The 72089-nt window shown below is 39.0% G+C and overlaps 1 protein-coding gene across 3 annotated transcripts; it reads right to left on the bottom strand.

Moving 5' to 3' along the window:
- Window positions 1–18019: 18019 nt before the first annotated feature.
- On the bottom strand, window positions 18020–53448 carry prox1a (prospero homeobox 1a). Of its 3 annotated transcripts, none has more exons than XM_073826928.1 (5): window positions 53341–53448; window positions 48261–50056; window positions 44704–44811; window positions 38100–38294; window positions 18020–18776 (listed from the first exon to the last, which is right to left on the bottom strand). In XM_073826928.1, exons 2-5 carry the CDS (start codon window positions 49986–49988, stop codon window positions 18591–18593), a joined length of 2217 nt encoding a protein of 738 aa, XP_073683029.1. In that variant the 5' UTR covers window positions 49989–50056; window positions 53341–53448; the 3' UTR covers window positions 18020–18590. The 3 variants fall into 3 exon arrangements, with proteins under 3 accessions (XP_073683029.1, XP_073683028.1, XP_073683030.1); XM_073826927.1 differs by lacking the exon at window positions 53341–53448 and adding an exon at window positions 52612–53165; XM_073826929.1 differs by lacking the exon at window positions 53341–53448 and adding an exon at window positions 51255–51436.
- Window positions 53449–72089: the final 18641 nt, after the last annotated feature.

Here is a 72089-nt window from a genome sequence, read left to right as displayed (position 1 = left end):
TTGTTTGTCACCCTGTCCTGCTTACAATAGAATATAATCATACCCAGAAATAGTTCCTGGAAGAAGCCAGGTTTGCAATAATCCCTCCTCTGTAAGGTAAGTAATAACCAGCAAGGTTAAAAAGATATTAATCTTTTTAGCTTACTCGTAAGAAGATTTCAAATAGATTTGATTGTGGCATTTCTAAAGCAGAAGGCAAAGTCAAAGGCGTGGGTTCTGTAGCATGATGCCAGTGGTTTCATAGATAATCTCTAGACATCTCAGAATAGTCTGTATCCCACAAACTACACCGTTTCATAATGAACAGAGTTTTGTCTGTATAGACATCTTTAAATAAAATTAAATAGCCTTGGTTTCAGGAGGGACAGCAAACAAAATAGATTTACTATACAGCAACCTTGTCGGAATTGATATTGAATATCCAGTTACTCTCCAAGTAGATTTAATCTGACTATCGTGGACCCTAATGAAATTTCCCCACATTAATACTTTATGATCATTTAATCTTCAGTAGGTAAATTCCCAGTTGATGTCGAATTATTGGGGTTGACTGGAGTATGAGTGTGTGTTACGATATCACAAGCCCTCTGGGCCTCCCACTCTTTTCAGCGATAATATCACAATATGCTAATCTTCAGAAACACCCCTAGAAAATATCATTAGGGGAGCTAATCACACTACGTTCGCTACATGAGAGACCACCCACTAGAGCTATTTGGCAATACTTCACTTTGTAGAAAAAGGGCTCCTGAGTGCAAATGAAATTGTTGCAAATATGATGACAAAAATTCAAATTTGGAACAATAATTTAAAATGTACATAGGGAGTGTGTCAATGTGCAGTTTCATCTGATATGTTGTTAGGGTGAGGTCACATTACTGAAATATCAGCAACATTTTATCAGGAAAAAAGCTTTGTTTTCCGTTGTCAATCATGTAGTGATGCATGAAGCGCCACTCAAACAGAAGTCACTTTCAAACCAAGCAGCATTCTGTTGGAATTTTGAAAGTCTGTGCAAAGCCAATTTAGAGAATTATTTCTAAATGAGTGCTGTCAATCTTTAAAAAAGCTAATTAATCACACATCTTCCTGAAATTATTTGTGATTAATCCCACATAAAATTAGTTTTTAAATATTTATATTGCAATAGTTTCACATTTAATATTCAAATTAATGTAGAAACAACATAAAGACAGTATATTTTTAATATTTGAAGTTTATTACCCTTTTTTAATTTTTTTTTTTTAATTTATAAAATTCGTGTTATGTTTTTATTGTGTTAGCTGTATTTTTTTTGTTATTTTTACTTAATCAAAACAACACAACTACAGTTAGATGTTTTTTTTTGAAAATTGTTAAAAACTAAGTTATCTGTTTTGTTTCAATTCAATAGGGAAATTACAATACTTTTCCCCTAATTTCCATTTAAACTGCTAGCTGTCAGCAAGTCATACTGCACTTTTAAGCTTTTATTTTGATGGAAATGGCAGGAGAACTTTTATTTTGATGGAAAACTTCAGCTTCAGTGAAAACAGGCTTACAAAAACGCATCTCACTAAAAATCTAGTGAAATGCTGTAATCATCTTCTGCAAAAATAAAGCATAACTGCCAAACAGCATTCCCAAATGTGCACTAAACTTACAGCCCGTGCAATAAACAAGTTCACTGCATTCACTGTGAACTGAGCCGTTCAGAGGTGTGGAAAACACCAGATCACGAGCTGATCGCCTGAATGATGTGCGTGCTGCGCTTTGGAATGCGCAGCACAAACAGACTTGATGAAGGGATTAATTAACGCATTTTTGTGTGCAACTGAAGAGCACATGCTACTAGCATAGTATAACAGCTGAAAAATTAGTTGCATGTTACAAAGACTGTGAACTATGTAGTACTGAATTGTGGAGGTAGACCGTTTAAACAGTTTTTCACCATTTTTGTGTTGATTTTTTGGGTGGGCCTAAAATCATGTCTCGATGATGCACTGGAGCCACTGAGCATTGACACTAACACTGTAATAACTAGCGCATTAGCAACAGTGGTTCGACCACTCAATCGCGAGTTACTGACATCTATGACTATGCCTTCGTCACGTAAATGCATATTACCTGGTTGCAATAATTTATGAAACAGCTTGGTCCTCTATTCAGGTTGTAGAGGTATTTGATTGTTGAGAGAGGCGGCAGTTTTTCCACGAGTGGGCGTGGTTTCAACGCAGACAGAGGACACGCCCCCAGCATTTGAGAGAAGGGATGGTTAATTACACACTTTTTGGTGTGACAAACACTTTACATGGACTTTGTGTGAAAAACTCAACCTGATCTCATGATGAAAACGTATCTGTGGAAACTTTTTTTCGAGATGCGAAATACGTACCAATGAGTACATATCACTGCAATTTCCAACAGAAATGTCCACTGAGTGGCGCTAAGAGTGTTCGTTTCTTTTTTTCCCCCGGAACAGATGAACGTACATATGGTACCTTTCATGTGACGTTGCTTTTGTACGTGTCACCACAGTTCTGACTATAAATGTCAGTTGAGTAGTAACTCTAACGCCGTTTTAGCTCGTTTTTCATTCTCATCTTTCAGCTCTTTCTTTGTGAGTCATGTTTTTCATGGGATTCGTACCCAAGGATTTCGCATCCTAAGTCCATTTCCGTGCCTGCTGAGCTACTGAGCAAGCTTGTTACATCCGACATTGTGTTCATTTTCCACCCCCTGCCAAATTATTACCCCCTTTTGTTGAAATTGCTACATGATTGCCTAATTCTAACCCCATACCCACACCTAACCCTAAACCTACCAATACTAGGGGGTAGTAATCTGGCGGGGGTCAACACAGGAAAACGAAACATATGGAGCTGTAATGATAACTGTGTAAACTGAAAAAAGGATTACAATGCTCGCTGTTTTACCACTTGTAGTGTTCATTTCTGTTGCAGCGATACTTATTGAAACGTATTTCAAGACTTGAGAAAAAGTTCCCACAGGTACGTTTTCGTCATGAGATCGGGAAGGCAAAACTTGAACCCGATGTGCCAACCTTACTTGAAATTTCAGACAGCACCAATTGATATTGAAAGGACTGGATTTGACTGCCAAAATTTTGAACACAGGATGAGCTGTGATGTCTGATTTGTGAACGAATGACTCTGAAGATCTTTGAACTCTGAGTCCGAAAGTCTCGTCTGAAATTTTCACACGTTAAAAATAAATACAACGTCACGTTGTGTCAATCACATTTACACACTGCCTCAAAAACTTTCGTCTGTCATAAAAAATTCGAATCAGGTTAAATTTTCAGCATTTTTTGCATTTGTAGCAAGCATTTTGATAGGAAAGGATGACGAATATGAAAAAAGTGCTCTCTGTTTTACCGCCTCTAGTGTTAATTTCTGTTGAAACTACAGTGATATGTATGTATTGAAACATATTTCACGTCTTGTGAAAAAGTTCCCACAGGTACGTTTTTGTCATGAGATCAGGTAGGAAAAACTTGAACCCCATGTCTCAACCTCAGCTGAAATTTCAGACAGAGCAAATTTATATTTAAATGACTGGATTTGACCACAACTTTGCAGAGCAATAGTAAATGTATTTGCATATTTAGAGTGCCAGCATTTCTTTGATGCATTATTGAACACAGGACGAGCCGTGATGTCTGATTTGTGAATGAATGACTCTGAAGGTCTTTGAGTCCGAAATTCTCGTCTGAAATATTTGCACGTTAAAAATAAATACAACCTCATGTTGTGTCGATTACGTTTACACATTGCCTCCGAAACTTTCATGCATTGTAAAAATTGGAATCAGGTTCGATTTTCTGCGTTTTTGCATTTGTAGCAAGCATATTGATAGGAAAGGATGATGAATATGAAAAGAAGTGCTTGCTGTTTACAGCCTCTAGTGTTCATTTCTGTTGGAAACTACAGTGATATGTACTTTTTGGTACGTATTTTACGTCTCGTGAAAAAGTTCCCACAGGTACGTTTTTGCATGAGATCAGGTAGGAAAAAGTTAAACCCAATGTCTGAACCTTACCTGAAATTTCAGACAGCACAAATGCATATTAAAAATGACTGAATTTGATCGCCAAAATTTGACAGAGCAATGGTAATTGTAATCGCACATTTAGAGTGCCAGCATTTCTTTGATGCATCATTGAACACAGGACGAGCTGTGATGTCTGATTTGTGAACGAATGACTATAAAGGTCTCGTCCAAAATTTTTGCATGTTAAAAAATAAATACGACCTCACGTTGTGTCAATCACGTTTACACACTGCCTCCGAAACTTTCGTCTGTCATAAAAACATCGGATCAGAAAAGGATGATGAAATCGGAAAAAACGAAAAATGCTAAATACTAAATGCTAAAATTTCAGACTCAGTGTGCAATGACCTCAAAAATCATGAGTTCACAACTCCTTCACTGAACCACTGGCCATTTTCCTGTTATATCTGCTTAAAAATGAATTAAAAACAGTTGCTGATTGTTGTGATGTATGGGTTTGTGAGACTTTCATTTGTCTATTTAGCAACTGGTTGTTCACTTGAAAGTATATAAAGGTACATACAAATATATTTGGTGTTTGGATACGAGGTCCTAGCCTGGGTATCCCATGCTGCCTTGCGCGCAGCGCGATTTTATTCACGCTGCTAGGCAGCCTTGAGTCCATGGACCAAATTTTCACCTCAGATAGGGAACCAATCACAGAAAGGGGAGGGAGCAGCAAGACGATGACGCCTTCTATGCGACTCACTGAAGCAGTTTGGATCCAGCATGGCAGCAGACGCGAAGTTATCTTTCGATGCAGCCTTAGATAGTGTTCTAAGTAGTTTAGAACGCGAGTTTATTTTGAAAAAAGAGCAACTTTTGGCGTTAAACCGCATTTGATAGACATTTGTAGCGCTCAATAAACGGCTCTGGGCATTCGTAAACCACGCCTCAAATATGAGAAAATGAACATGTGGTTCCCAGACCACGAATCATGATGTTGTCATGACGTGGTTTGGCGTTAGCCATGCTAACGAGGTCTAGTTGTAAGGTTGAATTGACTGTACGCAAACTTACTTTGGATGACACGTCCATCAACAACATTTTTTTTGTATGCAGCCCTGAAAAAAGTTTTGCCTACTTTATAACCTCCATTTTGATGCGATAATATGAAATATGTGGTAAGGTGGCACTGCCTGCTGTGGCGACCTAACATGTATAAATATCAACCATATCAATGCATCACTCATGAGAAGCTCAGATTAAGAGGGCTGTAACCCAAGCGTTAAAAGTGTACCATGGAGTGCTTTAGGAATGAGAGGCCTGCTGTCAAGAGGATATCTCCTTCTAAGGCTTGCCTTTCCTCGACACGAGCAGGGCAAGGTTATTCCTTAGGAGGACTAGGACTAACTTGTAAAAGTTGAAAATAAAACACACACTTCTTAGGCACATTGCAAGCATGCCATTCCTCATCTTCACAGCTCGCCTGTGTCTTTCTTATCCATTGTCTGAGAAACCCGATGCCTGGCATGACAATTAGGAGGAATGAGAGTTGATGGCTCTTCAGATGCTACACAGTTGTCCCTCACTTTTAAAAGGTTGCTTTCAGTCATTGAGATCCTTAAAGAAATAACAGTGCTTGCACAGCGATTGAGTAGTGGATAAGTTTAGGTTTGTGTACAAGAAATGCTATATCAGAGCTGATATTAGAGATCTTTTTTTTAATTTATGGGTATACAGTGCCTTGCGAAATTATTCATACCCCTTCATTTTTTTCACATTTTGTTATGTTGCTGCCTTATGTTAAACTACTTTAAATTACTTTTTTTCCCACATCGATCTACACTCCCTACTCCATAATGGCAAAGCAAAAAATAGGTTTTTTACATTTATGCAAATTTATTAAAAATAAAAAACTGAAAAGATCCCGTTGCATAAGTATTCATACCCTTTTCTGGGACCCTTGAAATTTAGCTCAGGAGCATACATATTGCTTCTAGATGTTACTACACTTTGAGTGGAGTTAAACTGTGGCAAATTCATTTGAATGAGTATGATTTAGAAAGGCACACACCTCTCAAAAAAGGTCTAACAGCTGAAAATGCATATCAGAGCAAAAACTAAGTCCTGAGGTCAAGATAACTGCCTGTAGAGCTCAGTGACAGACTTGCGTTAAGGCAATGATCTAGGGAAGAGTTCAGAAAAAAAATCTGCTGCATTGAAGGTTCACAGACGCATGTAGCCTCCATTATCCATAATGGAAGACGATTAGAACAACTAGGACTAGGACAACTAGAAAATGTCTGCCAGCCCCCATCCAAGCTGACAGAGCTTGAGAGGTGAAAAGGTGAGGCAAAGAATGGCAGATAATTGCCAAATGCAGATGTGCAAAGCTTGTCACATCATACCCAAAAAGACTTGAGGCTGTAAAGTACTGAGTTAAGGGTATGAATACTTATGCAATGTACTTTTTTCAGTGTTTTATTTTTAATAAATTTGTAAAGTTTGCAAATCTGTTTTTTGCTTTGTCATTATTATGGTGTATGGGAGTGTAAATTGGTGTGGGGAAAAACTAATTTAAAGCAGTTTAACATAATGCTGCAACAAAACAATGTGAAAAAAAGAAGGGGTATGAATACTTTTGCAAGGCACTGTATGTCAATATTGGATTCTTACTTAAACTTCTCGTTTCTCCTATTTTTCAGTCTCTATCACTATTAAGTAAATCTTCAAAAAGAACACTGTTAAATATAATTAAAAAATAATATCAATTTTTCAAACAAAATGCTGTGATGCTTAAATTCACTTGTAGCATCTAAAATGCATTATAATTATGGTTTTTAATTCTTGTAGACTAAATTGTATCAATAATGTTGGCAATAAAGTTTCAGTAACAGCCACAATTGTAACTAAATTGCAACTTTTTGTCTCACAACATGACTTTATTGCTTATTTTTAACATTAGTGCACGATTACCTTTTTATTTTTTACTTTAAGGCAGAAACAGGCTTACATACTGCTGACGCATTGTCTTTGAGCAAGCCTATTCCTCTGTGTAGAGGACTTTACCATTACATCTGAATATACTTTGACTTTTAACGCAAAGTAAACCACGTTAGTTTCAAAGCACATGACACAAAATGCAAAATAAAGCTAGTTTGTCCAGAAGTCTTCACATCAGAAGGTCTTTGCCCAAATGAAACAGCACAGACAAGTAGTCATGGTGCACTCTAAGGCTATGCACACTCATACACATCATACGTATCAAGAAAAGAGAGTCGCCCTTAGAGAATACCACTGAGGCACATTATCAAATATGAGATGGTTTTGCATAAGAAAACTCGGGGAATGCTAATAGAGGAGGACTTGGAAGTGAAACAGAAGCCAGTTGAAAGTGAAATGCTTGTGGCGATTCTGCCTCTCTGATTTAAAAGGTCCGGCTTTTGAGTTGGCATGCCGAAAACGCTCACAGACTTGAAAGGCCCTATTGACTTTTTAATGATCTTATGTGGCTCTTAATTAATGACGGGCTTGTGGTCTGTCCTCCCCCAATGTTGGAGGAGTGGGAACTGACTCTATTAGCAGAGATCACAGTAATGAATCTGCCACCAGGTGTCACTAAGTCATCTGAAACATTAGCCTTTTCTAAGAGGGGCATAGAGGAGGAAATAGGGAGAAAACCTAATTCAATTAAGTAGCATTAAATGTTACGAAACAAACATTTGAATCTGAATTTGTTATATGGGTCAATGAAGTGATGCTCATTTTTTCAGCATCTATTAATTTTTCAACATAATACATAAAATGACTTGAGTACATCTCTTTCATGATGATTTCTGTGTGTTTATTATAAAACTGTTACAAATATATTATAACAATTACTTCTGGTGCTCAGATCTGATTGGCTGAGAGGTCTTTCCAGCCTTGAGATATTCTACCAGTTTCACAACAGGACTAGTTTTACTATTTGTATCACTTGAAGCATTTTTTTTTAATAGTGAACATCACAGCGGAAAATCAAACCCATTATAATTTTAAAAATACTCTTGTTGTATGTAGTTTTATGAGTTTTTAGGTGAGAAAGTATATATATATAAAGTATATGTGACCCTGGACCACAAAACCAGCCTCAAGTAGCATTGGTATATTTGTAGCAATAGCCAAAAATACATTGTATGGGTCAAAATTATCTATATTTCTTTTATGCCAAAAATCATTAGGATATTAAATAAAGATTATGTTCCATGAATATATTTTGTAAATTTCCTACTGTAAATATATCAAAACTTAATTTTTGCTTAGTAATATGACATTGCAAAGACCTTCATTTGGACAACTTTAAAGGTAGTTTACTCACTATTTTATTTTTTGCACCCTCAGATTCCAGATTTTCATCAATTGTATCTCGGCCAAATATTGTCCGATCCTAACAAACCATACAGATAATGCATAAATCTCAATTTCAGAAAAATGACTCTTCGACTGGTTTTGTGGTCCAGGATCACATATTATAATTACTTCTGGTCCTCAAATCTGATTGGATGAGAGGTCTTTCCAGCCTAGAGATATTCTACCCATTTCACAGGACCAGTTTTACTATTTGCATCATTTGAAGCATTTTCTATGGTGAACATCAATGGTGGAAAAGCAAACCCCAATTTAAAAAATACTATTGTTTTTTTAATGTATATTTTTGACAGTATTGAAAATGCCTGTTGATATGTGGTCTAAAACATGAAGCTGTAAATTATATCATAGATAGACCCCTCATCACTGTGTGTCAAGATCATAAAGTCTTTTAAAATATCAGATCTTTTGACTTTTTATGACGAAATAAAGATACGGTCAAACCAAAAATGATTCAGTCATCAGATATATTTTTCGATATTTTTTTACTAGTGGGTGCAGGACACTGTAGTTCATTTATGTAAGTGAGAATAGCAAAAGAAAGTAAACTGCGACATATTATGCCTGAAAATATTTCATACAGTTGACTACCAGTAAAATTGAGACCAAAAATTTGATTTGACACTTTGTCCTGACCATGTTTTGTTACATACCTTTCTATCAACGTTATCTGACATTATCAAGATGAATTTGTTCTGACACAGTTTAACTCTTGAGTTCTTGTCATATTTTATTACCATTTTCTAAACTTTAGCAAATAAACTGTGATAATGTGAGACATTTTAAAGGAGTCTGAATAAATTTTGGTTTGACTAATTAATTTGTGATTATCAAGACAAAATGTTCTCACACAGAGTTCTTGTCATATTTTATTACCATTTCTAAACTACATCAAATAAACTGTTAAGAAATGTGAGAAATGTTGAATGTGTCTGAATACATTTTGGTTTGACTGTTTAAGTTATACCACATCATTTGGTGCAACTTCCAAAACTTTCACCTTTAAAAATCCATTTAAAACATTGAAAATAATGATTACGTGTACACTAATGTGTTCAAGGTGTAAGAAAAATATGTCAGTATTTTTCACTTGATGGTTGCACCACATGACATCATTACAAAAATGACTTAAATTGTGTCATGGTATTTTTAAATGGTATCAAAAGTATATTTTAAAGGGGTCATCGGATGCCTATTTTCCACAAGTTCATATGATTCTTTAGGGTCTTAATGAAAAGTCTATAATATACTTTGGTTAAAAATTCTCAATAGTACTGTAATAAAACACCCTTTTACCTTGTCAAAATCAGCTCTGCAAAAAATCTACTCATTTTATTGCATGGGCCCTTTAAATCTCTGGTGTGGGATTATGGGCCGTAATGTTTACTTTAGCCGCGTTTACCGGCAAAAATTTGTCAACAAGCACATTATTAAGAAAGGCCGTTTGCAAAGATGCATAAAAAAACCTTCTACTCACTTCTGCTGTGGGTGAAGCTGCATCAGGAATGATCTGCATGAACTAGACACATATGTAGATCGGGATCGGCACTTTCCTTTTTAAAAACGAAAGTAACGCTATTCTCTTCGTCTTCAGCGGCTCAGATGTCGGGAGTAAATGACCACTGCTGTGTTGCAATGTTCATTATTACATCCAAAAACAGAACACCTCAATCGCTCAATCTGAGACATTCTTGTCTTCCTCTGCAGCTGAGTCGACACAATGGCGATCGGAGTCGGATTGTTTCAGCTCGGTGAGGGTAGATCGAAGGTAAGGCACTCATGTCAATCAACTATCGTGGGAGCGGCCTCTCTCTGTGTTTCGTCACACCGACAAGAAGCTGAGAATCACCAGATTTTAAAAAGGGGATATTAATAAAAAAAACAAAAAAAAAAACACTGGGGGCCAACTGCCAACACACATTAATGTTCAAACAACGTGTGAAAGTGAGTTTTGCATGCGATGACCTCTTTAAGAACTTGGTACATGAACTTTAAACTATTTTTTCCTTATTTTTCATCAACCCATTCAATTCGTATAAGGCTTAGAGAGCAAAACTGCCAACCAGTGGAACTTTAGCATATCTTTTTATTATAATATGAGAACACAAACTGAATAGAGAGATCGCTCAAGCTCAAGCAAATATGAGACGTAGCGAATAGAAAACATCGGCCTAACATCCAATTTTGGCTTTAGCGAACATACCATCATGTTTTCTGGAAGCCTCACCGGTAACATCTGCTGGCGAATGGCTTCGAAGTTGTAGAAGACACTCGGCAGATTCCTCGGCATGTGCGAGGTGACAGACCGATCTGTCCTCGGAGGGACCTTTCACTTACCCATTTACCCCGAACACACTTCTGCTCCGCGCTCCTGATTCTCCCCTTGGTTGCCATTCGGCCTGCAGTGCCATTTCCAGTAATAGGGCTTCAAGCGTGATCAACTCCAAGCCTCCTCTTCGGAGGGGCAAATGGACAAAACTTGTTTTGGCAAAAGGTGTTCATTCTCTCATCGGGGCACATTTCGCCTTGTTTTCCCTCCCTCCGTCTCGCTCCTTTTCCTCCGTGACCCGGTATGCGGCGGTGCTCTGCACTTGGCTGCTCGTGGCGGGCCAGTTGGTACTTGAGCAAGGCAGTATCATCCCACCAGCAGCCCTCCTAACAGCCCCCCAGCTGGGAGAGAGCAGAGCCCTCATAAAAGTAGCAGAAAGATGTATTAAAGGTAGTAAATATACACATCCAGCTCGGTGAGCTGTGAAAGTTGTGAATTGGTTTTTAAAGCTTTGTTAAGACCAGAAAGCACAGATGTTAAAAACAGGTTCAGATGTAGCGACAGATGGTATTTGATTATGAAGCAGACTGTTCGTGTAATGCAAGGATGCTGCTTCAGCCCAACTGCAAGGAGCCTGTCGGCCCCGAGCTGAGGCGGGAAGCCCCAGAGGTTCGCGAAAAGAACCCAGAAGAAGAAAGCCTGGCGCTTTTCAACCCTGAGCTGTGGATCCAAACCGATGCAGCTGCATCTGAAGTTGCATGTAATGCCAGAAGGAATGATGAGGTCATTGTCTTCTTGATAAAGGGAAGGTCACACACGCCTGTTAGTGCTAGTTCTACATAAACCAAAACAAAATGACCCGATCTGACAGAGGTCAGCCGGTTCGCCGCTTACAAAAAAGCGCTTTATTTTTTCAGAAAAAATAAGCGATCAAAATTCGTTCTACCTCAGGCCTGCGAGAATATCGAACAAAACCTTTATCCCCCCCTCCCTCGGCTTTAATAACAACCAATTAATAACAGCGATCTTTCCTTTCTCTTTTCTGAGAGAGCATCACGGTAGCGACATTATTCTCGTGTTATCTCTTTAGGGAGGGGAGAGAAGAGGGGATGGTGGTAAAATTTTCAACAATGAATGGGCCAACACAAACACAGCTGTTTTATTGTTGTGCTGTTAAGATGTGCTTTTCAAAGGCGTGATGATGAAATCAAACAGAAGGGGAGCGGCGAGCGGCTCTGCTCGTCATTATGGCGCGGAGGGTGGCGCTGGGGGGGGAGGCTGACCCCACCTCCTGTTCAGCGGAGCCGCTGGAGCGGTCCGGGCCCGCTAAAGTGCCTCTTTGTATCAGACTATAAATTACAGCAGCGGCCGCCCCGCTTCCCTCCACAACGCCGCACGAGCCACAATAGCGCGAGCGCTGCTCTTTTCTCCCCACGTGCACCTTTTCCGCCCTCTTTCTTTGCAATTAAGATTGAACGCTGATGTGTGTATTTATTATTTTTTTTATGTCCGTTTCAGATTGTTCTTATTAATCCAGTTGAAATGACACCTTTCTAGTGTTTTGCCAAAGACAACTTCATCAGGAAACGGCTACTGTGATATTTTGATGAATTGAGCCATTAGTGGCTCTATTAAAGGTGGATCAAAGAATGGTAAAATAGCAGTCCTGATTTATACATTTCTTAATAGCTATAGAGTTAGAGTCAACACTATTTATTAAGCAAAGATCTTTGTTTTTTTCTGTGAGACACTTGCGTATAATTGAAGGTCGTTTTTTGGGGAATTTTATAAAATCCTTAAACCTTGCACACTAATTCTTCTGTTAAAACTTAACATTATTACATTTTATTTAAGCAGTAAAGACCCATATTTTAGTCTGAGCCAGAGTTTTAAATGTTATTTGTCATGGCAAAAATGTAAAATTTAATATAACATAACAGAACTTAGAGTTACTTAGATTTTTTGTCTTGTTTCCAGTCAAAATATCTAAAAATGCTTAAATTAAGAAAGATTTTCTAGACAAGTAAAAATTATTGTCTTGTTTTCAGAAAAAACAAGTAAAAATTAAGTGTGTTTTTCCTTGAAACAAGCTAAATAATCTGCCAATAGGGTAAGAAAAATGATCTTATTTTCTGTTTGAAATAAGATTTTTTTGCTTGCCTCATTGGCAGATTATTTTGCTTGTTCTAAGCAAAAGCTCACTTAATTTTGACTTGTTTTTTTCTGAAAAGAAGACCATTTTTACTTGTCTAGAAAATCCTTCTTGATTTAAGCATTTTTAGATATTTTGGCTGGAAACAAGACAGAAATCTAAGTAAGAAAAGCATTTTTTTTCTAAAAAAAAGAAAATAATTTTTACTCATCTAGAAAATCCTTCTTGATTTAAGACTTTTTAGATATTTTGGCTGGAAACAAGACAAAAAATCTAAGTAAGAAAAGCATTTTTTTTCTGAAAACAAAATAATTTTTACTCGTCTAGAAAATCCTTCTTGATTTAAGACTTTTTAGATATCTTGGTTAAAAAAACGAGACAAAAAATATAAGTAAGAAAAGCATTTTTTTCTGAAAACAAGATTTTTTTTTTACTCACCTAGAAAATCTTTCTTGATTTATAACTTTAGATATTTTGGCTGGAAACAAGACAAAAAAATCTAAGTAAGAAAAGCATTTTTTTTCTGAAAACAAAATAATTTTTACTCATCTAGAAAATCCTTCTTGATTTAAGACTTTTTAGATATTTTGGCTGGAAACAAGACAAAAATCTAAGTAAGAAAAGCATTTTTTTTCCTGAAAACAAGAAAATAATTTTTACTCATCTAGAAAATATTTCTTGATTTATAACTTTTTTTGATATTTTGGCTGGAAACAAGACAAAATCTAAGTAAGAAAAGCATTGTTTGCAGTGTGTACTTTTGAAACAGTATTGTATGACTAATTTAACATTATTCACTTTTTTAAATGAAAATAAAAATGAGTTTAAAAATATTACTTTAAGTCCTTCTTCTGGCATCACAGGCAACTCCGAATCTCCTTGCTTTTTTTCTCTCTCTGATTAACATGCTGATCTAAATGATGACAAATGGCAAAAGGAAACACCTGATCTAGGACTTAGTTTTTATTTTGCACAAGCTTGCATATATACTGCACATACATTCAGTTCCGAGGAGATGGAAGGCACACGAGGCACTTTGACTACTGTATTGTGTAGGTGGTAAAAAGCAAAGGTAAAAGTCTGATTAAGTGATTAGAAATAAAAACTTCAAAACACACAATTTTTTCACCTTCCAAACAAGATAGAAGAAAAGTTTTGTAGTTTGTAGTTACATCGTTGTTTTTTTTTCTTTTTCTTTCCTTTTGGTTTTTTTTTTTCTTCAAGCGTCTCTTACGACTACAGTGTCTGAAATTACAATGGCTACCTGGACATAAGTGTCTCTTTATGTCTCTACAGAGTTTAAGGAGCTTAGGAGGGCGTTTATATCGTTTCTGTCTACCAAATAATATTACAATACATCCCCAGAAATACCAAAAAGTGTACACCATCACCAAATAAATTATGATAAATTAAACCAATAAATTATGAAACTTCTGCATGACAAATTGACAACAAAATCCACAACGCTATCCCGTTAACAATGTATGTGTATCCTTCAAAACATATCAAAGAAATTGTAACAGTTTCAGCTGGAATTACCATACTAGAATCAAAGAATTCTTCCATACAAAAAAAGCATAATGCTATTTACATCATATTGCTAAATCATAGAAAGGCAGTGTTTTTTCAATTCCGGTTTGTATTTACATACATGTCGAAGCCAGTGAAATCATGTTTAAAACCCTTCAGGGAGCACACACCTCATAAATACAGCATCATAAATCTACAAAGAGTCAAGAGTCTTGTACAACACATTGCATTCAGTACAAATAATTGTTCCCCTTCCCAGAAATATAGTCATATACAAAGTTTCTTTCTTCCGTTTCTCTTTGTAACATCTTTCTTTGTAATAAAAAAGTCCCAAACTTCAGTTTGGCAATTGATTTGTACAGATCACTACATGACAGTTTTTTTTCTCCATTGCATGAAAACAAATAAAAAAGTCTTATGTCAAATGTAAATGCGCAATAGTGTATCACAAGTGAGATGAACGTATACATCATACCCAAACTTTGAATCAAGGTTATTCAGAGAGTTTTTTTTTTTTTTTTCTTTTTTTCCAGAGAGTGTCCTTAATGGAGTGCGAAATGTACACGGCTACATTTTTCGACACAAAGCAACAAATGACCCTGTGTAACCACGCAAACAGATCCATCTCATTTCAATACCAAATGAATGCAGACCGATCGAGAACACCTTCGACGGTGGTGAGATGAAGGGGAGAAAAATAGCCACTCGAAACATTTAAAAACATCATAACACTTCTAGTACAATAGCAAGAAAAAAAAAAAGTAGAGTCGAGATGTTGAACGCAACCTCCCTCTGGTTTGTCTTAAAGATGCAGGACAGTGATAAATACAAATAAAAGCTCAAAAAGAGAAACAATAGATAAAAGAAAATAAACAGAAGTCCTTACGGGAACTAAAACTAACGTACTACCATGCGTGTATATCACACACTCCCTGCAAACACGCACATGCACAGGTAAGCACGCACACACACACACACACACACACACACACACACACACACACTTATGCACACGTATTGCCTCTGTGCTACGTCAAAATGGCTTGAAGTACATCAGATTCATGTGTTCTTTTTCAAATGGGCTGTAAAAAGTCGTTTTCCTGGACTTTGCATGTGGTTCATTAGCCAGAACCTTTTACTAAGGAGAACCCTCAGTTTCAGTTTGTGCTATTTTGTTGTATATTTTTTAGGTTTTAGAATTCAAATCAGTTATTTCTATTAGATTTTATGTCGTATAAATATTTAGATATTTAGTAAAAAATTGCTGGTGTAATTAACACTAGGCACAGGCAATTATCAGATCCATTAAGTGTGCCTGTGAATATGAACAGCTGAATTCAACTAAGCACCACTATTTGCTAAATTGAAATCCTTATAATTTAAAAGAATCATTTATTTATCTATCACAATGCATGTAAAGGAGTAGTGTTGGGGGTAATGCATTACAAAAATAATAATATTACTTTTTCCAAGTAACTAGTAAAGTAACACATTCCTTTTTAACTGACAAGAAAATATCTGAGTTACTTTTTCCCCCATTCACTGTAAAACCTGAAGAGTTACCATTTAAGTTTTAAAACCAATAAAAATGAATACTATAAACTCATTTACATTGAGTTAAATTAACTTAACTCAATGTAGATGAGTTTAAAGTACTCATATTTATTGTGAATGGTTTAAGACAACTGGTTTTCTCAAACGGTTCGAGTTATCATAACTTTTGGGTTTTACAGTGTTGATTAAAAGTCCCCATGTTGAGAGAAATTGTGAGTAAGATGTTACTTTAGTTCTAGAATAAATGTGAACAATGGGTTAATTCATCTCACTCACTAAAAATGAAGCAAACCTGCAATAATTAAATATGTTAAATAATACAAATACCCTTTATGTATTTAATCCCATTTTATTAACTGATGTCTTTGCTGCCAAGCTTCGATGATCCAATTAATCCACAGTAATAAACCAAAATTACTGGAGATAATCTAAAATTTGTTTATTGCTGAAGAGTTGACATTTTTTTTAACTTTTACTTTTTGCTGTAAAAAGGCGTTTACATTTGTCAAACATACACTGTAAAAAGGTTTCACCAGATTCAACTTAAAAACCTAAGTTCAGCAGCTGACTTAAGTTTTCAAGTTAAATCAGCTTAAAACTGCAAGTCATTTTAACTTATTACAATAAAAATTAGTTGATTTAACTTGTAAATTTAAACGGCTTAAGTTGATTTAACTTAAAATCTGAGGAGCAGCTGCTAATCTTAAGTTTTTAAGTTGAAACTGGTGAAAACTTTTTACAGAGTAGACATTTTCAAATTACTTTCCATAAAACGTAATTAACGTAACGTAAGTAACTCAATATTGTAATGCATTACTTTTAAAAGTAATTTCCCCCAACACTATAAAGGAGTGACTTGAGAACAGAACAGGGCCAAACATCTCCTTTTTTAACTTTGTTTGGGGGGGTTTGTTTTTCCTTCTCTTTACAATGCATAGTGAATAGCTTGGCGTTTTGTGCGTTGTCCGGGGGCTGTGGATGATGCCAGCCCTGGCGACAGAATGACAGCACCTCATGCTCTTTTGTGCCCATTAATCTAGAAGTCAGCAGGTTTTTTAAGGCATTGTGCTGACAATAATTGCCGGCCTGCGTTTCAATTCATCAGCTGGATTTGCCCAATGCAAACGGCACAGGCTTCCAGAGCAGATCACATGTCCAGTCCTTGCCCTCTACTGCCGACTCTTATTTATGAACTAGGAAGGGATGGACAAAGAAGGCCCTCTTTTCTTTTGTGAACACTGTTTTGATAAGAAACTGTGCTTTTCTTTTCTTTTCTTTCTAGAGTAGGGTAATGGTTGTAAATGTAATTGGTTGATTTTGCGTGGATCTCTTAGCTTTTGAAAATCAATTCTTCATATGGTTCATAAAAAAATGTACAATTGAACAAGTCTAACGTGACGTTTCACTACTGATAAACTGTACACTGCCATAGCATAATCAGATGATTGTGAGTATTAAGAAAATCTGTACATTTCTAACAAATAAACTATGTACAATTCAGTATGTAGAAAGAAAAAAACAAACAAAAACAAAAACAAAAACAAAACAAGACAGTTTTACTTTCGCTAATGTTCTCAGCCAAAATCTCTACAGTGTAAACCAAACTGGAGATAATCTACTAAATTTACGGTCCAATTATAGAGGTGTTCCCAGCTAGCAGGTGGAGGAAATCAACAACAGCAACAATTCTCTTGTCTTGACGCCGTACGGCACGTGTTTGTGTTTGTGAATTAGCGTGTATGTATGAGAGTGGGGTGTGTGTGTGTGTTTATGTGAGCAGTTGTGACAGTGTGCTTTTTATGAGCAAGAATGGTTTCTCAGTGGGAAGGCGTCCATTTTTTTTGTGCCGAACTGGCTTGCCCCAGTATGAAATGGCCATGTTGCTTAGTTACAGGAGAGGCTGCTCCGTGAAGGAAAAAAAAAAAACCTACGAGTAGGCCTCCCTCCCTAGAGCCAGTGCTATCAATGTGGACACAAAACACAAGAACATTGGACCCTAGCCAACATAGAAGAATGGCTAAACCAAAAAACAGTTAATGCTGTTTCTTTCAAGAATAACATCAAATATATATATATATTTATATATATTATATATATGAATTTCCCACATAGAAAATGTATACCCCTCTTTATTATTATTATTTTTTTGTCCAAAGAATAATTTATTTTCTGTAGCATTGCCATGAGAAAACAAGAATACCACATGTCAATTTTTTGTCTTTCTTTTGCTTTCGTCCTTTTTTGCAGCAAGCATTAATAACATTAATGGTAATAATTATATTAATCATAAATAATAATTACATCTATACAAGCTACAAATGCAAGTCTTATTCAGCAATAGTAAAACCATCACACATTGCAAACATCCGGGGTTAAAACAAAGCCCTCAAAAAAAAAAAAAAAAGACCAATAAAAGAGAAAATCAGGGTGTCAGTTCCATTTGTTAACCATCGTGTGGTAAACATGGTAATGCCCGTTTTAAAGGCAAGGAAAAAAGGGGTAAGGATCGAATACAGTCAAAACAATCAAGAATCTTATAGACTTCCCCAAAAAAAGAAGCACGGAAAAAATTAACTGCTAAGTCATTCAAAAGTAGCCGGGACTTAAAAATAGGAATGCTACCTCTTACTTTGTAAAGATTCGAGAAAAGTAGGGATGATACTTGGTAAGCAATTCAAATCACTACTCATGCAGAAGCTCCTGCAGACAATTGGGAGATTTGAAAATCTCTGGGACCTCACTGTCCAGCTTGCAGATGACCTTGTATATGGCCTTCTTCCAGGAAGGATCAACATCTTTGCCTGCCACAATGGCATTGAAAAACTCCCGTAACGTGATCTGTGCCACTTCCAGGAATCGCTCCGGAACCTGCTGATACACAAGGAGACAATGACATTAATAAACATATTAGGTTTCAATCCCAAGTCTCTGATTAAGAAAAGAGAAGAAAGAGAGACAAGTCAAAAGGAACAAGAAAATAGGATTTTGCACTTCTACCCTACAAGAGCTGAAAGACCCTTCTGGCAAAAACTAGCTGCCAAGTTGTTGCTACACTAATTCCTCTTTGTTTCTGCTGGTCTTTTATATCAATTATCCTGCCTTTTTGTCAAACTGCAGCATCATGGGATGTAAAAAAAGAGCAGCAAGACATTTTTTAAAATCGAAACAGGTCAAACCATCACATAACAACACCTTACAGTCAATGTTTTGAACGTGGCAGAATTTGTGAGGTTGTAACCATGAGGAACTCATTGGGTTAAACATTACCTGAGCTGTTCCTCTTTTAGAGTCTACTTCCTAGAGGGAGCGAAACATAATTTGTTGACTTCCCTTTATTTGACACAAGATTGTTAGCGATGTCTCATAAAATGTCTTTTTGTCTCAATATGCTTCCACTTCTAGAAGGGGAAGGAGAAGATTCTGGCGCTGACAGCGGTCCATAAAATACTAAATACTGCTATGCTTCTTATCAAGTTCCAGTGAAACAAAACTCTGTAACGAACATCATAAAGCTGTAGCCTCCTTCGCAGGTGGAGGAATTCAGAGCAAGTTATCCGTAAGTCGGTGCTCTTGGACAAGGTCTGGACCTCTAACAGCAGTGTTTTCCTGATCAAAGCAATCAGGTAGCATGTAGGGCACTACTGAGGAGTTTGTTCTCCACAACCGGAACACATCCTCTCTGGCGCGAGGTTGTTGTTCGTGAGAGAGGGCCAAGACCGGGGGCGTACTGTAGACTGGCCCTGTGATCTCTTTAGCACCAGTGACAGTCCCTCTCCGCTAACACTATAGAGATGATTAGCCAGGCAAAGAACTAAGTCACCTCCCCTACAGCTAGACAAGACACTTCCCAGACATGGTGCTTACTGCCACACACGCTCACAAACACCCACACGCTCGAACACAGATGGGTAAGCAGGCACGCAGGCACACAGAAACAGACACAAAGGTTGCATATGAGGACATACTGTTGTTGTCATATTAAAAGTGTTACTACAGGCCACAGCGAACGCGCTAGCCTTTGAGGGATGCAGTAAGAATGCTTTAATGGATAGTTCACCTTCATGGTGTTCCAAATCTGTATGACATTATCTTCTTTGGAACTTGAAAGATATTTAGGGATGTGCACAAATCTGAATATCGCGTTCGGAAAGGAAATGACGTGTACTACAGAAGAGGGTTGCCATTTTTTCACAACAAAACCCGCCCAGTTACTACTCAAAACTAGCCAGTAAAAATTGTGTTCCGGAGGGTAAAACACACATTTTTTTTTGGCAGTGGTTACCCTAGTAAAATTAGCATTCCAGGAACTAAATATTACATTTTTGGGGGTGATTCAACCCGCAGGCATGAAAAACAACCCGCTACAACAGTGGTAAAGTAGCTCAATTCTGTGGGAAAACTGCCCACTTGGCAACACTGCTACAGAATAAATATATTTCAATGCTTTCTCTAGCAATTATATCGTCGGGTAGTTATAGTGTATATAAATTGCGGGCATCAGAGAGCTGGTAATAATATGAATATTGTTTTCGGCTTAAGAGATTAAGTCGGCGACATTGACTCGTCGTCACTGACTCCGGAGTAGTGCCTGTATGCATGTTTCATACGGATTCTGAGAATATTTGTTTTCCATTTGAATGGATTCATTTGAAAGTAGACATTTCATTCTTTAAATATTTTTCATGCCTGTAAGGCAAGTATACACAGAGTTTCGCGCTCACAGAGACCGAAACAGCAGAAAGCGCATCCTGTTTGCTTTCATTATTTTACAAAAGCACAATGTTTTGTTGTTACTGTGTGCGCACACAAATACAGTAGATTCAAACATTACTAAATTCATTACTCTTATCTGTATGACCAAAAATGTCTGTAGAATGTGTTATTTGTTTAATTCATGCCTTACAGATTCACTATAAGTCAGTGTGGTCTAATGTTGTTTTGGACCCCATTAACTTTCATTCTAGGGTGTGGAAAGATCCAGAGCAGTTTTTCCTCCAAGGACCCCGAATCAATGTGCTCGCATCAAAGCTCATGACACCATCTAATATTCATCCTCCACTGCAAGGTTAAAGTTGCAGCCCTATAGTTGGTTTTATCAATGCAGCCCTCCCCTGTGGATCGGGATCAGCGCTTAGTTTGGCATCACTACTATCAATCAGACTCTGACTGCTCCTCAAAGGCCCTGCCAGGTGAGCAGTTGTCTGGACAAAGAATCTCATCCATGTGACCCACACCATCCCCAGCTCTCTTTTTTCCATTATGTGTTAAATATACTGTCATCAAAGGCATACCCTTGTCTGAAAGGCCTTGACTGGTGTGGAAGATGTTTCACTCTGCCGCCACAATCATAAGTGCTTGACTTTTGGTTGTGATGCAGTATTAAATTATAGCATGGCTATAAATACTGAACTTACAATGGCAGTTAAACTAGATGGTATGATTCACCGGAGTGTAGTTGATGGCTTGATTGGGTTTATATGCTGTAACGCCTCAGCCTACCTCCCTTTTAAGATGTGTTCCGGTGTAAATAGCTAAAAGTAGCTGCGTTGCTAACTGAATGGACCAACATAAGATCATAGCTTTTCTAGTAACAAGCTAGTGTTTTCAACAAGTAGCTCTGTGTCGAATAGCATTGGGAAGTCATTCATTTTGAATGATTCACTATTAGAACATTTGATTTGTTCGTTTCAATCACTTAATGGCTTTGGGAAATCTGACTCATTTTAGTGAGTTGGTTCACTCTGGCAATTTTAATAAACTTGATTCAACTGAATCATCATTCAATTTTGTTCTTGGAACCATTTCTTTCAAATAGCATTGTGATGGCTCATTTAGATGATTCATTTTAATGAACTGGTTCAAAAATGTTTCTTTAAATTACAAGTAGCTTAGCGCAGTTTCAAAGTATCACCGCAACACTGCCATGCCCGAACTCCGTCCGTCTCAAACGGGTGACATTTTTGTACAGTGGCGTACAGTAATTTCTCCCCTCCTCCACTCTTTCTCCTGGGGCAAGATCATAGGAAGGGAGGGGGAAGAGAAGAGAAGAGGAGATAAAAAAATCCTGCCCAAGTGCTTTTGGCCAGAGCTCTGTCTCCTTCTACTTCTCCCTCCCCGAGGGGCACAGCCTTCAGGGGTCATTTGTTTGATTATGCTGACTGTCCCCAGCCTCGGCAGTACACAATAAAGGCCTGACATAGCAGCCTGCTTGCCTTCTGTGTCCTGCAGATACTCATCACGAGTGTCAGGACATACCAAGGTTAGTGGTCACTGGGACGGCGCTCATAGGCGAAGGGCTTGCCAAACGCACTTGGCTGATGAATGAATGTCACATGGAATGGAGGGGGTGAGAAAGAAAAAGAGAAGAGAGGTGGGGGGGATTACAAAGGTTATAGATATCCAACCTCCCCAACACCCCAACTCACAACATACCCTCTCCCCTACTTTTTTTCACGCTTTTATAAGTCTTCCACCCCCTCAGACAATGGCCAGCAGCTTTCTGGAAAAAACAACGGAATAATTGCACACAGGAAGAAAGAAAAAAGTGATAAAGGTGCCTTTCTCAAATTTGTGTGGTCGCAGAAGGGAGTCTGTCGCTTTTGGATGCTAGCATAGTACCTTAAAGGCAAGTAGGTCTGTTTGGCGGCCATCTTGGTGATGCCTTCGGCTTGCTATATGAGCACATTTTTCGATTTGTCAAAATATTTAGATTAAACACTAAATTAATTGTGTTGATGATGTCAATGCAAGTCCTTCAGTAGAAAAGTAAAAACAGTGTAGCATAATGGCATAGATTTTTCAACAAGTTGTGGTGAAGTTTTACAAAATAGTATTAGGAGGTCTGATTCATTTAAGGGTGTGTTCACACTTGTCATGTTTGGTTCGATTAAAACGAACTCTGGTGTGATTGCTCTGTTAGTGTCGTTCATTTGAGTAAGTGTGAACGCTGCCATCCGAAACCTGGTTCTCTCCAAACAAGCGGACAGAGACCACTAAAAAGATGGGTCTTGGTCCACTTCCAAACAAACTCTGGTGTGGTTCAATTGAAATATGAACACGACACGGACCAAATACTTCTAAACAAACCATAAACAGGAAGTAATGAAACTTGATTTCATGAAGAGAACATGCTGTGTATTTAAAACAATAAGCAGAGGGCAAACATGGAGCAACAAGGAGGTAAAGTGCCTTTTATGAGCTCTTTGTGATGTGGTAAAAATAAAATCATATTCACGCAACAATTAGCATGCTTAGTACAGCAGACGGCATTAGGTGTGTTCGACCTAAAGCGGCGCTGAGCAGACCAATCAGTGAGTAGATACTTTGGTGTCATACACTCTCCGCGCCACTTTAAATCGAACGTAACTTTTCCTTTTGAGGTGTTCGGTGAGTTCCATCACAAAATATACCTCACTCAACCCAACCAAACAGGTTGTGAACATATCACTATGCCTTTAGATTCAGTATCTTTAGGTTTGCTGTCAAAAATGGCAGTGTGAACACTAAGCGGACCAGGTCTAAATGGATCATTTTCCTTTTTGGTCCAGACCAAATTTACCAAACGAACCGAACTACAAGTGTGAACACACCCTTAGTGAGTTGGTTTAATTGGATGATTCATTTTAATGAATTGATTAAAAAAGATTCATTGATTCATTTGAAGTTGGTTCATTTAAATGATTCACTTTAGTGACCTGGTTCAAAAAATGATTAACTGATTTCATTTAATCATGTCTCAGTTTCATGACCCTTTTTTCACGTCCTAAACTTGATTGGCTTTTAATTGGAAGGCAGGGCTCAGAAAGATCTTTAAAATTTCCGAAGCAGGTTTGCGCACCTGTTTAGTGCTAATGTGATGATTTTATACCTAATAGATTTGTCTTTATCCAATTGGCGAGAGAGATATGTTCACATCAAATCTGATTGCTTTGCTTAGCCGCTGACGCTTACGTAGGGTAAAGCCCAGGAGTGCTGCATTGCTAAGAATATTCCTGTGAGGAATTTCTCCAACTCATTTTTTTTTACCATAAAAGGGCAGTAAAATGCTGACTAGGGAAGAAGACAATGTCAAGGAGAAAAGGGTATTGGTATTTTGGATCCTCTTGACTGCTTGCCTTGGAAAGAGAGAGAGAGAGAGAGAGAGAGAGAGAGACAGAGGAAAAGAGAGAGAGAGAGAGAGAGGGAGAGGGAGAGTTATTCTTGTCACAAACCCTTTTGTCTGCATCTGCTGACTGCTTGCCCATAGCCAGCAGCATGCTTTAACTGTTTTGTCACCTCCTCGCCTCACACGGATCAGCTGTTGTTCTTTTGTTACGGCTATTGTGTAGGCTAAGCCTCTAAGGCCGCTCTGCTGTGCGGTAAACACAGCTGAATCGCACGGCAGACAATTCCACATCAATATTTCATATGCCCTCTTTAGGACTCCTGATTCAGTCAAGTTGAGAGGAAAAATACGTCGGGCACGGTTTAAATGGCCCACAGAGCCCTCGGAGAAAATTAATACTAATAAAGAAAACACTACGTGTGTCGGTGGCTGCCGTGTTTTGTGCACGCTGTCACGCTGCGTTTCGCTTCTTGGCTGTAGATGATGTGAAAGTGTGAAAAGCATAAGTGATTACTCAATTACTTCCAGCAGTTCCAAGTTCCGATTTTCTTTGCTATATGTCATAATACGTCATAATAATATACTAGTGTCCCTGAAATAACATTAATGGCTAAAGGAATATCCAAGTTAAGTTCAGCTGATAGCATTTGTGGATAGCATAATGTTGATGTTGAAAAATAATTCCTGAGGAGAAACATTACAATACTGACTGTTTAAATAGTATACACTTTTAAAAATAAAAATTCTAAAAGGGTGTTTGTGCAGTGATGCCATCGAAGAAGCATTTTTGGTTCCCCAAAGAACCTTTAAGTGAACAGTTCTTAAAAGAACCATTTTTTTTTAAATAATAAAGAACCTTTTCTGCATTTGAAGGGTTCCATGAATGTTTAAGGTTCTTTATGGAACAATCAATGCCAATAAAGAAGCTTTTTCTGTAAGAGTGTAGCCACAAAATGTAAACTTCATTGCCTTGTCAACTTCAAAACCCTAAACTGACAATTACACAAGTGACAAATGCACAAGGTTTAACAGAAATGCTTTTGTAAAATCACTAGCTTCGTATTTCTGCTTTTATACCTTTTAAAAATGTGTACTATTATAATTCCCTCATTGTAACCTTGATTTTTGCTTTTTTTTAAGAAAGGAGGGACAAATTATGCCACAAATTATGTCAATTAAGCTCGATTTGTATTGAAAAATCACTTTCGGGTGTATCATTACAAATAAGACTAGCTGGCCACTCGTTCCTGCCCCCCAGCTTGATCAGTTTTCTGGCAGCACTGCATCCTCAGCGCTGCTGTTGCCAAGGATGAGAGGACACAGAGACCGTCTTATGAAAAGAGGGATATTATATCGCCCCTCCACTGAGAAACACAAGACAAGAGGTGAAAGAGAGGGAGGGGGAGACATGTAGAGCAGTCATGATCAGCAGCCCCGGTACTTCAACCAGCATTCATTCACCCCACTGCGTGTGCACTTGGGCCCTCTATACAAACTGCCCCCGAATCGACTCTGTTTGTTGGGTAAATATTGATTGAGGAGAGACTTACCTCCTGATAACTGCCATACAAATCAAGGACTGCGTGGGGAGGGGAAGAAGGGCCGAGCGAGTGCGTGTGTGGGAAATGTCATAGACGAGTACCGCAGATGGAAGACTGAAGGTCTGTGAAACTTTTGTGTCTCAAAAGGCCACAGCGTGGGGAACTGAAAGCCCAGGCCCACTCTCTGTCCCTGCTAAGAGTTTCTTCTTGGGAAGAAAGTCCTGGTTTCCTCACCAGAGTTAATCATTAAAGGGGAAGAGTCTACTTTCCATTTCATTGCGGCTCCTGTTTGATATTGCCTCTGTTTGGAGCTGGTGTATCTCACTGCTTGTATTTGCTCAGGCCAAGCCGTCCAGTCAAAGGTGATAAATTCACCTGCTGGCCGGTAAGATTTCTCAGAGATTGTCTCACAAGTCGAAAACATTTCGTTTTAGTGCTAATGACAACCCAGGCTCATTGGAAATACGTGCCTCGATATGCATTACTAGACATTTCAAAGTCTAGTGGCGCTAAAACACACATTCAATATGTGATCATGGTTTTTAATACATTAGTACAAGCACATGTTTCTGTGTTTTTATTAAGCTGCTTGTGATACGTATTGCGGCTGTTCAGAATTCAAATACCCAACCCTAAACCTAAACCTAAACACGGTGCTTCACAGTGCCATAGTAGAACATTTTTTTAATTTAAATGGTTCCATAAAGAACCTTTAACCTTTGAAGTAAAAATGGTTCTTCTATGGCATCACTGTGAAGAACCTTTTAAAGCACCTTTACTTTTAAGAGTGTACACAGGTTCTTCACATCGATGCCATAGAAGAACCATTTTTGGTTCCACAAAGAACCATTCAGTCAAAGGTTCTTACCTTTTTATAATCTGAAGAATTATGAATATAGGTTCTTCAGCTGTTAAAGGTTCTTTATGAAACCATTTAGACAAAAAAGGTTCTTCTATGGCATCGTGAAACACCTTTATTTTTAAGAGTGTATACGGATTTGAGTTGTTTTGTCGAACCATAGTTTCAAGGGGCTCTTGTCGAAGCTCTTCATCACTCAAGTGCAAACCACAGAGCAAACCTTCTGAATTAAAAAACTCCTTCATATGAAGCTGTATATGTGACGACGACCATTAAAAGCATGTTTTCAAATTGCAGGATTGTTTTGTAGCCATACTATAATGTTCTACAAGTAACTGTGTGAAAATTAGGCTTTATTAATCAAAACTCTGTGTGAAAAGGAATAAAAGATGTCTTGAGTTTTACTGCCTCTATTGTTCATTTTAACTAGAAACGGCAATGATTCATATAGATCAGTTTTTGCGGAAATGTATATAGAGGCAATGTAGTTCCAATAAGCCTATGTTGGCTAATGATGCAGCATTATTATTAATGAAATTAAATCTAATCTAATGATGTAATAAAACTATTTAAATAACTTTTCTTTTACTAATTTACATTCTAAGGGCAGCCTGTCACTCACATTTCATACTTCATCATATACACCATTTCCCTATCTCAAACTTTAATCTGAGAAGTGAACACTTCCCTTTCACTACTGGTAAGGATCCTCAAAAAATGTAAAGTTGTATATATTTGTGTATGTATGTATGCATGTATGTGTGTGCGTGTGTGTGTGTATGTGTATATATACTTTTTAAAAGGCACATAACGCAGTACAAAAAAGACCTTTTAAAATAAATATAACTTCTAAATACCGCAGACTATTTCAGGAGGTTGAGTTTTTCCTTTTTTTTTTTTTTAGGAGATAATGGATTGACAGAGAGCAAACAAGTCTCAAGGCCAGGGGGCTGAAAGCATAAGAGTCCACCCCACTCGCCTCCCACCCACCCGTTCTCAGTTTCTCTCTATCACAGCTTGTCCGGGAGCTAGTCTGAACTTCAAAAGAACAACATCTCGTTGAACGCGAAACGTTAAACTGAACGCTGGACATTCGGCTCCAGCTAATCAATAGTGCATAGAAAGCAAAACCTTGCAGTTTGATAAACTCTTGGCTGGAGTGTCAATCAGGCAAACAGATTGCATGTTTCCCTGTCTGATAAAGATTCTTTCAAAACCCACTGTGATGCAACTGAGCTCCACAAACTGTCCCGACAACCTTGAAGCAGGCCTAGGTTCTCACTGCAAATGCTGGACAAACATGCGCATGCTGCTGCTGATTCTGCATTGGCCTTGATGAAAACTATTTTTCATACTTAAGAAAACTTTGAGCAAGCACCATATGCCCATTTCTCAAGGCACGCTGGCACGTAGCGAGTGTGTGTGCGTGAGTGGATATATTTGCGCTCACCTTTAAATAAGGTCATTCGCTGGTTAGTTTCTTTTTTTTTCTAGAGAAGACGAAGCATTATAAAACAAATTGTTCAGCCAAAAAAAAAAAAAAAGCAAGCAAAAAAAAAAAAAAAAAAAACTTGTTATTTACTCACTTTTTTTGGTGGAACACTAAAGGAGAAATGTATAAGAATAAGCTTGTTAGAAAAGTATCACAAACAAATCTTTTAGGACAGACCTTTTCAGTGTAAACTTGATTCAGGGCACAAAACTAAACGACTTATAATTTAGTTGTCAGATGCATTTCGAAGACTTGAAATACAGTGCAAAACCAGTCATAATGGTCCATTTTTTGGCCATAGGGTTGGGATGGGGGGGGGGGGGGGTTAACTGTGTGAGTTTTTATTTTTGTTTCTATTCTGTGTTTCATGTATATCTTGTGTTGTATGTCTCTGAAGATACACAATAAAAAACATTTGATCAAAAAAAAAAAATGGTCCATTTTTTGCAAGCTGATTAAATAAGCTCTTCATTAAGGTATGATGTATATTTAGTTAGGATAGGGCAATATTTGGCGAGATACAACTATTTGAAAATCTGGAATCTGAGGGTGAAAAAAACCCTAAATATTAAGAAAATCGACTTTGAAGTTGTCCAAATGAAGTTCTTAGCTATGCATATTGCTAATCAAAAATTAAGTTTTAAAATATTTATGGTCGGAAATTTACAAAATATCTTCATGAAACATGATCTTTACTTAATATCCTAATGATTTTTGGCATAAAAGAAAAATCGATAATTTTGACCCATACATTGTGTTTTTGGCCATTGCAACAAATATACCCATGCCACTTAAGACTTTTTTGAAGAAGAAATTTTTGTAGTCAGTGGTCACATACATTTTTTAAACTTCAATGCAATGCGATTTCATTGGAAAAAGAAGGAACAGTAAATCTATCGATTTGCATTGCTTCGGAACAAGAGTGAGTAATAATGAGTTTGGTCGAACTATTCCTTTAATAAAGAACGTTTATTATGCTAAATCTGATTCGCCATATGAGCACGATGTCCTTTCACCCTTCTATATCATTGCGTTTACTAAAGCAAACAATGCCACAATGACATGTGCACTTCAAATTCAGGGGCACTAGGTCTCTGACCTAGAGGAGGGTCTGGGTTCAAACCTGCTTGGGCTAAAGGTTATGAAGTCATTTGTCTCAAATTGCAGTTGAACCCCGTGAAAGAAGAGAGTGTTTGAGGGAGGGAAAGAGAGAAAGAGGGACATCTGGAGGAGAAGGAGGGGGGAGAGGGAGGACAGAATGGCCTAAGGACTGGAGCAGGCAGGAGGAGGAGAAAGGCAGCTTGGAGTTGGGTCTTTCTTGTCTGGCTGAAGAAAGGATCTGGCACCGAGACTAATGAAGAGAAGAGGGAGGGAGACAGAGACGGGGCGGTTGGGTGGGAGATGTGCCAGGGTTTGGAGAAAGCCGTGCACGAGTGCTACAGATGTGTTTGAACCCCCTGGAGCAAAATAATGACATAATCACCAGTGGTGTCACTGAGCAGACTGCACACAAGGTGACATGGGAGAACGCGGAAGGAGTCTGGGCTGAAAAAAAGGAGACCCGTCTAGTTCGTGCAAGAACTTTCCATCAAAAGCTATTTGTAGGGAGTCATAAAGACTAGCGCTGGGACTGGCAGGTGTTTTTCAGTTTGGGCCACTCCAGGAACTTATCTGTAGGAGGAAGGAGTTCCAGCGAGCTTGCAGGCTCTTTTGAAACTACTTAACGCCCTGTTTATGTTCTGTCACAGGTCTCTTCATGACAACAGAATTCCAGCCCATGGCAGGCAGCACTTAACGCTGAGAGGCAATTAAAGGAAGTGGATATTCAGCGTCACAATGTCACACTTTAGGACAGGAAGCATGTGATGCTTGTTGGTGGGACACGGTCAAGTTCATCCCGTGTTCTTAATCCGAAAAAAGACATCAGACGGTATTTTTATATACTGTGAAAATCTTTCTCATTATCGGCATTTTGTCTCGTTCTCCAGTAAAGAAAAATTTCGGAACATCCTTAAAACACAATTTAATTGAAGCAAAGTTGTCTTAAAAGAACATATATCTGACCCTGGACCACAAAACCAGTCTATATTTGTAGCAATAGCCAAAAATACATTGTATGGGTCAAAATTATTGATTTTTCTTCTATGGCAAAAATCATTAGGGTATTAAGTAAAAATTATGTTCCATGAAAATATTTAGTAAATTTCCTATTGTAAATATATCAAAACTCTTTGGAACTTCATTTGGACAACTTTAAAGCCAATTTTCTCAATATTTTGATTTTTTTGCATCCTCAGATTCCAGATTTTCAAATAGTTGTATCTCGGTTAAATATTGCTCTATCCTAACAAACCATACATCAATGAAAATTTATTCAATTTCAAAAAATTGACCCTTATGTGTCACATATTAAATAAATTATCATTATACATGTTACATGTACTTACTATTATAATACCAATAAATTATGCATAATTACATGCAAGTAACCCTAACCATATGTGACCCTGGGCCACAAAATCAGTCTTACGAACTTCATTTGAACAACTTTAAAGGCGATTTTCTTAATATTTATATATATTTTTTGCACCCTCAGATTCTACTTTTTCAAATAGTTGTATCTCAGACAAATATTCTCCTATCCTAACCAACCACACCATCAATATATTCAGCTTTCAGATGATGTATAAATCTCAATTTCGAAAAATTGACCCTTATGACTGGTTTTGTGGTCCAGGGTCATATATAGTAAGTACATGCAGTTAATTAATATTACTCAGTCCTTAAATGTATTATTGTAACAAGTACACCTTAAAATAAAGTGTAACCAAAAACCAAATTTGAGCCAATTCTTAGCAATGCATATTACTAATCAAAAATTAAGATATATTTGATATATTTACAGTAGGAAATTTACAAAATATCTGAACATGATCTTTACTTAATATCCTAATGTTTTTTGGCATAAAAGAAAAATCTTAATTTTGACCCATGCAATGTATTTTTGGCTATTGCTACAAATACACTTGTGCTACTTAAGACTGGTTTTGTGGTCAAGGGTCACAAATTAAAAAAAATACCTGCATGCATATTAATTCCTGTAATTACATTTATTATTACAGACATTATTGTTGACCCATCCCTTACATCTTAACCCACCCTTAAATTCCACCTCAATAGCAGCTAAAGTCTTCTGCAATACAATAAGTACACACTTAGTTAAGGCCACCTAATATAAAGTAGGACAGCTATTTTAATATTTTTCCTGGAAAACAAGATAAAGATATTCAAATTATTATTGTTGTGCACAAGATGTTCTTGAGCAGGATATGCAGTCAATAAATTCTTAAAGTAGTTAAATGAAACACTCATATTAGATTTACAGCATGAGGGGAAAAGCAAAGTTGAACAGTATGTACTACATCCATGATTTATTCTGTATGTGCCAGTGTGTGTGTGTGTGTGTGTGTGTGTGTCTGTGTGGTGGTTTTCTTTGGCTGGTGCTAAAGACTGCAGGGCTTGGTCCCTCTGTGCAACTTAGTGACCATTAATAAGTCATTTTGTCTGGAAAAAAAACATTGCCTGAAAGCATCACACACTCTTATCTAATTTCTGTTTCTGTTTCTCTGAGTAATATACAATATAGAGTGCCTACAGCAGTTTGGCTTTAAGTCCCTCTAAACTGCCATCACCAGACAGTTAGGCTGAAAAAAAAAAACTCTTTGTGTTTGGTAAGCGAAGCAGTTTAAAGTAGGTGTGCTTTCGTTGCACCTTCCCTTATGAATTATTAAATTACATCTCCTTGTTGGTGTTGCTATTTGCGCTAGTAACGAACAAAAGATAAGTCTTTAATACAGATTTGATGGCAGCGATTACACCGTCCCTTGGTAAGTACAGTCAAGGCCATTGGATGTAATGTGCTGTACTGTAGCGTTCTCCAGGTCACCTCCACTAATGATTAACCAACACGCTGAGGAAGTTCAGTTCCCACAAGAGCCGCATGAGAAGAAATCACGAGTGAGCTCATCGACAGAGATACGGGAACGGATATTCCCTTAAATGGCAGGTGAAAGAAAAAAACTATTTTTGTCAAACCTGAATCCTGTGAAACTCACTATCTGGCAGTCTAATTTTAAAATATTGCCTTAAGTGCATTCAATAAAGACATAAAGAGTGTAAGGGTTATTCTATCAGCGGCCGCAACGGGAACAGAACCCAAGTGTCGTCCTATAACTAGATTACTGGAGCTCCTCTGACGTGAAGCGTGGTAATAACTAAGCTAATATGATGGGAGTTTGTTTTCATAGAGCTCTATTACGTTCGGCTGGGGACGTACAGTGTGACGGGGAGCCACGAAGCGTGACATTTATGGCAAAGCGGTAGTGAAAAAAAGAGGAAATGCATTATAGTCTTCTGCCCGTCAGCTCTCCAGTGATGAATTGATTCAACACTGAGCATAAGAGCCTGTTAGTGGCATACGGCTAAACTAATTGTACTTGATTTGATTGGCATAGAATTTGTATTATAAGTAATATGTTTTTTGTAATTATAAATTTCTCTTTTAATTCAGTTTTATCCTGTAATTATAAGTGTCAGTCCATCAGACAGTATGATCTAATTAGACAGAGGAAGATGATTGTGACCCAAGAGCCCTTGAAGACAATAGTCTGCATCATCTGACCACAGTGACTCTTGATATCACATGACGGGATAAGGGTTTACCACAGAACACTTATTGTGAGGGGTGCCATCCCAGCTGCGTGTGCGCTTGCCACACAATGGGGCACCAAGTCCGGCTTTGTCTTCAGTTTCATTCAAGCAGATATTTTATACACTTTTGCTGCATACTGGATGCAGGTTAAATATCACAACAAGAATTTTGTTGCACATTTTTTGTCTTTCTTTTTTTAGTCGAAAATACATTTTTGAGAAAAATATTCAGAGATTTTTCGTTATATAATGGACTTCAATGGAGATCAGCGGGTTGAAGGTCCAAAATTGCCATTTCAGGGCTTCAAAAGGCTCTACATGAGCCAAGGAATAAGGGTCTTATCTAGCAAAACGATCTGTCATTTTATATATATATATATAAAAAAAAATGCATACCTCTATATATATATATATATATATATATATATATATATATATATATATATATGTTTTAACCACATTACGTATTCGTGTTGGAAATGTCACACGTGACGTAGGTGGAAGTACAGACTCTTGTGTTTACAAAGCGAACGTGCAAAGAAAGTCAAATGGCATTTATAATAAAATGCAAAATGCAATTGTAACCTTAAAAATCTATTTCTACTTTTAACCCCCAAAAAGTTTTGCTGGTATAAATTAATGTGTTTAGGTTGATTCAATGATGTTAAATAATAAGTTTCACTTCAATAAAACCAAACTTTAAACTTTAAACTTAAAACCAAACTTTCTAATAAAAACTTTAATTTCATGTTACCATTTTTTAAGTAGCATTTATAGTGGACTTTAATGGGGATCAGAGTGTTGAAGATCCAAATTGCAGCTTCAAAGGGCTCTACATGACCCCAGCCGAGGAATAAGGGTCTTATCTAGCGAAACGATCGGTTATTTTCTAAAAAATAAAAAAAATGTATATCCTTTTAAACCACAAATATATACTTTTTTGGCACATTATGTAATCATGTTGGAAAGGTGACGTAGGCGGAAGTACCGACCCAGTGTTTAAGTCAAATGCCCTTTACAAAAAAAAGTTTTTCAAACTGAAATCTTTTTGAACCGAAGTACACATACGAAGAACTAACTGTGTGACCTTGCCAACATGATTCTGTAATGCAGAAATGCTTAGAAAACAGCAGATCGTTTTGCCAGCCAAAACCCTTATTCCTCAGCTGGGATCCCTTTAAAGCTGCATTGAAACTGCAATTTGGACCTTCATCCTGCTAACCCTTTATTAAAGTCTATATAGTCAATATGGAGAAAAATCCTTGAATGTTTTCCTCAATTTCTTTTCAACTAATGAAAGAAAGACATCTTGGAAGACATGGGGGTGAGTAAATAATCAGGAAATTTTCATTCAGGATTGAACTAATTCTTTAAATAGCATTATATGTGTGTGTTTGAGGTAAATTGTTTTTTTTTTTAAGTTGCAGGAAAAACTTAGTACGCAGTAAGCCATTCGTAGGTTGATTTCCTCGGAAAGTGTAAACACAGTGGCTCTGTGATGCTTTTAAAACATTACTTTGTTTGCTTGAGCATCCCGACCTGCCTGACAACAGCAACATTGGCTCAACCAATGGCGTGAGTTGGTAAGGACCAATGACAGAAGGGGGAGTGTTCAAGGAAACCTGTTTGAAAACAGTCATTATTTTGTGCAGTTAACGCTAATGGCAAGTAATCCTAAACACTTTGTTTTTCCCCAGAAAGAAAATGTTGAAGATTTTAAGGGGTTAACTGTAAGATTAAGCTAAACCGTCCCTAATGCATCGTCCATTTAAACGTCCACCGCTATCTCATAGCACTGTCCGTAGCTTTTGAGTGGCGTTATAATGGGAGGGTGAGGTGAGCTGGCAGACCACACTGCAGGTCAGTGTGAGGTCAGAGAGGAAGAAGTGAAACCAGAGCCCGATCCTAAGATGTGCTAGTGTAGCGTGGCACAAGCTAGCAGCTCAAAGATAAACAACAGTAAACTAGCCCTCTGTGGGGGAGCTGTGTGTGGACTTGGGAGGCCAGGACCTCCTGGCAGTCACGATGGCAGCTCTCTACGCTCTTATTGATAACCTTCTTTTCTCATGAGGCAGGGGAGATAATACACTCCTGGAACAAGGGTAAAGGGAGATGAATGTTAGACAATAGACGGTCGCAGTAAAGGGACCATCCGCGCAGTCTTTGAACTTTTCCCTGTCTCCAAAGGACAATTAATAATGAAGGCCTTTGGGGTAGGTCACACCAGGCATGGACAAGAGGAGACGAGAGAAGAAACAAAAGGGAAGAGAAACCTGGAGAAGAGGGGGACGTGTTGGATGTTGGATAATTGATCTTTTTCGAGGGGGGAAAGAGTGTTGCTGGTCAGAGCATCTTGGATTGCATCATTTACATTATGTGCTTTTCTTGTCGACATTTTAATCTTAAGTGTGCATTTTTAAAAAATATAATTCAACCTCAATATGAAATTTTAGGTGAGTTAACTTTTTTGTTTATGAAAGGCTTTGTTTGCGATAGCACGTACTGTGGGCGGGGCTATCTGTTTGATATTCTGACCAATGGCAGACGAGGGAGAGTTTGTTAATTAAAGCCATTAATTTTGCAGTTCCGTTTGTTGACGCTAGCGGCGCAGAAATTACACACTTCACCTTTAAGTATTCCCTCAACTATAACGGTATCTTTTTAACCTTGAAATTTCACCGCACAAACAAAACTAATATGTGAGTGGGAAACAAACAAAGTCTCCAAGTTTCATTCACTCAGTGTGATAATAGCCACGGACACCTGATAGCCTGAAGATACCAAGACGAGAACTCTTGAAGTCAAAGGAGGTCTGTGTGAGTGTGCTGTGGGTATATGGCCACCAACACTTTTTCAAAAAGGCTCAGAGATCACAGGGACCAAAGAAAGAGAGCGAGAGACTAAGCCTCCTCTATGCTCTCCTCAGCCGGTTCATGGGAGGAGGGTACAAGGACTGAAGACAAGGCGGGTCTGGGGCAAGTTGGGGGGGAGGACACTCAGGGGGTTTTGACAGAAGAGCCTTGAACTATTTTGTGGCCGAAAGATGAGACCTTCCCAGAGCTGTCATAAAAATGTCTCCTTATCCCAGCGGAGCCCGTGGACCCCACCCCTCTTAGAACTCTTCAATGGTGCCTGTGATGTGATACAGTAAGTGTGAAGACGGCTCCTGAGAACCAGATGCCACAATTACAGGGCCAGGAAACGCCACTTTGGCTAACAATGCGTAACTGTACTGCAAGATTTAACAGGTGTTCACTTTCTTTATACGATTAAATGCTCTGTAACTTGTTTTTGACATTTTAAAGGATTTGATCGGCAAACGTTTGTTTTCAGAGAACCACAAAAAAGCAGTTTTGAAGAATGTTTATGCAGCTCTTTTCCATATAAGGCCAGTCAAGCACCATAAAACACCATAAAAGTGGTCCAGTTCTTCAGGAGCCGTACAATAGCCTTATATTAGAAATTAGGCACTGTGGTTAATAACAATGCAAATTCAGTTTATTCGTGGATGACTTTTATGCTTCTTTTTGTGAATGCATTCTAGTTGAAAAGAGCTGCTTAAAGATTCTTCAAAAATGCTGCTTTTGGGATCCATGGAATAAAACAAATAACAGTACGCAGGTTTAAAAGGACATGGGGAGTGCAAATAGTGACCAAATTTTCATGTTCAAGTGAACTCCTCCTTTAATAAAATATCATTCTAATGTGTTCATTTAGCTATGCAGGATAAACAAATGATGTTCACAGACAACAGTTAAGCAGGCCTGTTAGGCTTGATCATATCTGCTCTGTACATAGAGAAACCCCTTCAGCTAAGAGATAACACTTGCCACATTGCTGGCGGCTCTGTTTGGGAGAAAAGACGAGAAAGGGGGTTTCTCTTGTCTTTTTTTTTTTTTTTGGGAGCCTTTCAGGGTCCGGACATCATAAGCTGTGTCTATGCAAATGTCCTTGATTGTGTTCATTTGTGCCATTGTCCAGCTAAGACAAACAGAGCAGTAATTAGGAGAGAAACGACGGCGTATCGAGACAGCGCGATGGAGGAGGAGCCGAATGAAGGATAAACAACTTGAAAGAAAACAGCAAGCTTGGTGAGCACAACACAAGTGCATTGAAGGCAATTAATGAAGCTCCTTTAATTACGGCCTTTGCTCATTCCACCATGAGGAATGTGACAATTATGTCATTAAAAAGTTTGTAATGGGAAAGTGAGGGGTGAGTACGTTCGAAGAGGATGAAAGACACGAGGCAGCGAAAGGAAGTGCAATGAAAGAGAGGGAGAGAGAAATGACAGGGCCCAACTACAAAAAAGAAAGTCTCAAAGGAGGAGGAAGCACATTACTGGTGCACATTGACAGACTAGATTAACATCAAACGATCAGCACAACAGAGGGTATATTCATTCAGGAGGAGCTAGCAAGGTGGAACTTTGATGATGCTAAATTTGGCAGAAAGAGCGACTTGCTGAATCGGCGAGGGTTCCAGTTTCATGCCTCGCAGTCTGACAGGTGGAGAAGAGAAAATTTAGTACAAAAAAGCCTCAGCATGAAGTGTCCCTTTGCACCGCTAAAGGTTGTGTGACCTCGCTCTGCGGCACGGACTTGCTGTGGGATGTCGTCGCACGCCAGGCGAGCCGGCCCGGTAGGAAAAAAGGAACAGACTAGGGCGCTGAAATTTGCATCAAAGATCGAGTTTTCCTTGCATGGAAAATGAGCATTTGGGAAAGTCTTTCAGGCCGTCCTGCTTGTACACCTGTGCAGCCTTTGTGGCTCTTGATATGCAAAACAATCTCTCCCTCGGTTCGACTTCTCTACCAACAACAGTCTTATTCATGGTGCCCTGCACTTTCTTCCACAGCCATGCAAATCTTGCATTTATATATGAAAATAGGGATCGTGTCCCTAAATATCTTCCTGCTCGCGGAAGGTGTGGCGCGCCGCGTACCTGCAATCACAATAAACCTTGGCTTTGACCTGATCTAAATGAAAGGGAGGGGGACGGGGGCAGATTTTTGCTAATAGTCAGCTAAATGATGATGATGTTGTAAGGATAGTGTTTGAATGACCAGAATCCCAGTGGGCAGATATTGATAGTGAGCTGAGCGGTAAATGTGAGCTCTGCAAATTGTATTTGACAAGGACACTTGGGCCTGAAGCATTGCTCCCTGTTTGCCTCATCAAACAGACAGATGCATGACTGTGTTTCGGCCAAAAAAAAGAGAAAAAATTCTTGTTCACTTTACCCCAGGAGTACGGCGAGCGGGGGGGGAGCGTGGAGGTGGGGCTTATGGGATGTGAACAGCTTGCCATTCATTGTCTAATCATATAAAGAGATCATTTAGCTGTATTAATTTTAAAGCTTTCAACTGCGCAAACATTAACGGAAAGGATTCAAAGTAATACCTTATGCGTCGCTGCGTGAATCTCACCTCGCACTTTGAGGTGAAAGCGGTAGTGTGAAACCCAGGAAACGGACGAACGCTCACCTCAAAATCGTTGGCCTTGTTGTAGTGCATGTTGAGAGCGCGGAAAAGCTCACAGTCCCGGCTCACGCTCAGCTCGTCTGTGCCTGTCACGCCGTCGTTGATGGCCTGCCGAGCGAATTTCTCCATCTGGATGTAGTAGAACTCGCGGAAGTTACTGAACCACTTGATCAGCTGAGATGTGATGCAGCGGTTGAACTTTGAGAGAGAAAGGGGGAAAATAGAAACAGTTATTTAATGTTGTTGCTGTAGGTTTAACACAGAGAAATGCATTTTTTTACACATTTATTAATTTTTTTAAAGGATCTTTGTAATTGTTTACCCTCATACACAAGCTATGAAAGTTGTCACAAGAAAATTGCATTCAGGTAATATTCAATAGCCAAAAAATACATTGTATGGGTTTATATTTTTCTTTTAGATCATGTTCCATGAAGATATTGTGTAAATTTTCTATCGTAAATATATCAAAACTTAGTTTTTGATTAGTAATATGCATTGCGAAAAACTTCATTTGGACAACTTTAAAGGTGATTTTCTCAATATTTAGATTCCAGATTATCAAATAGTTAAATCTTGGCCAAATATTTTCCTATCCTATCCAAACCATACATCAATGAAAAGTTTTACTTATTCAGCTTTCAGATGATGTATACATCTCAATTTCCAAAAATTGACCCTTATGACTGGTTTTGTTCTTCCAAGGTCACATATATATTCTCTTTTTTAACAGTTTTTTTTGTTTGTTTCAGAAAAATATATTTTTCTTTTTTCTAGAAAAACTTTCCCACTGTTTCAATCTTTAGTCTGTTTTTACTGGAAACTAAAAATCAGGTGTGACTAACCTCTAATCTGGTTAGCCAGTGAGACCCTTAAATGTCAGGACAACAGATAAGACATTTGTTTCTACAAACGTGTTTACTTCACATTGTCCTTGAGGATGATGGGTAAGCAAACAAACCCGTAGCTGAGACAGATTGGTCAGGGGGTGTTTTTTTCCCCCCCTTCAACAAGGCTTACACGGTCGGTGCGGATATTTGCCGTTGTGCACAAATGCAAACAGTTCAGGGTTGAGTAGATGAAATTATAATTGTGTCAATAGCCCGTAATGCAGTAACGGCAAATTTACATATCAAGTAGCAGAGTTCATTCTGACATGCTTCAGGTTTTTTTTTTTTCCCACATTAATAATCGAGTGAAGTAAGTGATCAAGTAAAGGGTGAAATTGAGTGAAGAAATCTAAATTACATAAAGTACAGCTTGGCAGCTCAATGCTGGCCTTCGTACGCCATTCTATATTTGGAGCGCCTGATCCTAGACCAGTAAATACACAGTACTCTGTTTGCCCTGTGTACTTGCCCCATGACCTCAGCAAATGACCTGTGCGACAGCCTTTGGTGCTTTCTGTGTGTGCGCAACTACGTGTGTACGTTCACGTGTGTGTGTGCGCGCAGAAGCTACGGCTGCCAAGAGTGTGAATGTACAGGACAGCTGAGTTGAATGTAGCCAAGTTAAAAGCTATAAATCCGGCGGGCTTTCTGTTGGCTGCTCTGACATGCAGCCTCCTGCCTTTTGTCATTACGGGTGTTCATCAAGCCTTCATTGCCTTTGCCTCCCCTTCCATACCCTCAAAGAGCATTAATCAAAAATCAACCGTGAGTACTTATCTATCTGTGGCCATGAGAACATGCAGGCCTCTGTTTAGATGACAGCTGAGGAGAGAGAGATCGAGCATGAGGAGAAAAAAAAAGAGGAAGGACAAGGAACAAAGAAGGGGGGAGGGAGGTCGTGTTTTCAGAGGGTAGATGTAATTACCGTGTAGAAACTTGTCTCTGTGCTTGCAAATTTAAGATAATGACGCCAATGAGAAATCATAGCGGGGAATCTGAGTCGGAGAAAGAGTCAGAAGCCACGACGGGCTGATAGGTTTCCCCAAAAGGCCAGCCGAGAGCATAATTACCACGCCACCGCGAGAGTTCTTCGGCCATAATTCAGGAGAAAATGATTAAGTCGTCATCCCGAGGCATCAGTCTGCAGAAGTTCAAACATGTACTTAACCTATCCAGGAATTATACATTTGGCCTGTGTGTCGCCTCTGCCTTCTTTCAGCCTAACAGCGAGCGAGAACAGGGGTTGAAAAGAAAGAAAGAAAAAAAAAAAGAACAACCAAAGAAGCAAGGCTATCTGATCTCTCGCTTACCCCCGTTTCAATAGACGTTAAACCTATTAGGATCTACTGAACTCGAGGGGCTTCTTTTTTTTCTCTGCTTTATCTGCGGAGCGAAATGCACTGTCCAAATTTCCAGACACTGAGATAAGGACCCCCGGCCCCCGTGACGACTTACTCCAGCCCCTCAGCACCCCCTTAATTCTTTTAGAATAAGAAACAAAACATTACAAAATGATAGCAGACTGCTCACTGGGGAATGAAAATTGCTTTGACATGGAGATTAGGCTCTTCTATTGTCATAAGACATTGTCTCATATGAGTGGGGCTTGCAGAAGAGACGGATAAAAGGCGAGAGAGGGGGGAATTTTTTTTCTAGAATGGCTAGTGGATGACATAATGGAGAGCACAGAAAAGTAAGTCCGCATGACATCGTTTGGCAGCGCTGTATAAAGGGAGATTTAAAAAGTATTGTTGCCGAATAGAAATACCAGAGATTCGGGGGACAATGGAGCCGCGTTGCTGGAACGTGACAACTCAGCAATTAAGGATCATGTCATCTGCTTGTCAAACAAAAATAACCAGTCGAGCTCTCTCAGCTCTCAGCCACCCCATGGAACAAAACACTAAATGATACGTCGGAGCACAAAAACACACTTGCGAACACTCATTTGTCTTGGTGGGATAGTGGGAGAGAAAGTGAGATGGGTTGGTTTTTTGCATTCTGCGTCAAGCTCTTAAATTCACAAGTAACTTTTTAAAAGGTTTTTAAAGTGTTGACGTTGTAATTTCATGCACCTATATTTTTTTTTGTCGGGAGCACTAGTGAAAGCCCTCACTCACTTGGTGTCTAAACAATTTTAATAAGAATATTTATTTATTTTTGATTTATTTAACAGTGCAAAATGCATTTTTATGAAGCTGCATTGAAACTATAAACTATTAATGAAATTATTTAATTATTATTAATGAAATTATTATTGATATTACTATTATTATAAACAAATTAATTGTAAAAAATATTTACTTTTTTATGAATTAGAATTTCAAGTAATATAAGCTAATATACAGTCAAAACAAAATTTATTTAGGCACCTTCAACATTTCTCACATTATCACAGTTTATTTTCTATAGTTTAGAAAATGGTAATAAAATATGACAAGAACTCAGGAGTTAAACTGTGTCAGAACAAATTCATCTTGACAATGTCAGATAACTTTGATATGTTATAAAACATGGTCAGGTCAAAGTGTCAAATCAAATTTATTGGCCCCAAATTTGTATAAATTTTACTTGTAGTCCATTGTATGAAGAATTTTAGGGTATAATATGTCACAGTTTACTTTATTTTGCTATCCTCACTTACATAAATGAAATGTAGTCTCATGCACCCACTAGTAAAAATAAAATAGTAAAATATTAAAAATTATATCTGGTGTCTGAATCATTTTTGGCATGAATATATTTGTATAAAAATAATTGTATAAATTTACAATACTTTATAAAAATATAACATATTTTTAAAATAATCCAAGCATGATAACTAATAGACTTCATATTATTTATTTAATTTTTATTTAATGAAGGTATTTTGACTTAAGCATGCAGATTTTTTGACTACAATAACTGTGCAACTTTATTAAGATTTTATTTAGGATTTATGAAGTTTTTTTTTCACTTTGATGCTTTGATCAGCAAGACGAATCAACAAGATGCTTCTGTAAGTATGCATAAAAATCCACACCCGCACAAACACTAGTTTCATAAAAAAAATAAAAAAAATCTTTTATTCTGGACATCATTTCCATTGCTGTTCTAAGAACACCAAACTTGATGCTTCCCATGGGACACCTCATCCTGTTATTCTCTACCCCCACAAAAAACCTTATATATCCAATGAGCACGCTCAAAAGATTCATAAAACAAATCAGTCTGACCGCCTGTGATGTGTCCGGGCAGCAGTTGACTCAGAGAACAACGTACGGGAGCGAGAGCGTTTCACACACTCTTGCTCACGGGCCTGTGAAAGATTATTCCTCTGGTGACAGAGATCCGCTCTTTCCAAGACACCGGGGGAAGACTTGACCTGTCACTCCGCACGTTTCCTCTGTTAGCCATGGACAATACAGGCTTTCACACATGCATGGTGGGGACGCTACTTATACGGGGGTCTGTGCATTTTAAGTCTGCCCCCCTCGCACACAGCATGCACTTAGATTGCGAATCTGGGAAAAGTTGAGCTCTATAGAGGGAAGTAAGCTAAGTGCCCCAGTAGGTTACTTGATATTCAGCTGTTAATGGTACATGGCATGAAGTATGTTTAAAGGCAGCCCGGTGACAAAGCCCGAGCGGCTAAAATAATTTCCCTGACCCACGGCTGACCTTACTGGAGCTGTCCTGTTGAAACATATACGCCTCGACCCTTTCGGGGTGACATAACCCCTGCTCATACTTGCTTTGACTGCTCATAATCAGTATCACACCATCTTCCTGCTAATACTCCTCTTAACCTTTGACCTTCTCTTATTTAGCCCTCAAAGGCTACTGTAATCCAGGCCAGTGGACTGCCTCTCCGTGCGCATAGTGATATGAATATGCCATATGAGATTTATGGTGATTAAATCGGGAAGAAATACAGGGGGCGAGCAAGGAAGAACAAGTTAGTTTGGCAGTAAATCACATTAGGATAATGACCCATCGCAAGCATAGTGAGTGTGTTCTATAATACTCTGTGTGACAAATATGATAACAACTGTGAAAAAGAGATATTGAAGAGAGACTATAGAGGTATTATCCATTACATAAGATGTAAAATCAGTGGATTCTCACAGTTTCCTGTTGCTTTCCTGTGAAGGGAGGCTGTATTAATCTCTTTATGGCCACTGGCTCACTATGTGAAGTCATAAGTGGGAAATGTTCTCGCACTTGTAAGAAGCAGCTTCCTCTTCCTGACTAAGCTACAATCTATCATCACCATCATGGTTAAAGTCAAATTTTCTTTGACTCACACTTCTACCCTTAGTACATTTACAATTTGATCAGTACAGTGTATAGCATTTTTAAAAATTCAAACTAAAATGTATTTATTTTTCAAGCATTTTTAAATGTATTTTTTAATCTTAAGCTTATTACATACATTCAGTTCTCTGTTTGTATTTTATTGAACATTTACTTTTCAAAAAGAAAGAGTTTTAAATTTAAATTTGATTAAGCCATTAAATAGTTGCTCTAGTTAAGAGGCAGAAGGTTTTTTTTTTTCCATCCGATTACAGACAGTTTAGGTAAAACAGTTGTCAAATCAACCCATTTCCCACAGTCATTATTTCCCATTTAGATCCCATCATTATGGTGCCTAAACGTCTTTAATCACTAATTCCTGTAACTTTCGTGGGCTTATACAGGCGTAATTAGTCAGTAATTTATGCTTAATTCCCTTACATACATACTAGTTGATCCAACAAACACATGCCACCCATTGTTCCCTTCTGCTTAAGCAGCCCTGAAAAACCATCTCTCCCAGGACACTGACCTTGTTTTGGAAAATGTTAATTTAATGTGTACAGAATTTTCACAGCCTTGTCTAAAGGGGGAATTATAATTGGGCCGTCTTTAATTTAAGGCTTTGATTAACTTTCTCTATTGTGGCTAAAAATGAAGGTACAAAATCTACAAAGAAGTTTTAATGTTTTCTTAAAATCAGAGTTGCCTCATTCATATTATGTTCTAGATATCCAAGCGCTAACAGCGAGCAATGAATGGCAGTATGTTCTCATGAGTATTAAGCTGCTGGCAGATTTAGATGGATGCAACAGAAGCATGTGTGTGAGGATGAGGTGGTCACCCTGGACCCGGCACAGGGGCAGCTGGGAGTGAGAGGACCCTGCTCTCCTCATTTAAATAATGTGGCCTGAATCTGTCACATTATTTCTCCTCCGTATGCTCCCTGTATGACGCATCAACAACAAATTAAGTTGTAAATAAAAGACAATCGCTGCCATTGTTTTGTTTGTGTTGTTGTGCTCCATTTTGTTTGTTGTCTCCCACCGCCTCCCCATCCCCTCCCGCTTTCGTTTGTTCGTTTCTGCCGAACCTCTAATTTTCTCAGCTCTTATCGCCCTCTGCCTCCCACTTCCACAGATCGGAACTCTGGGAAATTATCATCCCGACAAGTTAACAGAAACAGAGACTAGTTGTCTGTGCTCGCTAACCAGCAGTGGTAGAAAATCTCACAATTGGCGTTTAAAATGAAAGCGTAAGTGTGTAAAAGGGAAAGTGGGACTTGTGATATGCCGTGTTGTTCTCCACTCGGAGATTAAGGCCAGTTATTTTAATTGGGGGGTGGAGGGGTGGGGGAGCTGGCCGTCTGTTTGGGACCCATCTGGACTAGTGTGACAGCAACTATTTCACACGACATAGTTAACGGTCAACGGCGAACTCACCTTCACGTCTGAGAAGAACATCTTCAGCATGTTGGAGCTGGGGTAGCGTGTGTAGAAGAACATCAGCTTGGCCTTCTTCAGATGGTTCGGTGAAAGCCCCTCTTGGATGTAAAATTTGAATGTTAAGGAAATTTCTTTTTAGGCATTCACAGGTTTGTACCACTCTAATAAAATAAAATCAGCTAACTTTCCTTGTTTCATTGGAAACGGTGCAAATCTATCTATCCCTAATTATTGCCATTTTCTGACGACTTCATATTAACACCAACACAGTCCCAGTCAATGTAGCATTGCAAGTCAATAAACGTCTGCTTATCCCAATAAAAGCGCTATTTATCTGGAGGTGGCACTGCCCTCTAGATTGGTAAACAGAGGGCAGCTGAGGGGGGTCCCAGGAGAGACCGTGGCTAACCAGAGCCATCTACCCATTACAATTAGCCCCAACCCCCAACCCTCCACCCTGAGCCTCCTGGCACGGCCCCCGCTCTGCCAGTTAGGCCGGCTTTAGCCACATCTGCGCTCCAGACTGGCCCAGCCATTTCCTCTGCAAATTAACGGCTTTATAATTTATCAAAAATGAAGATGCATGTGGGGCTAAATCAATGGGCCCCCACAAGGTCAATTAAGAGGCTCACCCAGCGCCTACCCCCCCCCCCCACCATAAAGCATGGCACCGCCATGGCAGCTCGCACCAAATACGGTACCTCACTGTGTCTGTTATGTAAAACGCTAAGCGCTGGAACAGTCGCGAGAACAACAATAAATGCATCTACATGTAAGGAACGATAAAAATTGACCGTCTGTGCAATTTCCAACAGTGAGCCTCTTTAATAATGGTGTGTATGTAGATTGACGTGTTCCTTCTGCCAAGAGAGGAGGAGAGGAGGAGAACCCTAGGTGACCTCCATTAGGCTGATAGGGAAGACCAAAAGAGCATTACTCTCTTTCCTACCATCTGTCATAATGCATACAGCAAATAACAGCAGTGAATGACAGCGAGGGAGGGAGAGAGAGAGAGTTAAGCTGTCTTTTTCACAACAAGTCAGATTTTTCAAGGACCTAAAGGCTCATTTAAAAACCAAGAGAAGGGAAAAGCCCAAGCAGCGGGGCCGCTTCTCAAAAGCGCTTCTTCATGAAATGGAGTGAATAATAGGCCGTGTTGGAGTCTGGAACGAGAGGGCTCATAAACACCTTCATAGTACATAGTTGTTGTTTTTTTTATCAAGAGATTAATCACATTGAGATGCTCTTTAATCTAATGGGCGTCGCACACTGAAAGCAGCGAGGAAGCGTTCGCTGTTCAATCTCTACGCAGTATTTACAGAGCGATGATTATATCAGTTCATTTTGCCCTTCCTCTGCTCTGTTAACAACATTCATAAATCCCAGGTATCTCATTACTCAATGCCATTAACATTCAAGACATTTACTTTTAAATAAAACAAACAAGCACAGATCTTGGGAACAATGTATTGAGGATGACTCAACTAAAGCACATTTCCTACAAGTCGACCTGGCTTCCAAGAAAAATACAGCTGTTTCTAGGATACGTAAATATGCGAAATGACAAAATAGATCGAGTAAACACTGGCCCACTCAGTGTAAGACAAGCCGGCCCATAGTCAACATGAATGAAGGACATAATGCAAACATGAATATGAAGTATTTCAGGGGAGGAGAAAAATGGGGCAGCTGTGGTTTATAGCCAAATGAGATACTACATAAACAACGTCACCATAGATGCACTGCATCATCAGGCTTTTTTAGGTCTGGTTTTGTATTAAGCATGTTGCATGTAAGGGAGACAATAACTAGTGAAATGTGATCCAACAGCCAGGTGTAAGGAGAGAAAGGAGGGAAAAAGGACATAGGGATGCTAAATCCATAAATTAATGCTAGACATCTGTTCGGCAATATGAAAGATTAGAGCAACAAATGTACTACAGCAGAGACTTTAGCCCTTGCTTAGAAAATAGACTGTTGGCTGGGAACAAAAAAAAAACTATCTTTTGACATAAAAATGTATAAATTAGAACAGACTCGAATTGTGTCATTCCACCGGCAAAGTGATTTTGAAATCGAGAAGGTCTTTTATTAAACCACTTTGGCAACCGAGTTTGAAAAGTGATCTGAGCGTTGTCTTCATAGCGCACGTTTTCTTTGCTTCGCTTTTAATTGATGAAACCCGAATCGACGTGCAATAGCTGCCTCAGCACTTGAGCATGGAGCTAGCGCAACCATGAACCTCTGTCCTCGTCTACTATATTAGACATGCAAACTGGCTTCACCTGCCGCCCACCCCCACCCCATTCTTACAACAGCCCTGTGCCAGAGCTGTTCGGTCTCTCTATATGCAAATGATGGGGGAAACTGAACAAGGCTATTTTTCTTGAGATGCAAAGAGAGCACGTGACAAGGAAGATCATGCTGCCCATGGCTGAAGATAATTGGCTGCTTGTTTCTTCTAGAATTTGAATAGAAATTCATATTTGATTAAACACCCTATTTTGCAAATATTGAGAAGTTGTTGTTCAGGTCCCAACTGTGCAGGTGTGCAAGTATACTTACAGAAATAATAGACTCTCTCTGAGCTGAAGAGTGCTTACTTGGTGAATTTGCTTTGCGTCGTTAGGATGAACTCGTTTGCCAGTTAATTTGAATATATTGTGTGTAATAAAATTAAATAATTTAATATTTAATCTTAAATTCAAAAACAAATACTTTATACTGAACATTTGGCTTTGTTTATTTTGACTCGATTCAAAGCTTATCAAAGATCTAGTAGCCATTTGGCAAAAGGTTAAAAAGAGGGAAAGGGATGAAAGAAAAGCAGCTACCTGCAAACACCTGTTCACACCAGAGAAACAGGATAAAAAGAAAAGACCTACTGCCAGGCAACAGCTATCAGTGTACCTTTACCTAAAGCAAGCTGGTGGTGTTCATAAGAAATAGGCTTTGTTGTTTTCTTGAGCTCACATATAATGCAAAACAAAAAAAGGGACAAGTAATTTTTTAAATCGCAAAGCTCAACAGTAGGTACATTTTTATCCTTCACTTGACACTAAATGAGCACAAATCGCTCCTCCACTGACAGAGATCTTTTACCATCCTTCTAACACAACTTTCTAGGGCCTCTAAGCAAAGGATCCCACTTGTCCTTTTACTTCCTGGCTTTGAAATATGATTTGCTTTGAGCATTTATGTACAAAGTCTTGCATGCGCTGTGATGAAAGAGGGGGTTTTATTGTGAGTCTCCCTGTGATAGTGTGAGAACAGAGAAGATGGGAGGTATCTTAGCCACGGCGGGTCCTTTCAGCACTTCTCCATATAGCGCACACTTAAAAGCCTCCATCCACTGAGCTCTTTTTAATCTTTGGACTACTAGAGGAACACTGATTGTGAATGTGCCAATTAATGGAGATTCATTGAAATTAAGTTTAGGTCTTTCAAGATCTGTCTGTCATTCATATGGTATTTAAGCTGCGCTCTCATCAGAACTGTTTTAATCTAAACAAATGAAAGTGGAATAAACAAAAAATGCTTTTTTGAAAGGATATTGTACTTCCTGAATAGGGAGAGATGTCAGACATGTCCTGAAGGTCTCCGCACTCTGACTTGATGAGGGACAAGGACAAGCCTTCATTCCCTGGGTGTGATGGTGAGATGGAACGATGGTGGCTGAGGTGGTTGGACGACATCTTGGTCCGTAGGCTGGTGGTCTCTCTGGACAGGTCCAGAGACTCGGGAGAAGACCTATCCTTTCCTGGGTAAGGCCCTGTTGGGGCGCCTAAGGGGCTCTGGAAAGGGTAGCCCATTAGAGGAAGGGGGAAAGGATGGCGGAAAGAGGGAGGACTAAAACCCATTGTGGAAGATAAGGGCGAGGGGTGCAGGGCAGGATGGTGGTGACCCCCAGGTGTGGGAAGAGACGCAGTCTGATCTGAGGAGTTCTTTCTCACTACCAAAGGCAGGGCCTCCGTTTGGTCATTCGAGCTGGGCACCTGCATGTTCGCAAAAGTGTCCAGGGGATTAGGAATGATGACATCACCGAAACATTGCAAGCGCTGGTTGGCAGTATGGAAGTTTGGGTTTTCTCCATTGACTGCGAAACGATCGGGGGGCATCTGCAGGGGTGGGAAAACCTGAGGAATTGGGCGTGGAGGCTTCGCAAAGACCTTGACCACGGTGTCCACTACCTGGGACATTGCTGTGTTGAGCTCTTGTTTTAGCGTCTCTGCTAGCTGTTTGCCCTCTGCGTGCATGGAGGTTGGTCCCTGGTTCTTTCCTCGTGAGCTGTCGCGCTTGGGTTTGTCCCCCTCTGACACCAAGGTCTGCTCCCGAATAAGTGCGCATGCTCGGTCCAAGAAGTGCCCCGGATCGACGTCTGACATCTCATTGTCGGAGCGATCTGGGACAGAGTCGTGGGCCCGATTGTCCATTCTGTCAGAACGCATGCTGTCTTCAGAGAGGTTTCCATCTTCATCGTTCTCGGAGTCTGTGCTGTCGTAAATCTGGTAGAACTTCTCTTGCAGTTGCCGGAGCTGCTTCTGCATGTCCTCCAGCTGCAGTTTCAGCTGCCGGCGTTCTTCGTGTTTCTGCTCTTTGCGCGCAGAGACGAGTTGCTGGAAACTCTGCTGCTGCTGCTGTGGCAGTTTCTGCTTGCGCTTGTTTTCCCGGTAGTTCTCACGAGGACTCGGGGGCTGGGCTGCCCCCTCGCGCTCATTATCACCTGCGCGGAGCGTGACGCTGGGAGAATGGCTCATCCCACGGATGATGTTCTCCACCCGGGCTCGTTTGGCCCTAAGATGCTCATCTGTTAGCCTCTCCATTTCAAATTGGGTCATGGAGGGCCTGTTGAATGGCGAAAGGCACTCCTGAGGGCTGCCCCGTGAGGAATTGCTGCAAGCATCCTCCTGCTGGATCTCTGAACCGGTGCTCGAGAGGCCACTTCCCTGGAAATTAGGCTCGCTGCCTCCATTTTTGGTCAAATTGCTTTTCAGAAGCTGGGAGATGATGGTTGCCCCCGGAAAGGGCATCATAGCGTCTTCGTAAGAGTTCGCTCTCTTCAACAGCTTGCGGAGCACGTTGGACTTCTCGCCGTCTGCGTGCTGCACCACAGAACACTCAACATCCTGCTCGGAACCGTGGGGATTCATGGCACTAAGAAAGGTTGCTTTTGCTCGGGTGAATACCACAGATGCTTGCCCAACAGTCCTCTTCACTCCTATGTCAACTCTTCGTCTCTTAGTTTGTCTGCTTAAGAGGGATGTGCTGTCATGGTCAGGCATCACTGGAACAGTTATTGTGCCATCTTTGAAAGCCTGTCAGCTGGGCACAGCTCGAGAACCCTGGGAACCTAGCCAAAAAGAAAGGACTGATGAATAATTTTCTTTATATGTCTCCAAGTTTCTTGTGGCCAATGCTAAATGCAATTTGAAATAGACTAATGTTCTACAGAACAACACAGAATGTATTAAAAATACAAATAAAAAGTCGCTCTGTAGTATATCAAATAAAAACTGACAGAGGTTAATCGCAAAAAGTATAGAATTGGGATCAGTTACAAACTTGTCATTTAAAAATTATTTGAATAATCTATTCACAAAAAAATAAAAAAAATAAAATAAAAAAAGAGGTCAAGTCATACACAAATCTGTGTAAAGCTGCACACCAAAACTAATTCTCATGTAAAAACCAGTTACAAAATCACACATGCTGTGTTTAGCCAGACATGTCCTGCCACTATTCCACTATTGTGCTCACACAGCCAACTTGCAGGCTTTGTTCACTTTGGTAAGTTTTGAGGTACCCTTGTTTTCTATCAGTAAAACAGCTAAAGTTTATATTTGCAAAGACACTTAGCGGCCTTAATATTATCCTTTAGAGATTAGCAGGCATACGTGTTCCCACATCTAATATAAAAAAATCATAATACAACAAGTATATTAAATTTTGTGTTTACAAAAACAATTGGTTTGCGGCTGATCAAATGAATTCAAAGCAAACCCCTTTTGTGGATAATACAGTGTAATAAAGGCTAGTTTTACAAGTTGACGAAGATTTAAGATCGGCCAACATTATACATGGCGCTCAAATCAGATTATAAAAAGTTTGAGTTCTCCGTGCATATTAAAAAGCTTGCTCGCTATGAATGTAACGCACTTTAAATAGACCAAGCGATTTCATCTCGCAATGAGGATAAAGTGCACAGCTTTGGTAGGCAGGTACTGAATAACGCGACTACTTCCTCCAAACATACAAATAAAATGTTAAAGGGAAAAGAAAAAGCGCAGTAGTATATTGTGACAGCGTCTTCACATTGACCAGTACGGCCATAACAAATAGTCGTTTGCAAATTTCTTGAATAAATATCTAATATTCTGTGACATACACCGACTTCAAACAATTGTTCTTTAAGACCCATTAACATAGTCAGAAGTTTACATTTACAGTATGAAACAGCGGAAATACTGCTTTTGCTGTCACTAAATATAGACACCTGACAAGTAAAGAAAAGAAGGCAACAAAATCTGTTCGTTTTAGACGTCTTTCACCTCATATGGTTATTGTGTCCTATGCGCACCTCTTCTCTCCGAATATTTCAAGCTGAATACTTCAACCCAAAAAGTTGTGATAAAAAATGAAATTCATAGTACATATGTTAAGACACACGATTCGGCTGCTGTGTTAAATAGCCAAAACATTTATGAAGTCACCAGCAAGTTCTCGGATATCGCAGTTTTGAACCTTTAAAGACCCAATGACCCCTCACTCAGTCTCTCAGTCAACCTAGAGACCCATAAAAAGGCTAGATTTGATCCGTAACACCTCTAGTCTACTTTTTCTTTTATCAGAAACATAATATATAGTTTAAAATATCCGAAGTTAAAAAGTTCAACATTAGTCCAAAGTTAGGAAAATGATGATTTATATATTTTCTCCTCGCAGCCGTGAGCGAAAATCCTGCCTTTAGAGGAACAGTGTAATACAGTAGACCTCAAACCTAAAATATTACATTAGTTTTGACTCTTAACATCTAAAACAGACTTCACGGCTTTATATACACCGGCTATTCTTTCCTAAACATGTAATTTTGATGTGACCGTAAACTGAAGCAAAGCTTTGATGTATCTGGCTTTCACGTCAGAAAACGATGATGATGATGATGAAGTAACGCGTCAAGCTGGAGTGGCAGTAAAAGTCAGAGGCGCTCAGTATAAGCTTACGCTCCTAAAAATAAAGGTTCATCACTTGTTCATCAATGGTAGCCATCGTTTTATCAAGAACCATTATTTTGTAGTTGGCAGTTTGGTTAGAAAGATCAAAAAAGTTCTTGATATTACATTATAGATTCTTCACTTCACTGTCGTTGTTTCTCGGCTCTTTAAAGCAGTGTAAGGTGGCTTTCTAAACAAGAATGAATAAGTTCTTTCTGAAACTTAAAAGATTCTCCTATGACATTACCCTTTCGAAACCTTTATTTTTACGAGATACCGTAAATTCAGCGAGCGCATCTATGTAAATGACGCGGTAATTTGTTGTTGTCATAAAAACAACAGACGGCTGACAAAAAGCAAACGGAAGTAATAAAGCTACAGAAAATGTAAAAACGGCATAAACCTCACAAGAGACAGACTAGACTGTCCTATCGCGAAGAATAAACGGCAAGTTCAGAACTGAACGTAAATGTTTCGCGTCGCGTCTCCAAAGTCTACAAGCAATATTACAAGAGCGTATTTATACTTACTTTACGGAAAAGATGCAGTCCCTCAAAAATAAGACGGTCTTATGATAAAGTTAAAATATCAGCAGCCGCAGAGCGTAAAGGATAAAGCGATACAGCGCATCACATGAAAAGTCATCAGTAGTAGAACAAAACTCAGCGCTAGCGCAAATGACAAGGTTACTTACTCTGAAGATGAGAGCGAATTGAGCTTCTTCACGATAGTGTAACAGAGAATACAGAGGGTTGCTCGCCCCGTGATGAATATTGTAATTTCTCGGGACAAGCGAGAGCGAAGAGAGTGAGATAGAGAAAGAGCTCTTGTGCGCCGCTCCTCTCTCTGCATGAAAACTGTATGTCTCAGCGCACGCGGCCAGGAGGAGGCTGAGAGCGCGCGCTCGCACCAACAAGATTCACTTTAAGACGCGGCTGAAGGAAGCAGGAAGACGGCGCGTCATAATCATTGTGATGTAACGCTCGCACCTACCAATAAGAGCAGTCCGCTGGATTTAGAGGAATACAAAACAAGTGAAGTTGAAGACTCCGCTCGAGCAAAAACCAATGATACGGGGACCTTTGTGGGATATCTGTAAGGATACGCACTTTTTAAACAATATGTTCTCTGTGTGGATTTTGTTAAACTTATTCTTTCCATGATGTACAAGCGCTGTTTGTGCTGACTGAAATGTTATACACTCCGTCAGTGTAGATGCATGCTCATCACGATGCATTTGAAATATAAATCGCACCAATGTTATATTATTAAGTGCACTTGCGATGCAACTTTATATTTTTTTTTCCAGAAAACTAAATACAAAACTATATTTTTTTCTAATTGCTCTCGTATTATTTCTATATTATAATATCATGCGAATAGTATATTTCATCACCATGTTTAAAAATAAGACCCAACTCACAACATTCATGAAATGTGGTATGCAGGCCCCGAGAAGTGACCGCAGCCTCGACCTCGTTCGTGCCTGGGTTCGTGAAAATAGTTTCACTTGCCAAGGTTGTCTTTGAGCTATGGGCTTCTTTCTACTTAAGACCTTGCTCTTACTTTAGATCCCTCCTCCTAGCCTCCACAGTCAGCAGATGAAGAATCTGCTGAAGCTTTGACATGTTCTTTCAAATTGTTATCTTAATACGGTTCTTCCTACAGAGATGAAACCGTAAGATCATCCCAAAAACGCAAGGGAGGCTCTTATTGTAAAATATGGCATGTGTCTATCATGTGTGCTCTTTATGATCAATCAATAAGACAAGTATATAAAAATATTATGAACATTTGACTAATACCTGTAATAGAATACAACATTGTTGTCTGTCCTAAGTTTTTTTTTTTTTTTTTAGGTTTGATTTACGCACAGACGCACAAATTTACACAAGACTGCTGCTGTGCAGCACACGTACCAATTGCATTTACATCTGTCTTGCTCATAGATTTGAATTGCCACGCTAAAATAAAGTTCTGCTTTATGGAAGAAAATACCATAGGATTATTTGGACACATTATTTAGAGAGCCATTAGCCAATCAAATGTTGATTTCTCACCATCCTATCAGGTGCTTCAGCATGTAAGCAGATTTCTCAAAGCCTTAACCTACTTTTCTGTAGTCGCTGTTCCTGCTCTTTGTTGAAATTAAAAAGTTTATTCAAAGCGCCGCACATTGCACGTTTTCCTCAGTAAATGTAAAAGTTTTTCCCTCTTTTTTGTGGTTTAAAGCCACTGCGTTGTGTTCTGTAGCAGCTCATTTGAACGAAATGTGATGTGAACCTGCAAAGTGTCGTGAGTAATGGTTAAAATATCTTTATTGAAACAAAATAAATTGCAGCATACAAGCCCACATATAAAATAAATCAAGCAGTTCTTGTGATATCAGACATAATTAATTGTGGTATCCTAAAAAAACCGCTATTGAAAAACCCTCCAAAGCACATTTCAGTGGTCTCATTCATTCCAAAGCATGTTTGGGCTGTCAGAGCAAATGACAGCAGCGCAGCTGTTTGACCTATTAATGAGATTATTTACTGTACGTGTTAATCAAAATTCTCTTTGCAAATTGTGGGTTAGAAAAGACATCTGCAAATGCGTTCAAAACAAATCTTTATTAATAATATACAATTAATTACATTACTATTATTATTATGTTCGATTATTATCCACATATGTTATTATCTATATTAACTATTTTACTATGTTACATATTTTTAATACCATGCATCCCTCGAGATTTTTACCTGATGGTGAGTATTTTTTTCACCCGACAGTATTCCTTCTTCAGCACGTATAAGTATTGACTGGATTATGTTTTTATTTTTGAAAAAAAAAAAAAAACTAAACTGAATTAAAAAAAAAAAACTTTTCTTCAAGTTCAGAATAGGATTCACTCTCACAGCAACAAGCCCTTTTCTTTTCCTTGAACGAGGACAAAAGGAAAGGCGTGTTGTTCACTCAGTTTCCATGTCGCAAGCAAATGTTATTGTGAGGGAATAAACGACTGGGAAGGCAGGATTTTAGCTGCAATGAATTTCTTTTCCAAAACAGGTGTTCCAACTTATTTTGTTAGCATCTTTCCCCAAAGGCACGCTCGGAGTGCGAGCTTAGTGGAAAAATACATGACAACATTAAAGCAATAGTGTTTGGAGAAGGAAAACGCCTCTTAGGTGTAGAGGAAACCTGTTTATTAACACCGCCACCTCTGATCTCTCTGTCACCTTTGTGCTGGACACTCAGCTACTTAATGTCTTAGACTCGCGAGGGATAAAGACTAAGCACTTAAACATCATATCGAAAATACTAATAATTATTTGATGTCCACGGAAAGTGATTGATTTTATTTTACGCAACAATTCAGAAGTTGTCAATGCCATTGCCAAGTTAAATTAAACTGTAGCTAGAAATAGAAAAGAATACATTTGCAAAGAGACTGCAAAAAATAAACGAAACTTTGTCTGAACAAAATGATTACACCCGTTTCTCGACGCCGTCTGTTTGAAAGACAATGTGCTCACCTGCTCTTCCACACTCCTTTTTTCCACTCAGCCCACAGATATTACGAGAAAGTAAGGACTTGAAGGTATCGACATAAATTACTCATTTTAATTTAGATATTTGTTTTGTATTTGCAACAGGACATAAGTTAAATTCCGATGGCATTGCAACTTTATTTGCTTTCCGCGTCTGAGTGCCAGCATCCGTTCCCCTGCTTCAACACCGCACTGAAATGCTACAGTTAGGCAGCTATCAGTTAGACCTTACTCTGTGTACAGGCTACATCTAATAACTCTGCTAATTATTTAATGACTTTCAAGAGGGTGGCATTTTTTTAAGTAATTTCCTCAATCGGACGAATTTCGTATCACGCAATCCGAATGTTTTTTGGCGCCCCTAGCGCATATATAGTAGCTAAACATCAAGTAGCATATCTTAAAGATGTTCTAAAAATACAAACGCTTTTGTTGTGTAAAAAATAAATAAATATATATATATATATAATACATAAAGCTATACAAGATAACAGTAAGCTACGTGTTTGTTGATGTACGATGTGACAGCGATGGAACGTGTACGCTATGGTTACTAACATAAAGTCGGGTTTTGTACGCGAACGTTTATATTTAGCGAACTGTTAACTTGTATCTGCAATTTTTTGTGGTTATTTAAAACGCTACTAAAATATAAAAACAGGCCACTTCCTGAATACGCCCCCACGGCCACACCCCATAATTAGCACTGTGCTAGCGATAGTAATTCGAATAGAATTCGAATTATTAAAACTCAGTGAGTTTTGAGACTTTATTTGTTTATGCAACAATATGTGTGCTAAATATAGACAGTCAATGACTTATTTCCATAATTTTTTTAGAAGAGGTCTATTTCAATTGTAGTGCACATCTAATTGCAACATGGCACTTCTGTGGGTAGTTTTGTCTAAAGGCCACCCGGAAACGCAGAGTGGATTTGTATTCTATTTCATGTGTTTTGCTTAGGATAAGTTGGTGTTGTGGTGTTTCCAAGATACGTCGGTTATTCATAGTAAGCTGCTACGGTTTGCATAACTGACTGAGAGAGGGTTTGTATAAGTTTAATCCATCCTGCAGTTAGAGTATGCGTTTATTCAAAGGAGCAAAGTTGATGGCCCAAATAAATTAGCAATTCAGATGCAATATCAACAAACAAGGCGGAAAAAAAAAAGAAATCAACTGGGCTTCATATGTCACTTCTGTGGATTACAGATGTCCTGGGGGCTAGTGGTAAAGAGAGGATCAGTGGGATAGACTGCCAACAGATAAACAGTATCTAATGCTGTGTGGACACTGACGTTGCCCTTTCATGCTGATCTATGACCTGCTACCTGAACCCTAGCATGAGACACCACTGGAAAAACTGCTCTCGGATGTACTTTAAAGCTCAAACTAACAAAAATCCTTGAAAGTGTATGTACTCTGCAGGACATTTTGCAAAGACTCACCCAAAGTCTATGTGCTGATATGACAGCAACATTTGTTTCTTTCTCTCTAGTTGCGAAGCACTGCATAATTGTAATATTAGTCTTGTTCCATAATATTCTGTCACGTCTATGAGCAGAACAGATAATATCCTCCACCTTACTAATCACGCTAAAATTGAAAGGCCATATGAGGCAAAGAGAATAGAAGGGGAGAGATGTAATAAGACTAGATTAGGGGTGGCAGCACACAAGAATAGATATAAAAAGGGGAATATTACTGCACTGTAGATGCTGTTGTGCACAAATTCAGTCAGCTTCCAGGGGCCATCAAGATTCAGGGAGTAGCTATTATTCTACACATTAGCGCAGGCTAGCTAAAAGCTCTTATGCTTGAAGGGGTCTTGGAGGTCTTCAGGAAAAAGGATGTGGCACTAAGAGTGGGCAGTGTTTAAGAGACCCCTGGTACTCCGCGAAAATGGGAGGCTCTCGATGTGACAATGTGACATGCTGGATTCATTTACAAGACTGTCGGAGCAGGGAATCGAATATGGTATTGCGACGCGGAAACGATGTTACGACATGTAACCATTACCGTCACGCTGAAAAATAAGAAGGGAAAACAAAAGGCTGATGAGAAGATGTGAGGTAACAGAATATAATGGTTTCAGAGGTGTTTAAAGTGTGGCTGGAAAATGTGACCGAAGTAAGTTCTCAACTCTTATGGGACTGATGAACCCTATGCTATCAGATACCGGCTTAATTCTACACGATTATACCTACTGTTTACTAAAACCGTCCCTGGTAAACACTAACAATCAATACTGTTTAGTGCCATGGACAGAGCGAAGCCTTAACGCAAACACGCTCTAGGTTGAAAGGTCAGTTTCTTCAGCTAAAAAAGTCACAGTAGGATTGAAAGAGAAAGAGATCTTTATTAAATTGCCAATTTAGATGTTAAAACGCCTACTATTTTGGTAGTCATTAATAGAATAGATGAGATTGCAAAGAAAGCCATATGCACTTTCCATATGTGACCCTGGACCACAAAAGCAATAGCCAACAATACATTGTATTGTATGCGTCAAAATTATTAATTTTTCTTTTATGCTAAAAATCATTAGGATATTAAGTAAAGATCATGTTCTATGAAGATATTTAGTAAATTTCCTACCGTAAATATATTAGGATACAATTTGAATTAAAACTTCATTTTTGATTAATAATATGCATTGCTTAGAACTTCATTTGGACAACTTTAAAAGCGATTTTCTCAGTATTAATTTTTTTTTTTCAGATTCTAGATTTTCAAATAGTTGTATCTCGGCCAAATATTGTCGTATTCTAACCATGGAAAGCTTATTTATTCAGCTTTCAGGTGATGTATAAATCTCAATTTTTATAAACTGACCCTTATGACTGGTTTTGTGGTCCAGGGTCACATATGGGTATTAGATTGTAGATACTTGGCTTAGGAAATTCCAGCTAAACTCTTAAATGTCACTTTTGAAATGCATTACTTTTATTATTTTTCTGTTTGTCTCAAGGCACACAAAGCAATTTAGGAAGACTTTTGAAATTATTCATTTGTGCGACCTCCAAAAACAGGCCAGCATTTTAACCGGTTGCTTATTCCATAGTGCCTGTATGTATTTATTCATTTCTCTGCAGTGTTTTTTCCCCTTAAATTCACTGCCGAGGTCTTAAACTTAACACGTAATTACACAATCGTGAGCCCTGCCTGTGATAAGCTTTTGAATGAATGAGTAGCCGCTGAGACTAAATTGCTCTCGCTCTCCTGCTCCCTCCTGTCGCGTCTGGCCGTTAGGTCAGGGTTTGAGGCGAGTTGGCAGTGCGGAGAGGACCAGGCCTGGCCCCGTGCCTCAGTGCCTGCGGGACCCTACCCAGACTGCCACGGCCCCTCTGGCCTTCAGAATGAATAGAGGTCTTCAGACACCAGTGCACTGAACTGAGGCAGCCTTTTCAGCAAACAATCCTATCTGCTTCCTCTCCACTCCAGTCCTCCTGCAACTTCACTGAACTCGTCCAGTTTGTCAGGGGGGCTTATTTTTGTTGTTTTATTTTTATGTTTCCCACTCTGTGAAGAAAAAAAAAAGACCTAGAATCCTGGAAATGGCCCCGAAAAAATACACTGAGGGGAGAGGACCTTTTGAAAGGGTTGTTGCATCACGGCGTTAGCCTTGATGAAATTGTCAGCTCATGCATGTGCTTGTGCATCTGAATAAAATGTGAATATAAAATAAACACGTTGTTGCTATTTAATGGATGTTTTGAAGAGCAAATTTGCTTAAAACATAAGAGAGAAAAAATCCTTTTACAGTCTGATCGACATGATATGGAAAACTGTGCTTGGTGAAATGCTCATCACAGGTTTAGTTGCTTATTTGACTGTGGTCAGACACTTCTATAGAAGAAAGAAAAGGAAATACTTGCTGGTTAAATGCTTGTGCCTTTTAAAATTATTTTTGGCTACATTTTGAGAGTCTGCTACTGTTCACATAAGCATCATCATAACAGAGAGACTGTTCAAATGATGTCACGATATATTATTCTGTGTGCTATGAATACTTCAATAGCAAAAATGGATGACAGAGATCCGGAGAATGAATAATCATAAAAACAATAGACAATTAGTGTTCATCCTCTGTGTTTTTTTGATCAAATTGCTGAACACATAAATCGCTACTGAGACAGTCCTTAGGATTTTTTTTTCTCCTATAAAAATGGGGATAAAGGATTAATTCGAACGTCGAGAAAGTAGGCCAGTCATGGGCTCTACAGCAGTGCACTTAATGAAAATCAATTAGGATTATCCTTACTGAAATCACAATACACTTTGCCTCTTTCTTCCGATAAGCACGTAAGGAAAAGCCTCAGGCTGTTTGGACGGTAACAAGGATATTACGCTGACATAATATGGTGAAAATAAGTAAATAATTACTAATTAGGGTTATGCTCACTCTAGCTGAATGAAATTTGTCTTGAAGGAAGACATGATACTTTACTTACTGTACTGAACATGCAATGGTTAATGCCTGATTATGTTAATGCAAGTACTAATATGTCTATTTCTGACTCTGGATCAAATAATGCACTGTTTAAATTGACTCAAGCGGTAATCTGTTTGATTAAGGGTGGAGCCACATCAGGTCACAGCTGTAAGCAACAATGTCTGCATTTAGTTGGAGAAAAGGAGATTTGTGCCTATTTGATGATGATGGGTTAGAAGGTTAGAAAGGTGTAGGATTATTGTTGTCATTTCTTTGAGAACTGAAATTTGGAAAATCAAACATTAAACTTGCACCACAATTAAAAATCGTATGTTTAAAAGATGTTAAAATAGATCAGCGTCAGATGCCTTTAAAATGTCCACTAGATTGAAGAGGGAAAACTAGGGATTCATTTAGCTGCAAGGTTTTCCAGGTTTTGCTCAGAGCGTGCTGCATTTATTTGGGTCATTTTCCATGGCTTGGTAAAACGGAGAGGTTTTTTTGGCCACCCATCCACCATATTAAGCACCCCACCTGCTGATGATTACCCATAAACACTTCTTTCTGCTGAGATGTACCTGGCAATTAGTCTTTGAAATGCCCCATGCTTGATTTACCTTAGCAGTACAGGTGAATGGCGATGCACTCAAACTGCTCGACCTCTCGTGGTGCTTTGTGGTTTGTTTACAAGCTTTTTTTTGGCGCTGAAATGAAAAACAGAAAGAAAAAAAAAACAGTGAATGGGATGCTTCTAATTATTCTCCCAGAAGATTTGCTTCCGTGATTACAATGCGATACTGACATTTGGAAAAATGCATAGAGGTCTGCTCGGAGCTGCCACGTGAAATATAAATACGTGTTATTATATTTTGTAATATGGCCTGCATCATAGATGTAGGAGAACAAAAAATGACAGTGCAGTTCTTCAAAGCAGCGTTAGTTCAAAAAGAGTGAAACAGGATAAAACCATGTGGTCTTTTGCTGAACAGTGGTGTGGGCATGTACAGAAAGCAGGACATCTGGCTGGTGTACAGTGGCAACAGGTATTGTTGTTTTTGAATGGAATCTGTGTTAGTAGGCCTGACTGATTCACCTCTACTACTAGATACAAGATAAGAAAGCTTTTAGGAATCATCAGATGTGATTGGAGTTGTTTTTTCTTTTCTTTCAGAAATTAATAGAAAAACAATGATTAACGCAAAGATAAAACAGAATTATTTTATTAGAAATTTCTTACTCTTTCTGTCAAGGAGTGGTTCTCAGTGTAATGAGTGGTCTTGACTTGAATAACTAAAACTTTTTTTATTTCCTGAATCAGTCTGATTTAACAATAATGGAAAGACTAATTTAAAAACATAAGTTTAAAAAGTAAACAACTCACACACTTAGATATTACCACTTTGTTACATCAAAATAAGACTTAAAATAGCATGAAAACAGGATCTGAGTTTTTAATAAGTAATCAGCTTGGTGAAATTTCAAGTAAATCCCCATGTCTGTGACCAATATTTACTGAGCTTTGATGACTGATCATCCAAAAAATTTGTTAAAAAGAATAGCTGAACATAAGTTCACAGACAAAATATCTTGTTTAAATTGTTACTGCCTTGACTTATTATTTTGGAATAAATGTAAAATGCTTAAACACACTTTGATGAGATTCATACGGCTTTAATAAATAGAATATTAATTACGCTATTAATGTAAAAATACAAAACTGAATTACTTTTTCTTTCGTTTTTTTCTTTCTGATAGTAATAGTGTTTAGTTCAGCCCAGTGCTGGGTAAGTTACTCTAAAAAAGGAAGTAATTACTAGTTACTAATTACATCTTCAACAGTGTAATTACATTACTATACAAATTACTCTCTCCAAAAAGTATTTAATTATTACTAATTGCTTTCTAAATCCTTTATCAACCTCAACAACTTAATGATACAAGGATAGACATGAAACTTCTTTTAAGTCTTTAATAAATAATAGATAACTACATAAATTATTCTGGTCACACTTTAGATTAGGGTCCAATTCTTACTATTAACTAGCTTTTAACTATGACTTTGGCTCAATATACTATACTCCTAAATACTGCTTATTAATACTTAGTAAAGCAGTAGTTAAGTTTAAGACTTGTTAAGGATTTAGAATAAGCAGAATAAGATTAATATGTGCTTTTAAGTAATAATAAACAGCCAATATCCCAGTAATATTCATGCTAATAATCAAGTAGTTAATAGTGAGAATTGGACACTAAAGAGTTACCCATATACTCATCAAAGTATTTAAAATGAGAGGGGTACATAAAAAGCATGCATTTTAAGATTAGACTTTACATTTTGATGTTAAATACATTATAGTACTGTATAAATGTTCTACAGCCTATACACAGTATAAGAAGTAACTGTAATTAACCTCCTGAGACCCGAGAGTTTGCCTGGTGTGCATTTTTTAATTGTTCTTGCTATTTGGGATAAGTAGGACCTAATAAGTATAATACCTAAAATTTGTTTTTGTACAGGAAGTAGTTTTTGCATAAAAGGATGTCCTCATGTGAGTGGGTCTATCATAACTTTATGAAATATTATTTGCTGTTGGGGCCAGAAGGTCCTAATTAGTCAAAATTCAAAATTTCAGCTCAATACAATAAGTAGTTCTCTCAAAAATGAATGTCCTCATACGAGTACAGTGGGTCTATCTTACTGTATGACACAAATAGACTCCATTGGTAAAAAAAAGTTCATTTGACACATTTTCACAGTTTATTTGAAAATGTAAACATCAGAGTGTATAGCCTACATAAAATGTAAACAGCCTGAAACATGGCTAATAAAAAAGCTAAAGTGCAAACTGTAACAGTAACAGTCCAAAAACAGTTGAATTCAGCAGAGCAGCCTTTGAACTTTTTTTTCTAACTAGCTCCCTCTATCTTTCCAGCCTGTCTGGAATAGCCCCTATTGGCCGGTGTTAAAATGCTGCAAAGCAGTTCCGTTCACTTTGCAAGCACAGACGCACATTGCATGTAATACATGGCACACGGTATTTCCCAGCGCAGCCTTGTACGGTGGCCGAGAGAGCTCAACGCGCTGCAACCTAAGAAAACGCATGCAAACTGAAAAAAAACGACAACAAATAAATAAAAAAAACATCATCAGTTTGACAACACAGGCGCTGCAAATCCTCGCAATGCAAACACAAATATGGAAACGCGCTGCAAACACAAAAAAGCGCTGCAAACACACGAACGTGGTGCAAATAATAAAAAAGCGAAGTGAATGGCTGTTGGTCAGAGCAGAGGTGTTGTCTGTGAACTAAAAGGTGATAGTTCATCTTTATTACCTTTTAGTTCTTCACGGACAACACCTCTGCTCTGACCAACAGCCACTGAACAAATAATCAGCTCCCAGATGGGTTTGTCACTTTTTGAGATCCCCCTGAAACATTTCCGTTGTGCTCCATCTTATTTGCAACACTTTTTTTGTGTTTGCAGCGGTTTTTTTTGTGTGTTTGCAGCGCTTTTTTATTGTTTGCAGCACGTTCGTGTGTTTGCAACACTTTGTGTTTGCACCGCTTTTTTGTTTGCAGCGCTTTTTTATTGTTTGCAGCACGTTTGTGTGTTTGCAGCACTTTTTTGTGTTTGCAGCGGGTTTTTTTTGTGTTTGCAGCGCTTTTTTATTGTTTGCAGCACGTTCGTGTGTTTGCAACACTTTTTTGTGTTTGCAGCGTTTTTTTTTTGTGTTTGCAGCTTTTTTTTGTGTTTGCAGCATTTTTTTTTGTGTTTGCAGCATTTTTTTTTGTGTTTGCAGCACTTTTTTATTGTTTGCAGCACATTTGTGTGTTTGCAGCACTTTTTTGTGTTTGCAGCGTTTTTTGTGCAGCGCTTTTTTTGTGTTTGCAGCGCTTTTTTATTTGCAGCACGTTTGTGTGTTTGCAGCACTTTTTTTGTGTTTGCAGCGCTTTTTTGTTTGCTGCGCTTTTTTTATTGTTTGCAGCACGTTCGTGTGTTTGCAGCGCTTTGTGTTTGCAGCGATTTTTTATTGTTTGCAGCACGTTTGTGTGTTTGCAGCGCTTTGTGTTTGCAGCGATTTTTTATTGTTTGCAGCACGTTCGTGTGTTTGCAGCGCTTTGTGTTTGCAGCGATTTTTTATTGTTTGCAGCACGTTTGTGTGTTTGCAGCGCTTTGTGTTTGCAGCGATTTTTTATTGTTTGCAGCACGTTCGTGTGTTTGCAGCGCTTTGTGTTTGCAGCGATTTTTTATTGTTTGCAGCACGTTTGTGTGTTTGCAGCGCTTTGTGTTTGCAGCGATTTTTTATTGTTTGCAGCACGTTCGTGTGTTTGCAGCGCTTTGTGTTTGCAGCGATTTTTTATTGTTTGCAGCACGTTTGTGTGTTTGCAGCGCTTTGTGTTTGCAGCGATTTTTTATTGTTTGCAGCACGTTTGTGTGTTTGCAGCACTTTTTTTTGTTTGCAGTGCTTTTTTATTGTTTGCAGCACGTTCGTGTGTTTTTCGCGCTTTTTGTGTTTGTAGCGCGTTTCCGTATTTGTGTTTGCATTGCGAGGATTTGCAGTGCCTGTGTTGTCAAACTGATGAAGATGTTTTTATTATTTGTTGTTGTTTTTTTCTGTTTGCATGTGTTTTCTTAGGTTGCAGCGCATTGAGCTCTCTCGGCAACCATAGCCTTGTGCTCTGCAATGGGGTTTTTCAAGGCCACCATCTCCAAGTTGTCTGCAATTGCCATGAGCAGTCGTTCTGCTCTTGACAATGAAAGTTTTGCTGTAATGATAACATATTTTGATGTCATTCTAGAATGATTTATCAGGATTCTAGCATGATTCACCTTGATAAACCATATTGTAGTATTATTTACTATGATTTACCATGTTTCAAGTGTGATTTACCATGATTTACTCTGCTCACACACACACACACACACACACACACACACACACACACACACACAGACAAATGTTGTTTTTCAATTCTTTTGCTTTCCACCTAAATATTCCTAAGTTTAGCTAACCACATGGTAGAATAAATAACATATAATATAGTCAATAATATAGTCCCAATGTCCTCAAACGAGTGCTTCACATTTACTGATGTCCTAGAGTGTTACTATTACTAAAATATGTCAAATTTGAATCCCCATATGATACTACAGACAGTATTGTACATAAATAAATTTGTTTCATTCATAAAATTTGAATAGATTTTTTACCTGGGTCATTTTTCTTTCGGAAACTGGTGTAGAACTTTTTTGCTGATTTTCCAGCCATTTTCTTCTCACTGACAATGGTGTAATGTTGTGATATCACCACAAGATGATGGGGGCAGTGTCCCTAAATGTGGCCAACTGTTCTAAGATTTACAAATTTGACTATCTTTGTGGCAAGAGGCAAAAATGTAATGTCCTCATATGAGGTCGCAGGGTCTCAGGAGGTTAAACTACTGAAAAGTAAGAGTAATCCCTTACTTTAGTTTTTCCAAGAGAAAAAAAGTAATTCAATTACTGTAACTAATTACTTAGTAAATAGTTCCACCCAACACTGGTTCAACCTCTACACTGATTTACTCTGAAAGACAAATTCACTCAAATTCAAGAAAGTGCAAGTGTTGAATTACATGTGTAATTTTGAAGTAGAAAGACTAAAATAAAATTTATTAAGAAATTCAATTCTTAATCTTTGTTTTATTTACAACTTCAAAATATCTGTTTTAAAATAAGGTAAAAACAAGTTTTTTTTTTGTCTGTTTAGGCCTGTTTAAACAAATTGGGACATGATAAAAAAAAAAATCGCAGTTTATTGTGTTTAAATTTTTTTTTTACTGAAGTGGTCTGCTTCCTGAACAACTTTGAGGACTTCTGCTGTATAAAAGTTTTGGTTCTTTTGTTTGTTGGATTATAGTACACAATATTCTTTAGTGACAGTATCACATAGTTACTATACGCATTGTTGGTAAATCTGTCTTTTAGCAAGTGGTTTATAATGGATGATAGTGAGAGAGAGAGAGAGAGAGAAGGGGGAGAGAAATTAAGCGTGTGTTGTTCCTTATGTTAAGGTGATGTGTTGTTCTGCTCATTACCAATGTTTGACCATATGACACGCATCATCTGAGAGTAATGCATTATCCATGAGCTCAGCCTCTCCAAGGAGCCAATCGACTTTCTCAACCTGCTCCTTCTGGAGAAAAACAAACAACAGGTGCGTGTACCCGTGTCCTCCTCCCTTTCATGTCTTGTTCTGTCTGCTGCCACCTTCTGAGGACGAAGGGCCGCATCGTTGAAACAGCGGATGATTTGCTCAAAATACACTGTATTTTGACATGTTTTGAATTGCTCATGACTGATCGTTTCACTATCTGCCTTTAATCCTTTTATCTGAAGCTTAACTACTTGATCTTAACAAATTTCCTTCCCCTTCCATTTCCGTACACCTGATTTATGGGCTTGCAGACATGATTTTTGCCCAGGTATAAAAGGAGACCCCCAAACCATAAAGCTGCATCCTTCGTTAAAGCTCTCAAAGACTTCCTAAAGGGAAAAAGTGGTCATTTCTGCTATAAATCATGGCAGCGCGTGAGTGGAGGGCAGTGCGCACCTTGTCCGCACACCACCATGAAGTGTTAAGTAAACCATAACATCCTGCATATTGTGTGTCAGAGCCAGGAGAGGTCACTTCCGTGCGTCTGAGCGCAAGCACGTGTCTAATCTCTGTCTTCAAACGGGTCTGTCCACTTAAGCCATTTTGAGGAAGAGCTTTTTTCTCTATCTTAGTGACTACTTCCTGTCTGAAGAGCTAAATAGGGGAAGTGGTCATTTAACAGAAAGATGGGCCTCTCACTGTCTAATTTTGCCGTGCTTTGTCTGGAGCGGCACTGGTACCTGGGGACTAATTTTGGCTTGAAAAATAGTCCCTGCAGGCAAGCCTTGTGTTTTTGGAACGGAAAATACGTGAAGTCTCCCTAATTACGACAGTATGCTCTGATGCCTTATTCTGGGCGTAAAGAGGCGTCACAAATCATCTCAAGTTTTTTGATGGATGAAAGTCAAAAGTCACCGCAAGCGTTTTTTTTTAACTTTAAAAAGTTCCATGAGCCAGAACACTTTAATGTTTTGATTTAAAAGAAAATCTAAAAACCCATGTGATATCTTTTGTTATCAGGTAAAAGGGTTACAGTTTTTAAGAAATGACGTCTGCAACCAACTGACATCCATTAATAATTTACGCACATGCAGGATTTTTTTTTTGTTATTTTGTAATTGTGTTATTAATAATGGTGCTGTAACATTATACTGAATCCATAGTGGAAAACACAAGAGAGAGCAGCATGTGGAACTTAGTTTGATTTTTTGAGCAAATGACATCTATTAACAAGTTCTATTAATGATTCAAAACCTGTTAAGTGTAACTCTAATGAACCGATTCTTTTTAATAAAAACAAAAACGTACAGGAGCGTGTCTACACCGGACATGTTGTTTTGTGCTGCAGTGCAAGCTAAAGTGCCTACACTGAATGTGACAAAACAACCGTTTCCAATAATTTGTAGCCTACTTTGTGTCAGTAAAGTCTGGAATACACTACATGATTTTTGCCCCGATTTTCCGCTGATTTACAGTCGACACTAGTTGCCGAACGTCAAAGCCAGTCTGCAGATTTGAGTTGACAGATTCCATAGAAAAATTGTGTAGTGAATGATGGTCACAGACCACACAGTTGTAGGATATCAAACATGTTTGATATTTTTCAGCTGATTTTCAGCACGTTTCTGCGTGAGTTTGTAATTGGAACGACTTTAAAGTCTGGATCATCAGTCGTGTCGTGTATGATGGCCCGTTTTCCTGTCACTATTTGCAAAGTCTTTTAAAAAGTGTTTTAAAAAATCTGTTTAGATTTTGAAAGTCATGTAGTGTATTCCAGCCGTAGATTCCAATCGTAAATAGAACGAGGCATCAGTTTACTGCCGGGATTTGTCATGTCGCATTATGCCGCGCCGCATCCAGTGTAGACAACATCACTGATTTTAATGGGTTTGGCTGTCTTTTGTCACTCATGTCCGGTGTAGACACAGTTTGAGTGCAACCAATTCCAAATTCTCGAATGAATGACTCCTAACACCACGTCCTAACCAGACAACAAGGAATTTGTCTGTCCACACAAGATAAAATGAAAAAGCAATGTGACAGAATCACACAAATATCACAGTCATTCAGAAACGCACAGCTCTCCTAACAAAATGGACGTTTAAAAATATTAAACTACTTCATAAATATTAAACCTTTTTAACATTTTTAAAAGTACATACTGAGTTACTAATACCGTCTGTTTCATGGAAAATGCTTCTTGGTTTGCACTAAGTTCAGTTTTAACATTGGCTACATGTTTGCTTTAATTTATTCTGAGGTAATGGTCTGTTTTTGTTTCAGTAGTCTATGGCTATAAATGTCACACAATTTGATATTCAAACTTACATTAGACACTTTTAACATTGAATAAAGCCTATATTAGTACTTGAGATTGTCATTGTAGTAGTTGTTGTTCCAGCTGCGATGTCGCTGAAGTGAGAACTGCGCTGCACTCCCAACAAAATGGACAAGTTTATAACCCAATTCATAACATTAGTAAGAGTACTGAGTGACTAATAGAATCTTTCATATGGAAAACGGAATTTGGTTCGCACTGAGTTTGCAGTTTTAATGTACTTGTCTGCTTTTCAAAATCTGAGATAAACTGTCTGTTGTTGCTTTCAGTATGGCTATAAAGGTCCTGCAAAATGATATTCAAACTCACATTAGACACTTTTATCAATGATCAGCACCTGAGACAATTGTTATAGCTTGTATGTTGTTGTTCCTGCTATGACGTTGCAGAAATAGAAACAGTTTCTAAAATAGAAATTTCACGTGTCGCCATCGCAGCGTAACACTGAAAAGATGGGCTACCCTTTATCGCATCGGTCAGCTAGCTCTTGAGCAAATCATAAACAAAAGTCAAATGAATGACAGAGTTTTTGTGTCACGGTTGAGTAAGGGAGGTCTGGGTCCAAATGCAGGGAGAGAAAGAATATATTTAATAAACACAAAAACAAAACCAAAAAGCCAACACGGCAGACTAAACATAAACTCAACAAAACAAGAAACACGGTCAAAAGCCAGGATCAAGAATACAAGGAACACAACAGAACATAAAGACAATGCAGACATGAAGCAGGAGTGAGAAGTAAGAGTTCTTATAGTCCAAATGATAATTGTGAACAGATGTGAGTGTAATCAGTGCAAATGACAAAGACAGGTGAAACAATCAAGGGAGTGCAGTGCCAGTACAGCGACCTCAGGTGGCTGAGGGAAAACCCACAGCCCCGATCATGACAGTACCCCCTCCCTACGGAACGGCTTCCAGACGTTCCCAAAGTCTGGAGGGAGGAGGTATGGAGGAAGGCAACTCAGGGGGAGGGATGGCGGGCCAGGCCCGTGCAGTGCAGTCACCGCCGCGCCAGAAACAGAAAGCGCAGTCGCCTCCGCGTCAGGAACAGAAAGCGCAGTCGCCTCCGGGTCAGGAACAGAAAGCGCAGTCGCCTCCGCGTCAGGAACAGAAAGCGCAGTCACCTCCGCGTCAGGAACAGAAAGCGCAGTCGCCTCCGCGTCAGGAACAGAAAGCGCAGTCGCCTCCGCGTCAGGAACAGAAAGCGCAGTCGTCTCCGGGTCAGGAACAGAAAGCGCAGTCGCCTCCGCGTCAGGAACAGAAAGCGCAGTCGCCTCCGCGTCAGGAACAGAAAGCGCAGTCGCCTCCGCGTCAGGAACAGAAAGCGCAGTCGCCTCCGCGTCAGGAACAGAAAGCGCAGTCGCCTCCGCTTCAGGAACAGAACGCGCAGTCGCCTCCGCGTCAGGAACAGAAAGCGCAGTCGCCTCCGCGTCAGGAACAGAAAGCGCAGTCGCCTCCGCGTCAGGAACAGAAAGCACAGTCGCCTCCGCGTCAGGAACAGAAAGCGCAGTCGCCTCCGTGTCAGGAACAGAAAGCGCAGTCGCCTCCGCTTCAGGAACAGAACGCGCAGTCGCCTCCGCGTCAGGAACAGAAAGCGCAGTCGCCTCCGCGTCAGGAACAGAAAGCGCAGTCGCCTCCGCGTCAGGAACAGAAAGCGCAGTCGCCTCCGTGTCAGGAACAGAAGCGCAGTCGCCTCCGCGTCAGGAACAGAAAGCGCAGTCGCCTCCGCGTCAGGAACAGAAAGCGCAGTCGCCTCCGCATCAGGAACAGAAAGCACAGTCGCCTCCGCGTCAGGAACAGAAAGCGCAGTCGCCTCCGTGTCAGGAACAGAAAGCGCAGTCGCCTCCGCTTCAGGAACAGAACGCGCAGTCGCCTCCGCGTCAGGAACAGAAAGCGCAGTCGCCTCCGCGTCAGGAACAGAAAGCGCAGTCGCCTCCGCGTCAGGAACAGAAAGCGCAGTCGCCTCCGCGTCAGGAACAGAAGCGCAGTCGCCTCCGCGTCAGGAACAGAAAGCGCAGTCGCCTCCGTGTCAGGAACAGAAAGCGCAGTCGCCTCCGCTTCTCCACCGTCTCCACCCCCTCCGCAAAGCAGGGGTGCTTCCGCGCAGCCTCAGCACTGCGGGTGTCCATCGCCGCCAGGCAGGCGTAGATGAACTCGAACCGCTTGGCCGACGCCGCCTCGAAGGACATCCCCTCCGTGTCTGGAACCGAGCGGGTGGTCGCTGCCCCCAAGCGGGTGGACGCCGCCTCCTCAAAAAAAAATCTCCCCGCTGGACCCATCAGTGATGTCTGCATTCTGTCACGGTTGAGTAAGGGAGGTCTGGGTCCAAATGCAGGGAGAGAAATAATATATTTAATAAACCCCAAGACAAAACCAAAAAGCCAACACGGCAGACTAAACATAAACTCAACAAAACAAGAAACACGGTCAAAAGCCAGGATCAAGAATACAAGGAACACAACAGAACATAAAGACAATGCAGACATGAAGCAGGAGTGAGAAGTAAGAGTTCTTATAGTCCAAATGATAATTGTGAACAGATGTGAGTGTAATCAGTGCAAATGACAAAGACAGGTGAAACAATCAAGGGAGTGCAGTGCCAGTACAGCGACCTCTGGTGGCTGAGGGAAAACCCACAGCCCCGATCATGACATTTTGTTCTAACTAGCCGTGACAGCGTCATGCAAAATTTTTGTTTTAGAAACAATTTCTATTTCCGCAATGTGCAACAACAGCAACAACAATACAAGCTATGACAGTGATAATCTCCGGTGCTGATTATGTGCTTTGTTCAGTGTTAAAGTGTCTAATGTGGAATCTTGAGTTTTTTCTCCTAACTAGATGCGACGGTAAAATGCAAAATTTCTATTTTACACTGTGTTCTAACTAAACGTAGTTAAATAGAAATAGTGCATGTTGTTGTCGCAGCTAGTTAGGAGAAAAACTCAGATTAGGATGTAAAAGAAACCTTTTATCACCTATTAAAACCTTTTTATTTGTTTAGGACACAGTGTAATGACCAAATTTCTGTTTTAGAAATGGTTCCTATTTCCGCGACGTCGCAGCTGGAACAACAATACAAGCTGATAATCCAGTGATACAGGGATAATCTTGGGTGCTGATTATGTGCTTTGTTCAGTGTTAAAGTGTCTAATGTGAGTTTGAATATCATATTGTGTGACATTTATAGCCAACTTAATGCGAACCAACAAGCGTATTCCATTACAAAGATGGTATAAGTCACTCAGTATGTGGTTTTAATAATGTTAAAATGGTTTAATATCTATGAATTAGATTGAAATGAAAATACGTATCTCTGGGTACTTTTTAGCAGCACCTTTTTGACATAACATACTGCATGTTTAGTGGCAGTTTCAAAAAGAAATGTCCACTGAGAGTGGCGCTAAAACACGTTCAATATGTGAACCCTGGCCCTTTTTTATTACATTGATATAGGTACGTATTGCTGTGCATTAAGTTGCTTTAGGTACGTATTAGAGTTCAAATATCCGGGAACAGTTGCTAAAAGTTAATGCTCTATCATGTTGGAAATATGCCCTACACCAAACCCAACCTACCCGATCGTGTTTAACAAATACAAAACCGATATAAAAATGCATTTGTTGACGTTATTTGAATCTTCCTTATGTGTAGATTTGAACTCTTGTCAAACCGTAGTTACACGAGATTCGAACTGGAGCTCTTCACCTCTCAAGTACATCTCCGT

Source organism: Garra rufa, chromosome 21 (genome assembly GCF_049309525.1).
Source record: "Garra rufa chromosome 21, GarRuf1.0, whole genome shotgun sequence".
Classification (NCBI taxonomy): Eukaryota; Metazoa; Chordata; class Actinopteri; order Cypriniformes; family Cyprinidae; genus Garra; species Garra rufa.
The sequence above is the reverse complement of the archived record's forward strand: the minus strand, read 5'-3'. Positions and strand labels throughout refer to the sequence as shown.

What these genes read in the sequence shown, in the direction of transcription:
- prox1a (XM_073826928.1), bottom strand. Translation starts at nt 49,988, where the DNA reads ATGCCTGACCATGACAGCACATCCCTCTTAAGCAGACAAACTAAGAGA. An exon ending in TGTTCTTCTCAGACGTGAAG is followed by an intron (nt 38,295 to 44,703) that starts GTGAGTTCGCCG and finishes TCTCTCTCAAAG; the next exon opens with TTCAACCGCTGCATCACATC. An exon ending in ACAAGGCCAACGATTTTGAG is followed by an intron (nt 18,777 to 38,099) that starts GTGAGCGTTCGT and finishes GTGTATCAGCAG; the next exon opens with GTTCCGGAGCGATTCCTGGA.